We start from the raw sequence: 72089 nt of genomic DNA, 5'->3' as shown, positions 1-72089 counted from the left end.
TCCAGGCTCCCACCCCTTCCGGTTGATTTTTCGCAGCCACAGCTGACGCGTTTTCTGTTCTTTGGGCAGTCGAAACAATCGGTAGCCATCGCGGCTATTGTTGGTGCAGTTTTCCGCGCAGCAACCACCCATGCTTCTTTTCCAGCGTGGCGCTGTGTTTACAAACAAACATGGCGTCGTCTCCTCTCCTTCCTCAACCCGGTTGCTATGCGCGTCGTTAAGCAGTACGTCACCAAGACTGAGAGTGACGTCACACATATTTGCGGTCTGCGCATGGTGCTAGGCTTCCCATTGAAATGCATTATTGGCCAAACTCTAGTTGTATAGAAGGCTCTGACCCAGCGTTCAGCGCGCTGAAGTGCCTGCTCACCACCGACGGCGTCTGTGGTACGGCTTTGTCGTATGCTTTAGCGAAAGTTATTTAGGGCCTGTTTTTGTGCACCCTCACCTCCTCTGCACGGTGTCTTGGCACGGCTTTATAAACGTGTTTCACAGCACCTCCAGGGTAACCCGCACCTGACGAAATTAAGGGGTCGTACGGCTTACATTACTTAAGGGTTGGTGTGAAGTTTAATAAAACAAAATGTAGAAAACTCGTACAGACATCTACTCACTAGAGAAACGCTACCTTTTGCGCACTGCTGGAAACGATTGGGAGTCCGTTTTCAAAATTGGTGATTACCTCTTCAGTTATGTTTTAAGAGGTATTGACACAGGCGAAAGTAGCAAGTGGTTTTGGTAAATAGCGATTATAAAGGTCCCTCAGCTTTCCCACAACTCTTAAACTTACTAAAATAACCAGTTTAAATTGGTATAAATGTGAATCACTAAGCTCGAATGCCGAATTATTTCCGTGCTTGTGTCGCATGGTGGTATAGCCCTAAGCTAGCACATAAGAATGGCTAGGTTCCGGTGTCTCACCCATCGAAACACGCTCGTGTCCGTTTTCTTTCTCCCGACTCACGGCCGGGATCCAGCAGCTGCGTCCGCCGCTCTTGCCCTCAAGTGGCCGACCCTTCTGCGGCGTTAGGGACGCCACCCCCGTGAGTTACAAGTAACGGCTGGCGGAATATCGGGTATCAGTCTTTGTAGATCCACGTGCATGAATTGAAGTAACGTCACATGGCCAATTGCCGTGGGTGTCGTTTAAGCTTTGCTTTCGAACCACCTTCACAGCGTGTATTGCAGCCAATTTGTTTTCCTTCGCGTCTCAACCCCAAGTCAAGAGCATGGCACCAGTGTCAGTTCCGTTGACCTTGTTGTCGCAGGACATCTTTGCATAACCATCTGGTGCATCGTTCTACGCGACAAACAAGGGCGAGAGTGATAAGGGTCCACTACTCATTACTTTCATAATTTTGTAAGACTAATTGGTACCATTTTTAGGCCAACCGCCTCAGTTTTGTATTTAGTTCCAACCGCATACTTGCAGGTGTTCGGACGACTCGCTTGCAAGAATACGTGGTCTCAGAGAAATAAATGGCTCAAGTATTCGATTATCCATCGTCTCGTGTTACACCAATCAAGCTTTTTGTATGCCCCCCACACACAATCTCTGAACACATTTGGCGAGATGATGCCTAACGGGTCGAGAATTGTCTGCTTCGCTTGTGAAGGAGAATCTTGCCAGTACATTGTTTGGGTAGGTCGCATAGGAATCTTACGTAGGGCGCTATGCGTTGGTCTTTCAACGCTGCCAGCAATGCTGCGGTGCTCACTGATTTAAATGCTTTTTCCGTGGACTATAAATGCAATGTGAAATGGTGGATTATATTCTGCGTTGTTCGCGGTTACTTGATTGACCACGTGGTTGTGATTTATTGTTGTGTATGCTTACCAAACCCAACCCAATGTTCCGGGTATAGGGAAAGCTAGGCTGTTACTTTGTGGTCTGAAGGTGTGGTGCACTGCATTAGCCTTCACTTTAGTGAAGAATAATGTGAAGACTAAGACATTAGTGAAGACATTAGTCTCCACAATCTTCCTTACTTTTTTTTTTATTCTTCACAAGTTCTCGGTTACAGAGGTGATTACTGTACCTATTTCTGTTTTGCTTGATGTGACTGTGAGGAACTAAACACACAAAATAAGACAAACGGCAATTAAGCAAGCCGACGTGAATACACCCAATTAGGCGGCAGTTTAGTGGGAATTTTCTTAGTACACTATGTTTTTTTTATCAGTCTCACATTTCTGGCCTAAAAGATCTCAAGCAACGCGACATTTTATTGAGAGCACAGGTATATGGTACACGTAGAAATAATTTCTCGCTGCGGGAATTGCACTCCATAAAAGTGCCGTATTCTTGTGCTAAAATCCTCACGTAATTAAACATCAACTATTTTTGGTTTACAATTTCGTTTTAGAAATGTGTTTTCAAAAACTAAAATATTCTGCAATGCTCTTTGGTATTATATGGTATACAGCTTAGATATCTTTGTTCAAATCTCGTACAAGACTGCATAAAATACACGTAGCAGCTCGGAGGCACATAGAGAAATTAAAACATGCCCATTTTATTGCGACTTAAATCGTACTTCATATCAAACCACCAAGACAACAGGAAACCATGCACAACTTCTGCACTTTTTTTTGAAACGTTTTATGAAGAAAACGTAATTGTAATCTGAAGACTCTCTTGTTTACATGGTGGTTATCCATTTTCCCCGCTGAAAACTGTTCATGGTGTAACATATTTTTCCACTAAAATAAAAAAAATAACTCTTTTATATTGCCAAGGTGACTTGAACGGCTTTTTAATAGCTGTGTTTTCCACATCAGCATAGCAACATTTACACTTGCACTATTTTCTTAATAAGGTAAATTTTTAAGAATATTGACGCACCTAAATCGTGTAGATAAACAAATAATACCAATGATTGCCATACACAGGAAATGAAAAAATTGTATTGAAATACAAACAGTGGTCAGAGGGTCATCTCTGTTACACAATCGCGCACCTCTGCATCCAGTTGATCAGGCATCCCACATGACCAGTTTATCAGCATCCGGGGTTCTGCGGGTGAAAGATGGTTGGTATGATTTCTCAATGCTTAGTAAAACGTGAAAAGATTGAATTACGTTGTCGTGTTTCAGCAATAAAAGATGGGCTGTTGCGGCGTGGACGTTACCGGGCAGGCAGAAGTTGGAAAGGTTGAATTAAGAAATGTTCCAGTGTACGGTTCAGTTATAAAAATCATGTGTAGTCTTACCATTTTTCAAAGTTAGTGATGATTACGGTGTTGTTTAATGGCGCAGCGGGTACTATGCCAAAGAGCGCCAAGAGGAGTGCTGATGTTTTATTTACAGGTGCTCTTTTAAAAATTCGTGTATAGGGCCACTGGTTAGTGATGAAAACTAGATATAAAACAGTTCCGGAAGCACGAGTACGTGAAGCCTACAAAAGCAAGGTGCCTCGGGGAGATAGTTTTGCCGAGGCAAAAAAGGTGAGGCCCCTGAGCATCACATTAGAAGCATGCATCGCTGCCATCCTCATTGATGGCAGGCTGCGGTTACACACAAAATGAGATTTCCTTTCAAAACTCGCCATCAGCAACGTAAGCTAACCCAACGTAAGCTAACAATTGCTTCATCTTATAGAAAGTCTGGTAGGGGTTCTGGGGTCTGTTTTGTGTATAAATCTGCGACGTATCTGCGTCTTTCTGGTTCCGGTTCTCTACATTCAATAACACATGCTGTACAGAAAGTTTCTCCTTGCACATAGCACAATTTGGACTTAATCTACCAATTAAAAGATGTCCGTGTGTGCCATTTGTGTGACCAATTCTTAGTCCGCAAAATACGACCTCAACGGATCTCTGTAGCTTTCAAAGAGTATGTCTGCCTATTGTTTATTTGACTGAATGGATTTTGTTTTCTGTTTGCTTATCCTAATGATTCTGCCAGGTTTTACGGAGTTTTCCTTTGATGAGTGGTTTGAGGTCCAATTACTGTACAGATGTAATGTCAACATCTACCCGAAGAACTTGAGCAGGTGCTTTCCTGTCGGCAAGCTCAATTTCAGGTATTCCGCAATGCCCAGGTACCCAGTAGATTGTGATTTCCAGGCCCATAGCGTAGGCAGACATGATAATGTTTAAAAGCAAGCTAAGCCCTGCATTTTTGTCAGGCTTTGAAGAATGCAGGGCTGTCACTACACTCAAGGAATCTGTATATATGACTGAGCGGTGTATTTGGTGTTGTATTATGTGCTCTACAGCCATTAAATGCCATGGGCATCACCTGTGAATGAGCTGCTGTTACGATTGAGTTTCTAAGAGGAAAAGGACTAAGGTCGCCATTAGCACAAGAAACAGCAGAGTTGATTGTAGATGCGGCTGTGTAAAAATTTGTACATTGGTATTTGTGTTCAAGGCTTAAAAAGTGCTGGTGTATTAGGGCACAAGGAGCTTTATTCTTGTCTACATTAGCAAATGAATTTTCACATGCAACCGGCAACCGTTTCCATGGTGCTAGGACGTCAGTGAGGCGGTTTTGTAAGTTTGTTGTCAAACTTGGTACAAGTGACTGAGTGGTAGAGTGCTTGTAGTGGAAGCGAATGTTACAGCGGTTGTAGCGAAAGAATCCTGACGGCACAAACCTATTCCATCAGTATATATCAGCTCTAGCCGTGGCAGACGTGGAAGTTCAAATTTCCTAAGAAGTAATCCAAAATATGTCTGTTGCGGAAGCTCCGGAGGAAGGCGTGCTCAGATGTCCGTCTGGCGAAAGGATGCCTCTCATGAAGTAAAATATCTTGAAGATTGGTGAGCGTTGCGGTCCGCTAGGTAACACCGGCACGCAAGGAAGGAGTCGTGGTTTTTCCTCTCGCCGTTTTGAACTTAGGTAAAATTGCCGAGATGACCATGGTCCTCGTGTTGTTTGTGACGTGAAGTAGGATATATAACTGCAAGGAACAATATTTATGTATCTGGGGTGGGTCTGCCAGGCTGGGGTAATGTAAATTAGGTTGAGAACCCGAGCCGAATGACCTTAGGTAAACTCGGGCTGCAGGCACGACAGAATTTTGGTAACTACGATAGAGGCACCTGCCATAGCTGAACGGTTTATTGTATCTACTATGGCAGGGCTTGCGCAAATCAGCGCGCAGAAATTTGTTCATGCAGTGGGTATTAAGGGCAGAGGATAGAGTCTTTTTGCAGAATGGCCTTAACTCTGCCCAGGAAGTGTTCTGTGCACACCAAATTGTGATAGCGTTTCGACGGAAGTTGCTGAAAGAGCGTGCCACTTTCATTCGGCCCACCGATGAGCTTTTCGCCCTTCCAGCGTTTGGGGTATCCAGTTTTGGGCGTGAATTGGAGTAAAATTGGTTAAATTAGGCGGCAAATATATTGCTCACACTGACTTCCTCGGTGAGAGAGAGAGAGAACTTTATAAGGAATAGATGGGTTAAAGGAAATGGGGTGGCCACCAGGCTGGTGATGACTCAAGCAGCGCGTTCAACCAAGAGCTATTGGGTGGCCCCGTCGGAGCTGCCCAGAGCCTCCTGCAGCGGCTTGGGGTGAAGAGGTCTTGAGAGCATTTCCACATGCAATGAGTGAGCGGCGCATACGGACCACACAGGAGACATCCAGGAGACAGGAATCCAGTCGGGTGATTGTGATAGAGAAGAGATCTCTTTGGGAAGGCTCCCGTTTGAAGGAGTCTCCATGTTCGTACTTTATGTTGTGGAAGAGATGCATGGGCTGGTGGGTAGAGACGACGGCAGAGACGGTAGTGCTCTGTGAGATCGTTAAAAGTTGTCAGCTTGTCCCTTGTGGACCTGGCACCATTGTGGGGAAAGGGGTTGATTCCTGCCCGGTGTGTAAGCTCTTGGTCCACCGTGTTTGCCCCCTCGTTCCCCTCTAGCCCTGCACGAGCAGGGGTACGGAAGAGCTCCACAGAGACAGTGGTTGGATTTTGCTGGAGAATTCGGAGCGCATCCGATGAGATATTCCCGCGTGCAAATTTTTGAATGGGCAGTTTTGGATCTGAGAATATGATTCTAGATTGAGACCTACAAGTAAGAGCCAGAGCGATTGGCGTCTCTTCCGCCTTAGTTTGGGGTCAGTACGGATGGAAATGGCATTACCTGGGGTGGAGTGCTGGTGGTGGATAACTGCCAACGTACAAGCATTTTGATGCCTGTATTCTGCGGCATCTGCGTAGACAATATCGGGTCGGATGTGTAGCTGCCAGGCGAGGGCTCGAGCCCTTTAGGGTTGACATGGGGCGTTTTAACCACATGCTTATGCTTGGGAAGAGTCTGAACGATAAGATGCTGTTGACTATTTGTCGGGATGGAACATGCCTCCTGCACCAAGTCTGAGACAGGGATATTCTACGCTTTAAGTATTTCTCGACATGGTGGTGAGTGTTCTAGGCGTTCCCGCTGTGAGGAGAGGTGCACCTCGATGAGCTTCTCAGCAGCATTGTAGACCCCGAGAATATTATGCCGTGCAGTGGAAGCATGCTGAGGTAGTTGCAGAGCTGCCCTATATGCTTTACAAATGAGGCAGTTGATTTTAGTGAGGTTCGTTTTGCTTGCGCGAACATAGGGAAAGGTATAAAGGAGTCTACCAATGAAAAATTCCTGTACGAGGTGGAGTCTGTCTTTCTCGGCCAGACCTCGGTGTCGACACCCTTCTGATGAGTGCTATTAATCTGTTCACTTGAAAACCTAATTGCCTTATGAGTTCCGAGTTGGTTCAATTTTCTTAAACAGTGAGGACTAACCCCTTGAGTTTTGTGACCTGAGGAAGGGGGTGACCCTGTACCAGAACGTCAAACTTAGAGGTTTCAGAGACTGTCCATTTGGGAGGGAGAATGAGAAGCTCTAATTTTGTGGGTGAGCACATAAGACCTGCCGTATAGCGTGATTTGTGACCATGTCTGGCCGGCCTGAAGGGCGACCCAGAACGTAATGTCGTCAGCATACAAACTAAAACGGAGATTTGGGATTTGTTTTAATTTTTGTGCTATTGGAAGGAGAGACAGAGTGATGAGGAGGAGTGAAATCACGGCTCCTTGAGGAGCCGCTCTGCTTGTGAAAATAAATGGCCCATCCTCATTGTGACCAATCAATATTTTAGCGGTACGCGCCGTCAAGAATGCTTTGACATAGTTATACGTTCTGTGTCCCGGGTAATGGACGCCAGGCCAGTAAGGATAGCAACATGTGTCGCTATTTAGAAGGCCTTCTTTAGGTGTAAGGCCAGCAGTGGTGTGGTGTCTACCTTGCTAGTCGGCTGGAGGTCCTCAATCGATAACTTCAGCAAGATATTTTTAGTAGACAGTTTTGGGGGAACCCTACCATTTCACACGGCAGCGCATTGGTTTTGTTTATTTGTTGAGTAACGCGAGCTAATATGATATGCTAGAGCACTTTACCAACACAGGATGTTAATGATATTGGCATAAGGTTTTCTCAGGCGATGGGCTTGCCTGGCTTTGGGATAAAAGAGATTTTTGCTGACTTCCATTCCTTAGGTAGTTCGCCCTTACGCAAATAGTAATTGTAGTAAGCTGTTAGGTCTGCGATAGATGAATCATCCAGATTGCGGAGTGTCTTGTTAGTTATGGAATCCGGGAACGGCGCTGAACCAGGACTGACGTTTAGGAGAGCATTCCTAACTTCTGTCTAGGAGATGTCTTCATAGAGACATGTGTTTTCTGGGCCATGGTAGCATGGGAGAGTTGTTAGTTTGCCCTCCGGTATATAAACTTTACGAAGCTAATTCTTGAGATTTGTCCCGGAGCCGGGAGGTTTGTGAATGAGATTCTAGATGTGATGAAATTCGTCAGTCTTGTTTTCTAGGGAATTAGGAAGGTTTCGAAAAAAACCAATGTATACTTCATACTGAGTTCTCCTTTTAGTTTACAACAGATATCGTGCCATTGCTATTGAGCTAGTTGTTTTATCTATTGCTGTATTGTTATTTCAAAATCCGCAATGTTTCGGCGAAGGATTCTCTTGTGTTTGTTTTGCCTCCACCGCTTTTTTATGCTGCGGTAGGTTTGCCAGAGGTGTTGGACTGGTGAATAAACCCGTAAGAATGATATGTCTGGCTCTAAACTGTTGCAGGCTGCACGGGTGTCTTTGATTATCGTTTGAGTCCTAGCCTCTATGTTTACCGTTGTCGACACGTCATCGTAAGCTTGCTGCGTTTTAATTTTGCAGAATTTATTCCAGTCTGTATTTTATATGTGTTTGGGTGATGTTACGTGTTGTTGCGCGGTAGTAATCTCTGTCTGAATTGTGAAGTGATCACTGCCTGACGTGTGCTCTGTGCATACCAGTGTGCTTGTGTGATCCCGGCTGTAAGTGTGAGATCTGGTGTAGTGTTACGCTGAACACTAGTGCCTATTCTAGTGGCCCTCTATTGGTTGGATTCAGTTGTGAGATGGTTCTTCTGAATCTGTTCCCACAGCAGTCTGCCCTTTTTTGTAGTATACGAGTATCGCCGGGCCGTATGTTGGGCATAAATTCACCTACTACAAATAAATAATTACTTTTTGCTTTCCTTTTAACTGCTGCAAAACGAGAACCGAATCTAAGATGATGAGCTCGCAGGCTGCTGTAGATATTCAGGATGAAATAACTTGGGTGTGTTTTGTGTTGGGGAAATATCTTAACCAGATTGTGTGGGATTTCAAGTTTATTGAACTGGATAAGGTCTGCCGTAAGATTCCGTTGCCCAAGCATGCCTGTTGGGGATGATTTAAAAACCTGAAGGCCTAAATCATCGGGCAATTTAACTTCTGTTCCCGCTTCTTGTAATATGATTATGTCTGGAGCTCTCGTTTGTGATTGAATATATAGCATTAGGGCATCTCGCTCGCGCTTGTACCCCTGCAGTTCCACTGTCACACGTAGCGTGTTATGGGCTTTGGTTTGGTCCATGCGTTGAATCAAACATGGGTTGTGGTATTGCTTGTGGAGCTACCGAGATGCCCGAGGCTGTCGCCAGCTCCGCGATAGTTTTGTGCAGTTCAGCTCGTACCGACTCTATCGTGGCCTGCATGGTAGCCTGGTTCGTCAGAACTGTCTGTTGAAAGTTAATGTATTCAGCCTTTAGCTTGGCTACAGCGCATGAGTTACAATGAGATACAGCGCAATAGGGCAGCGCATGAATTTTCAGGGTAACAGCGTACGGAAATTTCGCCGATTGTTCAGAATACATGCACAGGAGTCCCCTGAATGAAGTCTGAAATGGTGTTGATTATGGTCTGGGGTTCTTCCAGTCTGTGATATGCCGAAATTAGGTGCAGGTTTCTTAGAAGCACAGGGTAGCGGTCTTGTGCTGATGTACGTGAAAATGATGTTAGGGTCTGTTGAATTCAGTTTTGCGGGTGGCAAGTAGAGTCGTTGCGCATTTTTAGTTGTGGTATTTAGATACAATGCATTGTGTAGGTCCGCTAATAAAGTAATAAGAAGTGGTATGCAAAGCAAGCGATAATAAAAAAGGCGAGATGACTCACCCTTTAGATGTCCTTTTTTCCTGTGCAGAGAAGTGCGTCACTGATTTTTCCGTCCATAAAACAAGGTCATTATGTCGGGTAAAAATGGGCTTACGGTGTCGTGAACCAAAATGCAGCTATTGGTATCATCAAGGACACGTAAGGTGGGCTTATGAGAAACTTTGACAGTGTTTCTGGAAGTCTAATAAACACAGAGCTGGGGTTGGTTTTAGAAGGGACAGTTTTTTTATTGAAACGACATGTGGTTGTAACGTCAGCTTCGTCGACATCAAGAAAGAGGCTGTCGATAAATTGTGCACAACTGGAGGGCTTTATGGATCTCGTGTCTGATAAACGAAACATTAATTCCCCGCGCTAGTAATTGTTTTGCTGCAAATATCTTCGAATAGGACAGACTTTCGCTGCCGATCTCCCGGGAATTCCTTTCCTCCCTCGCCCTGCAACATCTCAAGTTTTTCCCATCCTTTGTAGGTCTTCCCATGAATAAAGCAATGGATATTTCCAAATGTACCATTGGCTGATCCTACACCTGCTGTGCTGGCGCGCACATTTCTCACTACAATTTCTTACTGTTGTTGTGTGGCGCTCTAGGGCCGAACAGGAATATTTGGAACGAGCACTTTTGCATTTTGTGCTAAAATTTTCATTTTTAAAGCTTCATGCTTTAGTCTTTAAATGGCTGGTCAAACAAAATTTCTGGAGTACCTTGTACGCCGTAAATGCCACCTACCCGGCCCAGTTTGCTCACCCAAATAAACGTTAAAGCAGGGACTAAAGATAAGACAAAGCAGTTGGCTGTATTTAATGTGGACGACGTTACACTTTCTCTCCTAGTCACACTTTCACGACATTTTCACGATGTAATCAAATGAGTAAATAAGTCAAAGCCACTCTTTAAAGAGATATATAGTAAAACGTGTAGCTTTTTTCTTTGCAACTTGAGGGAATGTTTAAAATCTGAACTGCGTCTGTGGTCTCAGAATCGCGCAATTGGAGAGGCGCCACCTTCATACTGCCAGAGACCCAGGTTATATAAAGACACCTAGAAGCATGTTTTCATTTAGGCGTTTCGCTTTTTGTCATCATTATATTCTTCATGTGCCCGTCGTGAAATTCATCGGGTAAATTGCCTTTCCAGCTGCGCCTTATTTTGACCCGATGTACGGTGCAAATAGAGCCAGAAAGCATAGCCATAATTTTTTTCATGCAGCTAAGCACCCATACATTGAGCTACCACGTGAAACGTGTTAGCTAACAACGGCGTGCATGGGTTAGGAAATTCGTGAGAAGGAGCATAACACGGCCATTGCAAACAGCCGCTGAAGGGTAACTAAATAAGTGGTCCGCGCGTCATACTAAAAGATAGGCTGACCACTACAGCTTAACAGCTTGCCCATTTGTACCTAGTACATGGGGGAACCTTTTCTCCTTCGAGCGGCAAAAATCGCCTCCTTTTTAATGAAAATGCAACCCTATAAGTTTGATAATAAAGTCTTGCGTCTGTCAGGTTCAAGGTATCATTTGTAAAAGGCTCTTGACTCTCCATTCTTTTTATTCTTGTTCTCTATATATACGCCTTGTTTAAACAGTTGCTCAACTCCTCGGGCCGCCACTGTTAAGGGCATAGCGAGAGACTTAGCTACCGAACAAACCGTTGGTCCGGTCACTACCGTTTGTATTTAGGTGGCCAAAGAAACAGTTTCGCATTTGAAAACTCTGATGTTCTTTAAATGTACCTTGCCTTATTAACTGTCACAACTTCAAACACCCGTCCTCGTATTTTTAGAAAAGACATTTTTGCTCCTATTCTGAACAGTACCCCAAACAAGTGCTTGCACTCTTGTGACAATATCCTGTGAAGCGTTTAATTTAAGTGCCTCTACAGCTTTCATTTTTAATTAAACACTCCGTGCAGCAGAGAATTTTTCAAATCACTTTGATCCGTTTTTACGTCGGTGCAAAAATCAAGGCTTTCTCACCAAGTTTACAGCTGAACGAATGTTTGCGGTCTTCCCTAAATATAGACGAAAGTAAATGACCTTGATGAATTAGGTTAGCGTCAACTTCTGAACTGCGGTCTGTTTTCACCGTTTTGGTGTTTGCGGCATGATACTATTTCTTAACCCTGTCCTCGTTTATTGCTAAGGCTTAAACACATACTTCATTTCCTATTTGTCTCACAATGTACCTAATTATACCAAAATACTTTGGAGAAAACATTTCCCATTGTTGTCGTCAAAGTCGTTTATTTTAGCAACATCAAAATGACCTGACATTAAAAAAAGTCGCTTTTTATTTATACATAATTTTTATTGTAAATGAGCCAAAAACTGCAGTTACGCCTGAAAGATGAAGATAAGATTCGTATGAAAAAAGCACGGGCACTCCATATACAATGCGAAATTTTAAGTCTTTTTCGACTATTACACTTCAACTTCAAAACCTATAACCCTACTAGTCCAGCCTTCTACCTAAGCCAAATGTGAAATTTAGTGTTTTGTCACAGTATTTAACCGCTCGCTTATGATGGTTGATGTTTTTACCACGTGGTGAACTGGACATTAGGGACCTATTTCACGGGAAGCTTCGTTATCTACCTCAAAAGCTTTTTGAAGACCTATGTGGAGGTTCACAAAGTAGAAACACTGAATCAGGTGGATCCTCAGCTGACTATTCAACCAGGCCAAGGAATTGCGCTGGTGATTCGCGGGAGTGCTGAAGCCGACGAAGTGATCAAGACCTATATAACAGTTGATAAAAGAAATACTAAAAGAGATATAAAGACACAGAAAAAAACCAAACTGCCACTATCATTGTAAATTGATTTAATCCAAGCCTTCTCAATTTTGCGTAACAATTGTACCCGTTTTACTTCCGCGGCCCAAATGAAACCGCTGAAAACGCATATTTCTACTCGATGCTTGGTTTTGGGCTACTAACAAATAAATGTATTTTTTTTTTAAACCTAGAAGAGATGACGAACACTGCTGCAGCTATTATACCACCTTGTTTACTTTTCATTACTATTTGTTAAAACAATTTTGTTAAGTACAGACTGTGAGCAAAATCTTTTTACCATGTTAGTTTTATGCAGACGGTTATTGAAATGGATCGTAGAAAACCGGCAGTGTCAGAGTCGGTTTATGTATGCGAAGTGTGCTGAGTAATAATAAACATCGCACAAGCTGCGGTTTCCTGTGGGACCTCTACAAATATAGACCTGCACCAAGATTTTGGTACGACATTGAAAGCTTTTAGCAACTAAAACATTGTTCAGGAAAAAAAACGTGTCCTGAAAAACACACAACATTACTTGAAAGATACAGCCCATTGTGAGCACGTATCTTTTAAAACACCCGGTCTTATTTGTCCAATTGATATCGAAGGCACACAAGAAACAGCCGCATGATTTTTACTAGAATCGGCATCTCTGGGTTTGCACGAAAGAAAAGGAATTGTAAGAAGCACACGGCGAGAAGGGGGCAACAAGTGATTGTAAACTCTTGCGCAGGACACACAAACTACTGCTTGCTGTTCAGTTTTTCATCACTAAATAGCAGACAGCAACGTGTGTTACATACCTTCCGCCTTGAAATTTAGTCCAAGTAGCTGTGTCAACACAACCAGAGCAGCTACGAAAAGAAATTTTGCTCAAACCACAATACACTATTCAGGATCTTCGCCCAAAATGCTTTGCGAAAGGAAACCCAATCTTGAATTTCAACGCACAGCCTTTCCACTCTACCTTAGGGCTGTCACAAGTGCACAGCAGAGCTTCGCCATAATGGGCTCTGGCGCTATTATCCGCTCACTGCTACTGCCCATCATGCGTTTCGGTTCGCTCTCCCACTCTTCTCTGGATGAAATACATGGAGGCTTGTCTAATGCAATTCAAATTTTCCGCCGTAGCAGTGCCCGCGCGCCCCCTGCTTGGAACAGCGCTAGCCGGATTTCTGTTCTTTATGTACTCGCTTTCATCGCGCGCGCGCCGGCGGCTTACTGCGCATTTTGGAACGCGTTGTTTTTGGAGGCCACTTTGCTCGCCTACCATCGCAAAATACAACCCAACGTGCCTTCATAACTAAACGGGCACGGGGCTGTCATCAGCTGTCATCTGACACCGGACAACATGGGTCCAGCGGAGACATGACACGCAGAAAATAAACCGAGAACAACATGCGGTTTTACTTACCGAGGGTGCAGGGAACACGACGGTAGAAAGGAGGAGTGGAAATGCTTCCGTGCATTGTGGTGGCAAATGTTCACGTATGAGAACGCCGAGTGGACGCGCTTTATACTTGCGTTGCGCCGTGCCTACCATGACCGATGTCCTCAAAACCAATGTCAGTACCCCACACAGAACTGACACACCTGAGGACTGATCCACAAATAAATAACTGTAGCGGAATGCCGAGAGCTGAAGTCGCAGCTCTCAGTTCGAGAAGGAACGTGTAAACACCGGACTTCTTCGTTTGTGTTGTTTTTCATGAAGCCGGCTTCGCCTTTTCGATTCCATATATTTTGTGTGCGACGTTTCTATTTACGCAAAATGCTATCCTTGTCAAGATTCGTTGCTTGGCTGGCGTACACTCTTAGTCAATTTCTGGTAATCCGACGCGCTTGCAGGCGGGCTGCTGCGTCAACTTAGAGCCGCTTATAAAGCGGTGGTTCAGGCGGCCTCAAACGCAGGCGGCCCGTCAGACACGCTGCCCACCGAACACGTGGCCCGGCGTTTAAGCGGCCCTCTTGAGGGCCACCAAACAAGAGGGCCACCTAAACCCCAGGCCATGTGTTCGGCGGGCCGCTGGCCGTAATGTTTCTACGCGAACAGTTAGGCTAATCTATTCCCGCATACGAAGCAGCCCCCAAACCATACGGCTCCTCAGACAAGCGACCTTGTTGCTTTTCACCAAAAAAAAAAAAAAAACAAAACACCACACGGCCCGAATTGATTTTATCGGTATTTTTCGCTCGTATTGCCAAGCCAAGGGGGGGGGGGCGCTGAGAGCACGCCATCGTATTGGACGTGCAGCTCACCAGCTCCGACAATTTTCGTTCGGAGCCCCAGACTACTTCTTCTAACGTCCTAACAATTCTCTCCACCATCACCATAAGGTGATCCGGTTCATCTGGATACCACATTTCTGCAGGTGGGCACCTCCAACATTTTTTACGGGTGATGTACGTCTCGAGCATGCCGGAGGCGTCTCTAGGCCTAACGTCCATGGCGCCTCCCGGTAGAAAGGATGGCCGGCCCAGCACCGAAGCCGCAACCGTGGCTGACACCCAAACTGGATATGATCCTCACAGCATGGTTTGGACCTCCATCCCGACTTCGGACAGCCCACCGGAGTTGCCTCAATCCTTCAAGAACACCGCGGTTATTGCCGTGGTCGCTCGTCGAGAGCAGGCGAGCAACGCACTTAGGGTGGCCTCCACCGACGCTGCGTCCCTGACTACGGCTGCCTACCCGGACGCTGGCGCCTGCTTGTCAACAATTTCGCCGCCTGCGACGCACTCTGTGGGCCCGCAGCGGGGGAACAAGAGGTTTTTGTGGCATCCTCAACCTCTGCCGAAGCCAAAAGCAACGGACTTTGTCGTTGTGCTCAAACTCTCGACTCAGCTGTCCCTCGCCGACGCTTGCCCCGAGAACTGGGCCGGTCGTGCGCTCATCGCCCACCTCGGAGCGACCGCGACACGGCTAGTCAATGTTGTGATAGTGCGGAAACAAAATCTCATCTTAGTTTACATCTCGCACCCGCACATAGCGGACAGACTTATCGTTGAATGTGCAGTTCTCTCACCCGCCGGTCCGGTGCCCCTGTTCGGGTACTTGCGCGCGGACACTCAAGACTCCAGTTATGGAGTGGTGACGGTGCGCAGCTCCGACACCGAAGCCGCACTTCGTGAGAGCCTTTACTGGCCTGTAGACGAGATTCTACACGTCCGGCGACTACGCACCTCTAATAAGGTGCACATCACCTTTTCCGGCAAGATGAAGCCTAGGTACGTCTCCTACGACGCCCTGCTGGTCCCGGTACAGCTGTACAAAAAACTGTGCCAGCCTGCGGTCGGTGTGGCTCTGTTGGGCATCGACCCGACGCCTGTCCAGGCCCCAACCTTACCTTTGCGGCATGTGCGGAAAGGCGGTGCCGCTCAGGGATGGCGCCCGTGCCCCACATGAGTGTACGCGCAGGTGTGCTTTGTGTGCTGGTTCCCACGTCACCGGGGACCGGCGCTGTAAGGAATGCTACAGGGCGCCGCCACCCAAGACGTCCACTCCTCCATCGGAAGGTCAAGCCGGCCGCAAGAAGTGAAAGCGTCGACGCCCACGGAAGCCGCGAAAGTCTGGCTCTCAGGAATCTCCGCAGGTGGCTCAGCCTCCAGCCACCAACCCTGACCCGCCCCCGCGCCCTGGAGCGATGGCTATCGGGCATTCCCGGCGAGGCCCAACTCCTGATGGACCTACGGCCAAGAAGCCTAACACAGGGCAGGCTCCTCCCGCCTCATCCAAACCGAACCAGCCATCACCCGAGCTCAAACCCGCTGCCCAGGGGGATTCATCGTGGTACGACCGCGTTCGGAAAGGATCCCAGGTGAGCGGCTCGGGCGGGGCAGCCTTTTCGCCCACGCCCTACGTGATCTCCCAAACCAAACCGCCAACCCCTTCCACTCCCACACGGAAACAAATTGAATTCCGCAGGTTACAGGCCCAAGTTGCCTCATTAACGCAGACGGCGCAGGCGCTTGCGAACCGCTCGCCCTCACCTAACTCGACACCCCTCGCGCAGGCGCCGGAAGCGTGGGGTAGTTTCCCCTCCGAACAGAGGGAAACCGCTGCGAACCTCGGCCCGCTTGAGGAGCGCCTAAGCAACCTAGAGGCCCAGATGGCATCCATAGGGACCATGATCGAGAATCGATTGGCTGCCGCACTCCAAACCGCTTTTGTCCGCATCCCGGGCAAGATAGCCGCCCAGATGTCCCAAATCACTGTTAGCACCCGCCGTCCTACGCTTAAGCGAGGATCTCGTTCTCAAGTATCCCGGCCCCTTTCCAAGGTGACCGAGGTAGACGAGCAGTCTAACAGTTCGACTGCGACCTCCGAAGTGAGCACCGGATAAAGCAGCGGAGCCTTTATGCAGCTCTTTGCTCTCCTGGAGGCCCCCCACACGTTTAGTTCTAACGATGGCGGGCAATGGCCCCATATCGCGCCACGACCGTGCAAATTAGGCCATTTTTACAATCCTATAGTGGAACTGCCGCGAATTTGAGGCACGCAATACGCGGGCTGCTCTCCGGCGCCACTTAAAAATCTATCCGCAGTTGCCCGCGGTAGTGGCCCTTCAGAAGACGGGCGAGCACGTAGCTCTCATAAATTGTACCTTGTACCAAAGGGATGCACAAACCGCACTCAGCTTACATCATAATTACACCGCCAAACTGGCAGGTCTCGACTGCGATCCGCTTTATTCGTAAGTATGGTGACTCTCCTCTAGCTTAGGAAGTAAGATCTGTCCTTACACATCCTCAACATCTGCAGTTCTCCCAAACTGCCTAACGTAACTTTCGGTGATGTCTTTACCAAAGCCCTTACGGTGGCAGGCAGGGAGCCGCTTGTCACCGTAGGGAACTTTAATGCCCCCAGTTCTCAGTGGGGTTACCGTAAGAAGGAACGGCATGGTAGAAAGTTGGTGGAACCTACTTCCACCTTGGGCCTCACTATCCAAAGGGACCCCGAACACCCAACCCGCATTGGCAACCCTGTAACTCGGGGCACATGTCCTGAACTCACACTTACCAAGCACAACAGGCATGCAGAATAGCTCAACACCGAAGAAACCCTCGGCAGCGACCACTGCATTCTTCTTACTACAATTCGGATGCATCGCCTTACCCGTCCCCATCAACAAGTGGAACTTCCGGACTGGGACAAGTTTCGTTCGGAGTACACGACTTCAGCCCACATAGCTCAGCAAGGCTATGCCACTTAGGCTCAACACCTTGTGACGTCGCTTCGCCAAACTGATCAAAGTGTTCAGCTCTCAGAGGCCACGCCGGCGGTGGATAAACATCTCCTGCATATATTGGAGGCTCGGCGTAGCCTAGTCGGCCACTGGCGCCGACAGAAGCATAACCGTAAGCACAAACTCCGCATAGCAGCCCTCACTCAGGAAGCGGCCGAGTACTCGGCCCAGCTCGCTGACTCCAGTTGTGTAGAACGCTGCATCAATGCTGCCAAGCATATGTCCAACCGCAGCGCGTGGCGGTTCTTCAGGGACCTCATCGACCCTAGCCAACCGCGCACAGAAACGCAAAAACACCTTCAACGCGCCCTCCACGCTTACGCCGGTAACGCGGAATAATTGGCACAGGCTCTTAGGGATAAATATATTTGTGGCCCGCAGGACACCAACGAACCGGCGTTCTCATATGCAGGCTCGGAGAACGCAGACTTGGATCGTTGCTTTCAACTCCACGATCTGAAGGCGGCCCTGTCAAAAATGAAGGGAGGAACGGCGCCGGGTCGGGATCAAGTGACAGTTAAGCTGCTAGCCAACCTCCCAGACCGAGCATACCTTCACCTCCCCGACTACTTCAATCAAACTTGGGAGGGGAGCCAACCGCTAACAATTGATTGGAAAACGGCTTTGGTAACTTTTATTCCCAAACCGGGCAAGTCTATCAACATCGAAAATCTACGACCCATTTCGTTAACCTCGTGTGTGGGGAAGATTATGAAATTTGGATAGGCTCTCCGATTACCTCGAGGTCCAGCACACTTTTGCCGACACTATCCACAGCTTTTGTCCACATTGCTCTGCTCAGGACATTCTCCTACATTTCCTTCGTGACTTCATTGAGCCGATCGAGCATCCAAGTAATAAAAAGGTGGTCCTCGCCTTAGATCTTAAGGGGGCTTTTTATAACGTTACCCACAAGATCATTCTTACCCATCTTTCCCAAACGAACTGTGGGTATAATGCTTTCAAGTACATCCGTCAGTTTCTGACTGAACGACAGTCGTACTTCCGCATTCAAGGCAAGGAGCATGGCCCATATCTTCTGGGTACTCGAGGAACACCAAAGGGAGCGGTCTTCTCTGCTCTTTTGTTCAATATCGCCGTGGCTCATCTCCCCCCCACTGCTGAAGTATATCCCCGGTGTACGCACGCTCTGTACGCCGACGATATCACGCTGTGGGCAACCCAGGGTTCCCTTGGCAGAATTGAGGCCAGCCTGCAGGATGCAGCAACAGTCGTAGATGAATACGCCCGCCGCTGCGGCCTCGAATGTTCCCCTGCAAAATCGGACTACGTGCATCTTCGCTCCAAACCAAAAGACATGACTGAATTCGCACTTTCCTTGAGCACCGGGCCAACCCCGGAACGCGAAGAAATTGGCGTCTTGGGGCTCTTCATACACAAGAGCAGGAAAGTCGACACAGCCCTGCGCAAGGTACGTATGGACGAGGATCACGTGGGCAGCATGGTCCGTGGGGTCTCAAACAAGCGGGGGTGTCTCAGAAGCCGCGATGCTTTGCGCCTCGCCAACGCTTTCGTGAACAGTCGGACGCTCTATTCGACACCATACCTAGGTTTGCGCAAATGTGATGTGCACACGCTCGAAGGCATTCTCCGCAAGATATACAAGCGCGCCTTCGACCTGCCGACCTCGGTATCTAACCAGCGTCTAGCAGATTTCGGCATGAACAACACCTACGAAAAACTCAAAGAGGCCCATCTCCATAACCAGTACCTTCGGCTTACCAAGTCACACGCTGGGAGATGCCTCTTACAACGCCTCCACATCTTCTACACATATCAGGCAGAAGAGCGAACCACAATCCCAGAGGACGGGCGTGGTGAGTTTGATATCCAGCCTCTACCCCAAAACATGGCTAGGGGGAGTCACGAAGGCAGGTGAACTGCGCGGGTTACAGCCTTGCAAGTGCGCTATCGGTCCCGGCCTGGAGTATTCTACACGGACGCGTCTGGCCCTCACAAAGGGGGGTGGTACACGGCAGCCGTAATCCATTAAAGCGGGCCTGTTCAAGGGCTGACTTTTCGAGCACCGGACATTCCTCATGCGGAGGAAGTCGCCATAGCACTCGCCACAGCGGACCCCGCATCTCGGATCATTATTACCGATTCCCGGAGTGCGTGCCAAAATCTTACCAAAGTCGCATCACCATTCGCGCTGCTCGAATCCTGAAGGGCTCTTATTATACGGCTCACCCAAATACATGTTCCGTCATCTCGACTCCAGCTCACGCTGGACTACGTGGTAACGACGCTGCCGATGCCTCAGCCCGCGCGCTTGATTCCCGGGACCCTCTTCGCCCCCCTCTCTTGACGATCAAGAACCTAACCCAGTAAGCTCATTTCGTGACATCACAGCGATGTACAAATCGAACAGACTCCGATTTCCGCCTCCGGCCCCGGGCTTGACTAAGGCTGACGAGCGTTGGATCTTACGGCTATACACAAACACGGTATTTTGCCCGGCGATACTTAGGCACTTCAATCCGGCCTTCTCCGGCTACTGCCCACACTGTCATCATCCGTTTGCGGATACTTTCCACATGGTGTGGGCATGCCCATCCAACCCGGCCGTCCCCCCAATCACGTCGCCTTACCCCCCTACCCGTGAGAGCTGTGAGGCTGCCCTGCTCGGCTGCTTGACTTTGGAGGGCCTAAGAGCCCTTGGGAACAGGGCGCGCGCCACCGGGGAAGCCACAGGGGTCCAGGACTAGGGACTCCTCCTAGAGTTTGTACAGGGTCGGCCCTTAAGGCCGCCCCTATCTCTCACTTGTACATAGTCTTAATAAATGGTTTTCATCACCACCACGAGGCCAACGCCAGCACCCCCTGACGAATAGTCCAACACATGTTATATCATACAAGACATACAAAGCACACATAAGCTCATACACGCAACCCTACGGAGAATCTAATCTGGGTTTCCTACAAGACATCAAGAGGCAGATATCATAACCACTGCGCCACGACCCACGAGCTGCTGTGGAGTGCAAACATGGGCTTTTAAGTATATGCATGCTGTTGCGCGTCAAGAAGCAGTCTTAAATAACACATTCGTCAGCAAGTGGCTTTCTTTAGACCGACGTTTTGGAATCGGTCTCCCAAAGAAGCATATTACTACGGTTTGCAGAAATGTAGGTACTTTGGTAGGAGCGGAAACCTTTTGTCATGCTGTGTGCCCGTTCCAACAGTATGATGCGCCGTATGGGGATTTCTTCGCACACCGAATTGATTAACATTCTTCTGTCTTGTTACCAAAAGTATTCTTGGGCATTGGTGGAAAGTGCCCCCTATGACAATTCTTGCAAGTAACTAATATAACTAATACGTAAGGCGTAATGTCGTACTGAAAATAAGAGATGTCTCGTCACGAGTGACAAGTATACCAAGCATGAAATGGTGAACTGATTTTTTTCTGGTCGTCGTAGCTCTTATGATGGTGCGGTTACACGCCTTGACCTTTGTTTTTTAATAGGGGGTGGTAGTATCTTACGCATCTGGTAATGTACTGAACAAATAGTAAATCACTCACTTTACATAACATTGTGTCGCGATATCTGCAGAATTGCTGCGTTGACGCCCAGCCGTCGGACGGCCCCGAGCCGTCGGAAAGCCCCCTAAATACTGCGTGGTTTTATGAATCGCGAGCACAAAAACAATATCTTAGCATTTTCTCGCGCAGACCGGATAAGCCCTCGGCCGTGTAACTTGTAACACCCTGCAATGCAGGTTTCGCGGAAGTTCCACCTTTGATCGTTATAATAATGTAAATGAAGATCACTGGTCAAATGAACGTTTGGGAAACTAAAATTTCGAAAAATATAAAAAAATGACAGAAAACGGCGAACAGTAAAACGCTCTGCATTTCCACAATATTGCAGATATATCGGAAATTTTACTTGTAATCGTTATCATAGCGTAGATGGAGATATTTGGTAGAACAGTTTTTTTAAAAAAAGAACAATAATTATATAAAAAGTACGGAAAATGCTGAGCCTAGCAATGCCCTTCATGTACAAAAAATGCAGATTTGGCGCAAGTAGCACCAGTGATTGTTATAATAGGGTAAATAAAGATAATTGGACCGACAAGAGTTAGAAAAACAGAGAAAATTGGCTGTAAAGGACTCACACTCAAGCGAAGCAGCATAAAAATGCTGCGCATTAGTGCACAATTCTCTGAAGTTATGCAATTTTTTTTAAGTGGCCTCGTTTCATTCGCGCTTCGGTTATTAACGAGGTATATTACTGTACACGGAAGCGCAGGGTGCTCAGCATTTCACAACATTTTCAAGGCAGTTCACCAAACCATAGCACTTGGGCATATACGCACACTTGTGCAGCATAAATATAGACCATATAAAGCAATGGCACAAATAAATTGGTTGCAATGGATGCAATTGGACTAACACGATTGTAATTTGTGCTCTTGTGGAACATCTTCATGACCTCAGTTTTTATGCAATGTGGTTTTACCTTTACAATCTCAGTGTTTTGCCACCTGATTTATCATGCGTTTTGCAGATACCACGAAATAAAAAAATTCCCCCGATATTCATAATGCCATTTTGAAAGCAAAGCTGTAAAGCAAGCATCCCTATACATAAAACCTATCCGCCTCTTGAAGTGACAGCCTACTCATACAAGCTTGGGACACGAACCGCAACCTGAATTGGGTGTATAAATGTTAAGTATTTGGTCATTCTCGAACTCATGAGTATGCACAAGTGTGAAATAAAAATTACATAAATAACACCCTGTTGAGAAACGATGATTTCTTTTTATTTGATATCCAAAATACAAATGTGAACACAAAAGACTTTTACAGAAATAACAAATACAAATATTACAGATTGCTATTATAGAACACACAAACAAAAATCTTTTTTTTGTCGAAGAGCCCATAAGACCGTTGAAAATAAAATTGTTTGCATTGATGGAATTTTCAGCAGCTTGCTGCTAACAAAACAGGGAGAAAACTCGTCTTTTTGGCAGGCTACTGACTGTAACCCGCCGCGGAGGCTCAGTGGCTAAGGCGTTGTGCAGCTGAGCACGAGGTCGCGGGTTCGATTCCCGGCCGCTGAGGCCGCTTTTCTGATGCAGGCGAAAAGCAAAAACGCCCGTGTGTACGCGATTTCGGCGCACGTTAAAGATCCCCAGGTGGTCAAAATTAATCCGGAGCCCTCCACTACGGCGCGCCTCATCGCCTGCGTTGCGTCAGGGCGTTAAAACCTACAATCAATCAATCAAGCTACTGACTGTATAACGCCCAACGTTTGGCTTAAAACGGACAGGCATCTCATGGCCTTAATGTAATATATTACCAAACAAAGAAAAACTACATTTTCCGGCCTTCAATTATGGTCTAGGTACAACACATCCGATGATGTAGGTGGCCTTTCTAGAATCGCCCCAAGCAGTCTTTGGCCGGGGAGCTGCGGCATCTGGAATTTCGTCACGCTGGAATGGAAACAGCGTTGTAAACATTTCAAAATTATTGAGTTATGGGTAGCAAGCTGTTGTGTTGGCACTGCGTGAAGAAAAGCAACGGCACGTGAAAAAGTGAGCAGGTACAAAATGGTGGTTGTGAGGAGGCGCTGCTTACCGGACAGGAGTCGGCATGTAAAAGCGAAGACGACGAGGTGTGGGCGGAGGCGAGGAAGGGCGCGGTAGAGAAAGAGGAGAAAGAAGCCGGGCGATCATGGCACGAGAGCGGAAAGAACGAGGTTCGAGGAGCGACCTGCCGGACGAGAACGTTCGGGGAACCTCCGTTGCGAGCCGCATCTTCCCCGCGGACATCAAGGCAGCTCAGCCGAGACTGGCCACGGAGCACCCGGGCTGAAGCGCTCACAGTCGCAGCACCGGCATTGACAAGGGCACCGCGGCAGCGCCCCGAGCCTAGCGCACGGGACCCGACTTTGCGGCGGACAGCGCCAACGTCAAGGGGACAGCGTCTGCAGACATCACACCAGTCAAGTGTACCGCCACAGCTCCTTGCCACCAAGTACTGCCAGCCGTGAGCGGGAACTTTTTTTTTTTGGCGTCCTGTCGTCCTGTCGCGTCCTGTCGCGGACGTCCTGTCCGCGTCCTGTCGCGGACGCCATTTTTGTGATGCGGGTTGTTGTGTGGATGAGGAGGTAAAGTTTCACTGGCGAAGAAAAAGCGAGGCACGTGACGTCAGACAAGGACAGACTCTATTCACGGGACAGAATTAGAAAAATACACAAATTACAAAACTACACAAATTAACTAGGAGCTAATCTAATCCAAGGAATATATGTCCGCCAAGACAATGTTCTTAACTAAAAAAAAGTTCCCGCTCACGGCTGGCAGTACTTGGTGGCAAGGAGCTGTGGCGGTACACTTGACTGGGGTGATGTCTGCAGGCGCTGTCCCCATGACGTTGGCGCTGTCTGCCGCAAAGTCGGGTCCCGTGCGCTAGGCTCGGGGCGCTGCCGCGGTGCCCTTGTCAATGCCGGTGCTGCGACTGTGAGCGCTTCGGCCCGGGTGCTCCGTGGCCAGTCTCGGCTGAGCTGCCTCGATGTCCGCGGGGAAGATGCGGCTCGCAACGGAGGTTCCCCGAACGTTCTCGTCCGGCAAGTCGCTCCTCGAACCTCGTTCTTTCCGCTCTCGTGCCACGATCGCCCGGCTTCTTTCTCCTCTTTCTCTACCGCGCCCTTCCTCGCCTCCGCCCACACCTCGTCGTCTTCGCTTTTACATGCCGACTGCTGTCCGGTAAGCAGCGCCTCCTCACAGTGGTGTTATTTATCGGCGGTATAAGAGTATAGCCCTAAAGGGAGGAGCTGAAGGATCACCAACGCGTTAGCAGATACGTGAAAATATCATAAATCAGGCAGGTGCATACCTGCTGTTTAGGCGATTATTTCTTTCTTACAGCTTGTAGATTCAAACGCTCTCCAAAAGGACGTTTTCTTCATATACATAGGAAGCCCGAGCACATTTCAGTGTAAAGGCTTGCGAGAAAACCTTGCCATAATTTGTTTGATGCCGAAACGTCAATTGGGCGTCGTAAAGGAACTGTTCTCTGTTACATGCGGAAAGTATTCTGCCCTAGTTTTTTTTATGAAACAATTTCGACCAATATTATGGCGCAAAAAGTTTTATTAAAGACCGAACCAAATTGCTAGCAATATCTTTCGATAAAGCATCGGAAAACGGCGCGCACCGAGCAAAAGCCAGCGCATCTGAACGAAATTAGAAGCCACCGCTTGGAGCGACCTGACGCCGGCGCCGCTCCGCGTTTGCGCTACCAGTGCGATCATGTTTCGGCAAACCGCAAGTTGACACTCCAGACAGACGACAGCCGTGGCGAATACAAGAAGATGGGGGCTGGTCTTACTAATGAATATTGCTCATGTGGACCTTTCACAACTTAAACGCACCATAATAATGTTTACAAATCGCCACAGAATCACTACTCAACGTGCCAAAAAAGTCACTAGCCGAAATGACGCCGCGAAAACCTAGTTACAAAAAACATAAACTTATTTTTGCTACGCCTACCGAAAATGACAAGCAGTGGCCATGGAATATTAAAAAATACAAAATTTAAACTGGGTTTTTTGTGCCTTGATCTGGACAATAAAACGCGCGTAAAAATGCAATGTCTTTATGTCACCAGGGTACTCATTACAGCAACGAAAGTACCTCACATGTGCAAGCATTTTCATATTTAGATGCAGAGCATCTTATAGCGGTGGCCTGTCCCGCGTCGGCGTCGGTGTCGTCGGTGTCCGCACTCACACTGCGCGTGCGCAACTCTCCTCCTTCCCTCTCTCCTACAGCTGCGCGTTACTCTCCCCGCTCTCTCTCTCTCTACCAACTGTGTGCGCTTCGCGTGCGTTCGCTTCTACTCACAACGCGCATGCGCGGCGTTTGCGCATCTCTCCTCCTCTAGTCTCCTCTCCGTCAAGTGTGAATATAAGCAGAGGTAGCGCGTTGCGCGCGTCAGTGCAGCGCTTGCTTCGGTTGACGTCACTTGACTTCGCTTGACTCCGTTGACTTCAGATGCAGTGTGGTGGAAGCAACACCCCCGTCTGCGAGTGGACTGACGAAACCTCATACTAGCATCAGCACAAACGCACACAGCAACGTTACTTCCAATCATGACAAAGCTGCGAAGCGAAGGGCACGCGACGCTGAGCGTGAACGTTTGAAGCGAGCGGCAGACCGTGAACTACGACAACGAGAAACCGCTTCAAAATGACAACGTCCAGCAGCAGAACCTCTACTTCGAGCACGTGAAGCCGTGTTGGTTCGTGAACGTCGAGCGGCGCATGCTGAACTACGACAATGTGAAGCAGCGGAACCTGAACTACGACAACGAGAAGCTGCTTCGAAACGACAACGTCGAGCAGCAGTAGCTGAGCGAGCAGCTACTCGCTCCGCATCATCCCATGGTTTCCCTCGGGGAGATGGTGTAATTTTATTGCCGCGATCCCGAAATAGCCGCCGCACCCATGGGAATCCGAACCGTCACTATAAAGCACAACAAATTTACCGTACGACACGGGGTATCGGAGAACGGTTTTGGCATGGGCTTCTTACGACGACGCCGAAGGCATAATTTCGTGGCCCTTACTAGTTGTCTGCAAACACTAATTCTTACAGTCAGTGCCCCCACCCCTCGAAAAAAAGAAATCCAGAGACTTACCTATCCTTTCGTGCTCAACCGGGCTATGCCCGCAATACACATACCAGCCGGCTTGACACGGCGCCGCTGCTTGGCTTGCGTTCCTGGTGGCCCTAATAAAACCATCGAATTCGCAGCAGTATCCACTGTTACACCGACATCGAAGCATACATTTGATGTAGGCGGAAGCGAACGTGGTTAAAAAACTGTTTAACGCTCGGAACTAAGTATGCACTACACAGAGCAAAGTCAAAGTGCGGGACCCCAACTTGCTCCGCGCTGAAATTCCTAACACGTGCGCGATAGAGAAAAATCACCGGACCACAACTCGCCGCGCGCGAACATTTTCCACTCCTACTGCGCATGTGCGCGCAGAATGTTTTTGAATGTATGTCGGCTTTCGCCGCGTCGTCAGCCACCACAAAGGAAGCTGGCGTGCCATTGTGTGAGGAGGAATACGCGCATGCGCCGCAAGCCACACATATCGCTCGGAGCTTCACTGCTCCCCCTTTTTTATTTATTCCTTGCGTCAGGCTGCCTGCTAGTTTATAGCCGTGACATGGGCAGTTGGCGCAGCTTATAAGCTTGCTGAAACCATCTGCTGTTTTGTCACGGAAAAGAAGTCTGTCAGGGCCTTTTATATCACGGTACTCAGACTGCCCGCAGCATATTATTAGGAAGCCATGCGGGACGCGACTAAGAGGGTACTGCTGAGCGAAAATGTAGCATGTATAGTTGCTATTTGCTTATTTCTGTCGCCATTATAACCATGTAAATCTTCACTGCGGGTTGTCCCCGCACGTGTTCCCGATGAATTTGTGTTATTTGTGTGGCTCTGTTGCTTATCTATCTACATGAGAAATTTTCTGGAGCTCAAGAATTCGTCCACTGATTAACCCGGCGAAGCTCCAGCACAGTGCGTTATTGAGAGTCACCCGGGAGAATGGCACGGTATCGTTCTGCCCAAGCCAGGAGTCAAGCGTCTGCAGAGAACTTCTATAAGGGAGCATCCCTCCGGACAACGGTTAAAGACCGTTATTAACTGGCGGTGAGAGCTACCAGGGGCGGCGCTGCTAAGCGCGCATCCGTGTCGTCGGCTCAGGGATTCTCGCGTTTGTCGTCTGCTTCGGCCGGATTCGCTCTCTCTGTAGTTTCTTTGCTATCGGTTGCCGTCTGATGCTTTCCGCACTTGACTGAGGGGTTGCGTAACTTTTTATCATAATATTAGACTTAAAATCGTATACACAAGCTCAAAAAATTAGTTAACGTATAGCTTTGGAACCGCTACGAAAGAAACATTGCCGGCTTCGCCCCATTGCTCGCGAAGATAGTCGTGTGAGGAAGCTAGTCGTCAGCTTCTGTATTAAGCAGCCTTTCGAACAAACGGAACACAGCTGCTAGTAACCGATTGCAGTGACAATACAAGACCAAAGCGAATTCCAGGACTTCGGAACTGTCGGCTTTGGCCGAATGCATTACACTTCTCGGTAATCATTTGTAAGGTTAACAGCTTTTGCAACCTTGCCGAACACTCGAAAGTATTGTATCACATCACTTTCCGTTTACATGCATGGAAGAACGCCAACATGAACTATGGGCGCCAAAACCTGTGTGTTGAGTTCCGAATAACTCAATGTGTATATAGAGCGGGCTGGTTTTATACCAGGATTCTATCCAGTAAGAAGGTTTATTGAGCAAAATTAGTCCCCTCTACGATAAAAATACACTACCGCTATGTTTGTTCAGACCTGGGGGGATAGTTAGGTACATTTCCCACAGCCATATCTTCCCAATATTGAGATATGCCTTAGAGAAAAATTGCTCTCAAGAGGAGAAGGAGAACCTGGAGGAGAAAACTTTCAAAGTAAATTCGAGCGGATTAGTGGGCCGGGTCCTTAGTCCAGGATACCAAAGCAAGAATATTTTTTTTCAATTCATAGAACGCCATTCAGTGTAGGCTAGGATTTCTTCTTTACGCCCGGAAGGTTTGGAAAAAATAAAGCGCCGCTTGGAAATATTCATTGCTTTCAATTCTCGTATTATAGGCACGACATAGCACTTATACTGTAAGTGCAAGTGCTTACTCTAAGCGCCGAGCTTCCTTCGTTGTTTTCCCTCCATTAATTTGCCATCACGACATTGTCTTCGCCTTGTCACCTCACCCCTTCATCATCAGCACATCATCGCTTGGACGCGCAACGCTTCATTATCATCATCGTGGTTCGAAGTCCTTTCTCAGGTTCGGGCTGCTGCTTGCCGAATCAAGGGCCTTCTCGCCTTCAACAAAGCCTTCTCGCCGGAGCCTCTCAAGTGTTGGATGTGCAGCTCCACTCTGCGATGTCGTGTAGAACGTTTTCTTTGGAGTTCCGGTCGGGTCGGCAAATATTTCGGTCGGATTTGGACATGCAGGCGGAGAAGATCAAGCGCACTGCTGGCAGTAGGCATGGCGGTCAACCCACGCCAAACAGAACGATCGGCAGCAGACCGCGTGACCCAACGGACTTCACTGAACTCCGCTGCGATGACGTGGAGTACTGCTTGGACAAATGTCTTAGCGCAAGTTATTAACTCTCAGCACCGAGCTTCTTTCGTCGCTTTCCCTCCATTTATTTGCCGTCAGGACATTATCTTCGTCCGCTAACCTCGCCAGTTCATCTTCAGGACATGATCGATTGGACGCGCAACGCTTGATTATCATCATCGTGGTTAAAAGTTCCTTCTTGTGTTCAGGCTGCTGCTTGCCGAATAAAAGGCCTTCTCGCCTTCACAAAGCCTTCTCGCCAGAGCCTCTCAGTACTATTTATTGCGTTAGTTGGCACGTTTGTGAAGCCTTCAACACCGTAATCATGTTACAATTGCTCAAGGTCTGAGTCAATTGTTTATGATAACGACGGTTACGATAGAAATTCGGGGCAAAAAAGCTGCCTTCTAGTACTCTGCACAACGTTGTCTGGGGCACGATCCTGGTTGCGTTGCACAAACCTTCTGATTGTATTTGTATATGAATAAAACACGCCCGCGGCGGATCTGCATCTTCTTGCGCACAGCCATACCGAAAGGTAATTTTTGAAGAAGAAAATTTATGCCATACAGCCTAAAGAAAATATCCACACGATCCTTTGTGAGCCTCCCAAACAGCCCCAAAGCAAATAATAAGACGTTTGTTACAGTACAGAAAAATAACGCGTTAAAAGCATTTAAAAATATCTAGGCTCTGTAAGCTCTGAAGCTTGAGAATAGGCTAGAGAGGACGAGTTACACATGGTATTCTGACCGATCCTTTGATTAAAGTTGTTCTTTGTCTGCTCGTGTGTTGCAAAGTTGTGGGGGATACAGCTGAAAATAGTTCCGATGGGTCAGAAGCTAGAATAAATAACTGAACTACCATAAATACACTTTTAATTTCAATAATTTATCAAAGCGGTCTTTTTCTAGCCAGGGCACTGCTGCCCCTCATAAGCTGAGTGTAGCAGACCACAGCGGCGCCAGTCCCTAAGCCGACGTCAGAGCCAAGGGGTGTCCCTCAAACACCTTATCGCCAACAGGGACCTCGAACCCCCGCCCGTCATGCTGTTACAATTCAGAGCGCGCTAACGTGTTCGTGCGTGCGCCAAGCTTCTTTTAGGGCAAGCTTCGTTTAATGCATTCGGACCTATAAGTAAGGCATCGTTTATGAGGGCAATAGCTAAGGGGATACAAACCAAACAAATACCAGAAGATTGTCTGGAACACAGAATGAATTTAAAATATAAAGCCAGGGGCCACAAAGCCAGTATTGGTTCATACAGACACTCACAGTAACGTCAGTGGTGTATAAATTCGTAATGCAGGCGACAAAATCAGAAACTGAAACATAGATGGAAGAAAATAAAATCCTTCGGAAAATGTAGAATAAATTAGGACAAGACCGGCGATTCGATGATATTTTTGTTCGTGATAACCCAGTGCATTGAAATTGAAAAACCGGATCGTACACCATTATTATTACGTATTGAACATCAAAGGGGCATATGACAACGTAAATAGAAAACTCCTGTAGACAATACTGAAATTCTAGATATTATACGACGACTTACTACATCTCCGTATAGCAATTTATAATGGCAATAGTGCGCACTTCATGTGGGAAATGCAGAAACACGCATAGCAGGTCAACACTCATCGGGGACTGAAAGTGGGATGTTTTTTTTAGCCTAATCCTGTCAATGCAGTTCATAACAGGGTTAAAAAACAAAGTATTGTTGGTGACAGCTTGTCATTGCATCCGCTTTTCAAGATCAAAGGGTTTTTGTGTTCATCCGCAACCAATGGTGTCTCGCCGTTTTTGTGACGCCGGCGACGTACGTTTGAAAGAACTACTTCCAAAATGACCACGCTCGCTTGCGACCGCTGCTGTGCCGTCTAGTGACAACGAGGTTGCGGAAAACCAAAATTTCTGTATGTGATTTGTGTTACGAATGCGCTGTAGTGCATCAATAAACCGCTTATCGTCCTCTGTCGCCTGTGTGTCTTGGCCCATCGTGGTTTGTACGTACGTGAGGAAATCGTGGTGGCTGTTTTTACCCGGAACGTCGTCAGGGAACTCGATCTGAGAACGGCGAAGCGTCGAAGTTCCATCTGCTGCTGGTGTGATTATGGAAATTGTATCGGTGTAACGCAACCTGTGTGAAGAAATATCAAGATTGTCTTTAGTCTACGGCAGTAGCGGTGAGAAGTTGCAAGCGTTTTTGTTTGTTGCTGTGAGTGTAGGCTGCGCCCGATGTTGAGCACAGGCCTACGTGGTGTCCGTCTGTACCGACACGTATTGTCCAAACGTGTGTGGCGTGTTTTTTGACCGGATACGGCCGCTCGTAGTATTACACGTTATTAAGACGATTGCCAAATCTTACAATGTAAGGTATCTTGCCTTAAGGATTCGCGCATTGCTTTATCTTGCCGGTGTACGAACCAAGCAGTGGTGTGGCGTTTCTTTTCCGTGGCGTAAACAGGTATCAAGAATTATTGCAGAGACTCGCGAAGAAATAATCGTTCGTGCACAATTATTAGAGACTGCGTAGCGTTAAGAAAATCAGTATGAACCTGCATTCCTGCGAGAGACGGGTGCGTAGGGCGTTCTGTTTATGCCAATGGGCACATTATCGCACATGCGAAAGTGTGAACGAGTGCCAGTATTGTTGAGGTAATCAAAGGTTGTGGCGTTTCGTTTTTTGACTATCGTTGATTGGTCTTAAGCTTCAGTAGCATTTTTAAAACGTATAAGAGGGGTAAACAAAATTTGAAATTGTAAGATTGCAGGGTTTTGAACCACGCCTTTGAATAAAGCCGGAAGTGTGTGGCCGCACGACATGACCACGTATTTTTTATACATTGCCAAAAATACACAAACGCACCGCTTTTGTTACGCCTGCTAAGCTTATGGTGCGTATGTTCTTACGCTGAACAAATCGGCATCAGAGAAACTGACTATGCGTGGACTGAGGCGGCGTATTTTGTGTGCAGTGTGTAATTTCTCGGAAGTATCGTTAACTGTTGAAGTTGTTTTGGAATAGCTGAATGTGTTTCCTAGGAAAGAACCAACAGTTTATCTTCCCTTTATTTTATGCAAGGCTGTGTGATGGGCTTCATGAGATATAAAAATTTGTCGATTGCAGCTGTGTTTCATAGTGATGGTTGTAGTATGACTGAATTCTGGTGGTTGTGCAGTTTAAGTTTCAACAAAGGGGTTACATAGTGTATTTGCAGACATTCAGATTTCCAGTGTCTCTGTCATGATAGACTGTTGTTATTATACAGAGTGGAGGACATGTTTGAGAGTCTTCCCATAGAGCATACTTTATTTTAGATTGAACACCGCTTCCCACTTTTAGATGTTTTTATGTTCCATCAACGGTGACAAGAGTTGGAGAGCCTTCAAACAGTGACTGAAGGTGGTTCAGGTTGAAGAGCTGCAGTAATAATTGCTAACACTTGTGTATGAGGTAGAAAGGGGTATATCACCCCTTCACATTCCTATGTTCATTCTTTTAAAGCATGCACTGTTGCTTCTGGTTATACATCTGCAAGAATAAATAAAGACAGCGGTGCGGCATAAAAAATGGGTTAACTTCAGGCCTCCAGACTTTCATGTCGCTGCTCTTTGAGCACACAGTTGCTTCTGGCTGTTTCAGACGCAGTAAAAATTGGAAAATCTTGCTCAGCAGGTAGCAATGGTTTTACGTCACTTCTTCAAGATAATATGTAACTCCTTTGCAAAGTGTAACTTCTGCTTCTGAGTTGAAAACTATGGTAAGAATTTAAAACTCTAATAAAATACGTTGGAATGTGTTTATGCCAAGCCTTCAAGCTGTGATGTCACTGATTTTTGTGTACACATTGTAGCTTCTAGCTATAAAGTTATGGTGATAGTTGAAGACACCTAAATAGTACGTTAAAATAAATTCATGCTAAATTTTCAGGCTATGAAGTCGCTGCTTCGCTGAGGCACACATTGTAGTTTCTGTTCATAAAGTTGTGGTGAGAGTTAAAGATGCTTATGTAGTACGTAAGAATGAATTCTTGCCGCACCTTCACGCTGTGAAGTCACTGCGTCTTACGTATACACTGTTTCTTTTGGCTTTAAAGCTGCATTACGCATTGAAAACACTGGTGCATCTAATCAAAATGGGTTCGTCAGGCTTTCGGGGTGCCTATTTGCTGCTGCTGGCTGGAAAGTGTGGTGAGAATAAAAATGCTTATGCAGCAGCCCAAAACACCTTGACAAGAGGCAGAAAGAATTAAATATTTTTTGTACATGTTCCAGTTCGGTGCTCCGATTGGTTGCAGAAGTGGACAAAATAGAAATGTTGCATGGAGATGTCGGCACATTTTGAAATACTCACTTATATCTCATGTTCATGCTGATATTATTGGGCATGTTGAGTGTAGTTGTTTAAATAGGTGCAGTAAGAAATGAATACACTTATATAGCCGTTCGTTTAAGTTTCGTATGGGGCAGTCAGTGTTCAACGTCACTGTTTGGTTTACATGGGGGAAGATTATTGGCTTCGGGAAGATTATCAGAAATGAAAATGCTTCCAGAAAAGCTTGACATGGCTGCAAAATAATTAAATCTATGAACCGAATATTTTCTTTATGTATGCTTTTTCAAAAGCCTCATCAGGAATAAAAATATCTTCACGGTAGGCTGCTGCATCAGTGTAAAGCCAATGAAAGATTATTGAAGCATAACTTGGAAAGCATAGCTTCGAAAGGATGCATTTGTAGCTCACTATAATTTTTTGAAGGAAACCTCGGAACAGTAATTTTTTATACGGCTGCTAGTATTTAAGGGTGTTTTTTATCAATTTTTACCGCCAGTCAGGGTTCTCTGCTTGATCATTCCACTGTAAACTGCCGAGTTGTGATTACACACTAAAGAAACGGCGGCAACTGTTTCATTACATCGCCGGGAAACACCTCGGAAATCGTCGCCTTGATTGAAAGCATGACACGGTATATTGCTAATCTAACCATCAGACCTAGAGCATCTTGCAACTCACGTGTCCCGTGAAGTATAAATGATTAAACTTGTAACGTTTCACAACACGCAGTTCTCTGCTCGCGCCATACGGTGTCGTCACCTAGTATAAGTGGAATAAAATAACGCTTGTTTCTTCACATGTACAGCTGATTTTGCAATGCAGGACACCTTATGCGGCATTGGAACCTCCAGCGTGGCGTGCGACGCCGCTATAGGTGTTTCCACGGCGTCACTACGTTCGAAACGGTCGCATAGAACAATACGTGGTCCTTTGATATCGCGGCCGATTTCTGAAAGACACCGAAGAATGTTCGCCGCTGGTTTCCTTTTCCCCCGGGGCTAACATGGTCCGTGCACTGCATCCAGCCACTGCTGTGACAAACGCCCCTTTCTTCCACCCTGCGTTTACGACGCTGGATTTTACGGTGATGACGGCTGTGGAAGATATTGCACCGACTGCATTTCTCGACAATAAGTGCAGACGAAAAGTGAAGAAATGATCGCATTGCGAGGTGACCAACGAAATATAACGACGACCAATTATGTTGATTCTTTTTCTTTTGGCAAACGACGGCTAAGCGACGTGCAGCTGTCGAAATTCGAACTATTCAGACCCCAATATTGTGTGCGCGTTGTGTATATGTTTATTTCTGTTGTCTAAATGTAAAGCAATCACCGATAGCCTTCATTGAAGCATAAAATACTCCGGGAATAGTTTCTATTAAGAATACCCTTTGTTTCAGTCAGTATTTTCCTTTCTCCTGAGCCAGTTTTTAATGAGGACGACTTTTTCTTTTTCCTGTGAAAATCATTCATTCTTTGGTAGAAAACATGTACAAACGACTTTATAATCAGAAGGTTATACTGTCAGACGCTCGTATTAGTAATCATGGGTATAAACAGCTGCAATATAATGAACTATTGTTTCTAACCACTGTGAGTCAGGCAGCAGCCACCCAACGCTTGTGGGTGGAGCTCCTGCTGCACTCTTACCCTGTGATCAACTATAGAACAATGTTAAGTAGGGTTTAACGTAACGCATATGTTGCAAGGCGAAGTGGTACAAGCGCGTATTCCGGGAAAGTTATGCGCACACGACATTGTTTGTTAGGGTGATAACCAAATCGATTTGCAAAGGGCTCCAAAATAGCGGTAGGAAGCCAACGACCTCCGGTTAAGTTTCAGCGAAGAAAAATCGGGAATAGTTGTTTTGAATGACACTACCACTGATGCAGTGTCAGTCAAGCATGACGAATTACCCAGGGTCAAGGAATATAATTATTTGGGAGTGTGGATAAACGAATGGGATGACTACTTAACCACACACGAGGCCAACCTAACGGTGAGGGAAAGCGAAACGCAGCTATAATGAAGCGCAGAGCACTGCGGGGCATAACCAATATGAAGTAGTAAGAGAAACGTGAAAAAAGAAACTAATGGTTAAGGGTCTCACAAACGCGAATGCTGTAGTCTGCTAATCTCAGACGTTCTATCAGGCTGTGAAGTAAACCAGACAAAGATATGCCGTTTGGTCTTACGCGAACATAGAAAAACAACTAACGAAGCAGTGCAGCGAGATGTAGGATGGGCGTCGTTCGAAGTTCCAGAAGCGCAGACTAAAATTCTGGTGCGCGGACATTTGGGTGCGGAAATTTTTCGGCGACAGATTTATCGGGTGCTTGCGCTTTGGAACAGCCGTTATATTTTTTTCCGCATGGAGTTGGGTATGGACAGCAATCGAGCGCAGTCATTGCATTTTTATTGATTTTTGCCAGTTATTTTTATAACTTGATCATTTCTATATTTTTGTTTGATACCTCATTGAGGGTACACCTGATATTGAACCTACTTAATATGTTCTTCCGCTCACGCGTTTTAAATTCACTACAAGATTTTAATTCATATTCGTTTTCTTGCGGCATGCAAGTCAGGTAAGACAATTAGCCGCCGTTTACGATGGTATGATTCGTAATTCTTCATTCAGTTTTCTATAATTAAAAGGCGCACTCTCACTATACAAAGAAAGCAGCTTTACATGCATTCCGTTGCACCCTACAACGCAGAAAATCTTATGAGGAGTTTTATGTAGGTTGTGCTGTAAAACTAAAATGATTTTGCAAACACTGTTGTGGCCATGTCATGGAGGAAGAACGGGCCTCTTTGAAAATGGCTGCCGCTTCTTTTTATCCTAAATACTGATAAAGCGCGTGCTGCTTGTGCGTACAAAGCAATGATTTGGCCTCATCTAAAACGTTGTCCTCTGTTCACATACACAGCAATAGACGATGAACTAATGTTACCACCACTCGGTCTATAGTGATTGCGAGGTCACTGCTTGCGAATTTTGGTGCAACTGTCCCTGCATCGCAAAGTGCTTCATGTGTGAATTGTTTTGTTTTTCAAGACAAGCATATCAGAAATGAACGCGTTGAACGCATCGATGCCTTGAAAGCGTACATTTGTGAATATAAGTGCAGTGTTGTTTGTAAATAGACGTTCAATAAACTATGCAGCTCTTGGACGCACGTTAAGTACAGATTTGGTTCCCAACTTTTTGTGTGTACATATAAGTGGATCTCGTCCAAAGCAAACGTGACCGCTATCATCATTGCTTAACACATGTTCATAATATTCGAAATCAGTAATTGAAATTTTAAGTGTCGTGGCTATTCATTCCGAAATATGTAAAATTTTGCTTGCATGTGGCCACCGAATTACGTTGAAGAACACAATGAATTCGGGGTACATTGACTTCAAGTTTTGTATTTGTTGCGACTGAAATTCAAACCGTAATTGCTTAACGCGCGTGTCTAAAACAGATTGCTGCATCCTTGAGGCATCGCTCAGGGTAACACTCCTTAAACGTGTAATCCTAAAAATAGGATGTGTCCTTCCAGCCAACAGCCAATAATTCAAAGGGTAAATAACAGGAAAGCCATTCGTGACGGGTATGACGCTCTAATGAACTGCATTGACCATGCAGATTATACGTTATAACGCGTTGAGTAGGTTTTAAAGCGAACTGAACGTTATCGAAGCGCCAGAAATTTTCCACTGGCAGCAGCGAATATTGCCCGTGTGTGGAGCGCGTCATGCGGCACATATTAAACAAGTCGCAAAGCTGCAATCCTAGGTAAAATAAATGCATTAACAGGTTCTACGAGTCGTTTTGCATCCATTACATCAGGTATGCTTTTTTTTTTTTTATACAAAGCGCGAAAGCTGACGAAACGCCATTTCGAGGAGCGCTGCAGCATACACGCCTTTCGTTTCAACCATCGGCTCCGCACGCCGCGGTGCGGCGCAAAATGGCAAGACGGCCTGTTCGGAATTACGCTCTCTCCGGGCGATTGGGACGGCCGGAGCAAAGGCGCGCCGCCGGAAGCCGATCGCGGAGGCCGTCGGTAGGACGCTTGGTTCAGGCACTCATCCGCTACGTGGCGCGAGACGGTGGACATCTCGCCCTACGTCACTGCTCGCGAGTCACGAACGCTCCACCCACTTCCAAGACGTGTGTCTGTCAGCTTGCCTGTTGAGCTTTAAGAGCCATTTCGCTCACATCTTAGCCGCGATGAGGCGATAGTCTGGGGCACACTGGGGATCTCATTCAACCTGTAGCTCGCTTCATCCTTGCTGCTTTTTTTTCAAATATAACTGACGGAGGAGGAATTGAGATAGTGTGAAAACACAATATTTGTCGGGTAGACAAACCGCCAACAGAAAAACGATATTTTCGGATGGTGCAGCCAAAATTTTACTGATATTTTTCTGTCTTGAGGATTTAGGAAGAAAAAAATACGTACACCTTTAATGTTCAGACACTCACTTCTACCATTATTTCCAAAATATTATGTGCTTGTACATTTCAGAAGATTAGAGAAAACAAAAGGATAAACAGTTGAGGGTTTCGCCCCGCTGCCCGGGCGCTTTCACAGTACAGTTCTCAATTTTAAAAGTGTGTAACGATGCGGAGGGAGAACAGCGGGGACAAAACAAGACCTAACCGGGGACGGGGCAGTGGGGGGATACCCCACTCAGAAAATTCCGGGGCCCGTGATGCAAGTAGATAAGCGCGCAAAGCAGGCCTCAGCCCGCGGCCACACAAGTGATTTTGCTCTTTGGCAAAGGCGGTTTTATCAGCGACAGGCAAAGACAGACAGGCATGTAAAAAACTAGAAGGCGTAGGAGCGCCACCCGGGAAAGCTAAACAAACCGTCAACTATTTTGCATAGTTTCCGAGAAGTAGCGCTGGCCGCCGGACATAAAACATAGAGTATTTTACAGAAGTCTACAGAGTATTTTACAGACAGAAATCTGGCGCTAGCGTCTATGCGGCTCTCATCAAGGTCGTCTGTGGCGCCATGGACCGCCATTCTACATCGCGCTCGCTTTAGTTTCATTATTGGCTTGGATTGAAACGTTTTAGTGACCCCAAATTTAAACAAAGTGCCACAAGAACGCGAAGAAGGGTGTTCATTTATTTATTTGGAAAATAAAAACAGACTGTTTTAAAGCTAAGGAAAAAAGAAGTATATCGTATTTTTGCCGGAACGGTTGTGCCTGCTTTTCCGCAGGCCACGTTTTTAGTTATGAGCAATGTTAATATTTGGAGGGTGTCTCACTAGAGACTGTGATTTTATAATTTTACCATTATTTCAACTAATACGTTGTTTGAAGAGTTTCGAAAATTTTCGGAACCGGTGCACCGGCCGTCAGCTACTTTAACAAGAAAAAAAAACTTGGCGTTAAACAGTCGTGGACTATGACAAGATAGGATGCATACAAGCGCCCGTATCTGCCGTATCTTGTCTTCGTCGAAGTACGTTTTGTTTCATCTTTTCGTCGGCTACAAATTTCGCGGCGGCATATTACCCGCTCAGTCATACGTCCTCCGACTGCGGCATGAGCAACGTCAGGTGCGATCACGCATTGCCTGCTGCTTCACTGAAAACGGCTACGAAAGAAACGGAAAGATTTCGGCTTCCTTGTAGCTCGTAAACGTTTTAAGGCATAGTGAAGAAAGCAAATTCCAAAAACCACTTTAGAATCCCATTGTCACGCGAAGCCCAAGACAAAAATGGGGGTCTTCCCATGAACCCCCTTGACGACATGGCTTACGAGGAGCAGTTTCCTCTCTAGTATACTTACTACGAAACTGTATGACATGAAAGCATACAGGAAGGCCACGGAGAGGGAAAGTGTAGGAGAGAGCAGAAGGAGAGTGACTGGTTAGCCATTTTTCGCTCATGATTTAGGCAGTGAATATACAGGTGGCGTTGGCCGATGCGCAGCTACGGGCATGTAAAATAACACAGTCACAGTATTCTAGGCTTCCGTGACAGTCCAAAATATTTATAGACAGAGCTGCCTTACGCTCCTGATCGGCTTTCCGGACCGAGAAAAAGACAGCTCCTGAATATCAAAGATGCACCGGCTTTGCTGCTATTTCTACAGAAAAGCCATATATTTTATTACTCATTCTGGTACAGGGCAGGAACTGGTGTACACAGGGAAATACCGTTTCGAAGTACAATATTTCTTGTACTCTTGCTGGCAACGCATACTTGGCTCCTGAGGCCGCAGATGAGCGACTACTCGCATTTCGCATGCGGGATCTTTGGCGTGGACGTAGTCTGCAGCGGAAAAAAAAGTATGGGCAAAGCTCTCACGAAGTCAAAATATGGTTTGACAATGCTATAATGCTTAACAAATAGTGGCGACAATGTTCTCAGTTCTGCTGGACGACTCGCGTCTTTACCTGAGTGTTGCTTTCAAAATATCATAAATATAGACGGTAACATAAAACACATTGGCGTAAAACAGGCTATATTATATTATAAATATTGACGTACATAACAGCGGCGGGTTTAACAAAATTTTATCTCTCCACACTATGACGTAAAAGTTCCAGACCGAGGAGTGAAAATCAAGGTTGTAATAGAACGTGCTTATGGCGTTTCAGTTGAATTCCTACTGAAATATAAAAAGGATTAGGAGCCCCTTAGGAAACAGCGTACAATAGAGGCAAAAATGAAGGCCGAAGGACAAAAAAAAGCGAATAAAAAAAACGTTGGATGCACTAAGTTAGAAATAGAACAAACTTTTCTCATACGTAGTCAATGTAATGGTTTTTCTACACGTGGCGACAAACTTTATACAACCTTCTTCCTGTCAGGAGCTGTATTATCAGCAGACTGTGTGTCTAACCCGATTTTCGCCAATTTAGCAGTAGGGCACCAATTTTACTGTAGACCTTCAGCCCAAGTATTCTGAATACCTGTTGGTGATAAATACGATAACGTTACAAAAATATTTGAATTGAAACCTTTAGGGTCTATATTTGTACAGTAATCCACAAGATCTGGGAATACAAAATGTGTTTATATATTGTAGCAGAGACAAACATATGAACTCCTGGCCAAGCCAATTTATTTTTGAGGAGCTATAGCAAATGTCAGCCTAATTTTCTCGAGAGCCATTATAAACCAAAATTCTATATTGACTTTATAGAAGCAATTATTATAAGGTTGAAACATACGCACTATCGGTTCTATGCGTAAAAAATAACTATAAAATTTTAAACTGGCCCCAATTGGAAAAATCTTTTTTTGCAGATGCACTTTGTATTGTGTGCTTATGTAACCTCGGTATAAAAATACCATTATACTTAACTTTCTGCTATAAAAATGCAAATATAAAAAAATGGCTCTATCCCACTTCAGTTCAGTGACAGGTATTTTTAAAAGAAGTAGAAACCCTGAGAGCCCTGTTTTGATTTCGGGTGTAACAAGAAAATATTGGGGTAATGCAAAGCCTTGAACCTAAAAGCTAGCATAAAAGCTTCGTCCTGCCGGTGGTGTGAAAAGCCGCTAGGGGAAGATCATACCTTTCCTCAAAAACTATGAAAGAAAGGCTGTGTTGTCAAAATATTTTCAAATGTCAGGTTTTTGCGTTATCATCAATGTCAGTCTAAAATATTGCAGAGCAAGTTAGGGAGTGTGAATACATTGGTGTGATATAAGGGTAAATTACATCTTTGCTGCAGCCCTGATCCGTGCCAGGTTTGTAGCCAACGTATCCGTGGCCAAATTTCGCAACCAAAAAAGATTTACAACGGCTGCCCCGGTACGGCAACGTAATGAAAAAAGCCTGAACTCGAAGGTTCCTCGTTTGCCCGTACAAATACGCTTCGTTGAGTGGAAATCGCGAGGTAACAACAGCACAAAAAAATGCAGAAATTCAGAGAATTAGCTTCTAAGGAGGAGCAATAATACTGATTGGCGGGTGTGTGAGTTCTTACAGACAAATATGGCTAAGACTGGCACTGACGATTAGAATATTTTATTGACTTTAGGTTTTCTCGTGTTTCTTTTTGCCAGTTATTTTAATATGTACCACTATACAAATAAGAGAATTTTACATCTCTAATTACAAATATTTTCCGAAACAGAAAGGGGTTCTGCAGGGATGGCCATTTGCACTATTTTATACCTAATTCCACCTATTTTTCTGGACTTTATAATATTCTTCGGTTTGGGGGGAAATATGCGATGATTTTTTTTTCAGATGACTTAGTTGAAAGTTTCTTATTCTTAATCTTTTTCATCATTTTGTTTGACAAATTTACTATATTTACGTTCTTATAACAGCCACAGGTTCCCATTTATTCAAAAAAGGACCGTCGTTTTGAAACGATGGAGTACGGCCGTGAAAAAACATGCGGTCTTGGGCGGACCCGTCGCATTGAGGTGTTCTGCAGCGGCGAAAGTTGCCCAGAGAAGCAGTGTAGCAAGGGCTCAAAGCGATGTCGAAAACGACGAGGGGCAATGCCAATCGTTATATTTATATTTAGTTTTAAAACCTAATTTACATATATTGGCCTGAGTTTATTATTTACCGGTGATGTCTATTTTCCCAACCTAACTGGCGACAGTCGAGATTCATAGGTAGGTATGGAATCGGTAAATAAATATATACGTGTAAACGATGAAATTCCAAAAAAGCAAGTTCCACAATTTGTCGAGTCAAGCTTTGTTTCTCACAACTTGGAGGGAATAGATGTTCAACAGAGATATCCCTACATTGAAAGGGTGGACCGAAAGCGACTGTGTGTAAATTATAGAGGACGTCGCCCTGCTTTGCGCTGGAATAGGCTGTTGTTGATCCTGATGAAATTATGTTTCCAGTCGCCTTATAATTAGCAAAAGTAGGTAATGGCGGAGGGGCATGTAAAGTTTGAGCCATGCCATTTTGGCAAGCTGAGCAATTGGAGACGCTCCGTACTTAGTACTATCTTAGCTAAAATTTACCTTGCGTAGTAATACAATCCAAGTAGCAGCTATTTTAAACACTTGTGTTTTATTGCTACGATAAAAAAACTGACCATGGGACCACACTACTCCAAGGAGAAGCTAATACTGTAATGTTCGAGCTTTGAAGATGAACTAATTATTCATGTAAAAAAAATAAAGTGCTGCGTTTTATTGGTATTGACAACGTTTGTAATTTTGTTATTTCGGGGGATGGTGGATGGTTGATTACTAGAGTTACAAACCATTCGCAACATATTTAGGATTGCGGAACGCCGTTTTGTATTGGCGTAAATATTGCATTGTACTTGAGCCACCAACATCTTTGCTAAAAAAACACATTTGTATTGTTTCTACGCCCACGTCTATAGAGCCGCGGCCAATACAAACTCATAACCTCAGTTTGTGCATTGGATGCCACAAGAAACGAAGCAAACTACGAGGAAAGTGAACTGGTCAAAGCTGAAAGGTAGAATTACCACAATAAGGCGCGATAGCTGGCTTGACACGGTAGTTTCTTGGAAACTCTGCCTAGAACAGGGTGCGTGTTCGAGAAGGTATGGTTTTGTTGTGCTGATATTTAAAATATATTAGAGAAATAGCATAGGGCAAATATATGTTCATCAATTTTGGACTGTACTGCTAAATAGGATAGAGAACTGTGCGCTGTTTTAAACTGAGTTTATGTTTTATTACCGTAAAGTAAAAAGTTTTCAGTGCTGCGTGCCAATTATATCAGATGCGTCACAATAGCTCCTCCCTTTCAACCCTGAAGGTGCGACTGATTTTGGGATACTCCTTAATTGCCCAACCAAAACAGCAAAAATCGCTTTTGCATCTGCTGTTGTCCTGTTCATTGGGAATTTCTCACTTAGTCACAATGTTTATTTACGGTATGAATTATGGTCTGTATCGATATGGGGAAGGCTTGCCTCTTGAAGAACAACACGCGCTGTTTTAAACTGAGTTTACGTTTTATTAATTAACGTAAAGTAAAAAGTTTTCAGTGCTGCGTGCAAATTATATCAGATGCGTCACAATAGCTCCTCCCTTTCAACCCTGAAGGTGAGACTGATTTTTTGATATTCCTTAATTGCCCAACCAAAACAGCAAAAATCGCTTTTGCATCTGCTGTTGTCCTCTTCATTGGGAAGTTCTCACTTAGTCACAATGTTTACTTACGGTGTGAATTATGGTCTGTATCGATATGGGCAATGCTTGCCTCTTGAAGAACAACACGCGCTGTTTTAAACTGAGTTTACGTTTTATTAACGTAAAGTAAAAAGTTTTCAGTGCTGCGTGCCAATTATATCAGATGCGTCACAATAGCTCCTCCCTTTCAACCCTAAAGGTGAGACTGATTTTTGGATATTCCTTAATTGCCCAACCAATACAGCAAAAATCGCTTTTGCATCTGCTGTTGTCGTCTTCATTGGGAAGTTCTCACTTAGTCACAATGTTTACTTACGGTATGAAATATGGTCTGTATCGATATGGGCAATGCTTGCCTCTTGAAGAAAAACACCGCATTTTAAATCGCGATCCATGTAGAGCAACACCTCGGTATGAAGATTGTAATCTGGAAGACAATACATTTGTTTTGTAGTATTTGGAACAACGTTCGTAGAGAAAGTAGTTCAGCAAGCGGCCTAATTCTGCATACTCATAGAGCATCAATGGTGTAAATAAGGCTTCCCGTTTACGAAGTATAATTCTGCTAAAATAAGGAGCATGTTCTCGGGAGTTTTTCTACGACGTTTTTGTGTTTTCTGGGAGTTTAGTTATTGTAAACGTCCAATTCACCAAAGTACCAATTTTATTCCGTTCAATTGCGAATACCCAAAAGTGCAGGTTAAAATATGACTGAACACAAGCCTCTCATAACTCTCAGAGCAAATGTTTGTCTCAAAAATGTGGACGGCAGGCGGAAATATACGTTCGCATGCACGAATACTTGAAAAAAAATGTACGTTTTTTCTGTTACAATCTTGACGTTTACTGCAATACACGCTATTGTACTTTATAATATATTTGTCACTGACGGAAGTTCGGTGCATCTAATTTATGATTCTCGACCTAGCAAATGTCCTGTGAACGTTCACAAATCGGTAGCGCGAAAAGCTTTAACGCTCAGCGAGAGAGCACTAGCCACACTTTGGCGTGAACTCTCCAAAACGGGAGGAGTTCAACAATGCTACTTGTTTGATAGTTCCTAAAGTTTGCAAAATTTGTATTAGGTAACTTATATCCGTATAGATAACCCTTATCTAGACAAGTGTACTTTACTTGAAAGAGGACAAAAAAGCCTGATTGCGGGAGCGGAGCCCATTCGTAGCTATCGGTGAAAAGTGCGAACCGTGAGTGCGGCGAATGACTTATCGAATGGACTGAAATTTAATCTTACAATATTATCTTTTTTGTAGGTAATTCTCTCTCAAATCAGTGTTTATAGATGAATCAAAATTGTCCTAACTTTTATGGGCGAATGTTTTTTGGTCTTTTTCTGATTAATCGGAAAACTTGGATCCCTAGGTATGAACTGTTCACCAGCTGTTCTCCAGCAAGAAACTTGCGTGAGCATAATTCCAACGACGTGAATTCTGGCATATTGCTAACGCGCGGCAGGGCACAACACATGAATCATGAGAATTGCGAAAAATTTATTTACAAAATATACATATTGTCCATGGCTGAACCCACGCTGGCCACACCCGGGACACTTTTTGGCCGGAGAGTAGATTCAGACCTACCGCTACGCTGCACTTTCCTGTTCGTCCTCTTGTGAGATATGCACTCTTCGGAAGACAAAATAGGGGCCGATGTAGCAACAATGTGACGAGTTGGTTGAGGTTGGCAGTGTGCTGAGTATACACAGCTTCGTCCATGCCGTCCCGAACAACAATGATGGGATTGGTGAAGACTGGTCCCTGAACATCGACGTTCGCAAGACCATCACCAACCGATGAGAGTTCTAGAAAGCGCACGGGAAAGGGAATGGGGACTTTGCATGGTGGGGAGGTTTCAACTCGTAACAGCTTATCACGTATCAATCTTTGTTTGTCGCCTGTTTACGCACTGTAGCCACGAGGGGGAGGAAATCTAAGTAGTGGTCGTGGCGGGACTGGAGATGACCGACACGGCTATCGTACCATCGGTGATTTTGCCATTGCTAAGGCGGTGCCATGCGAGGGACAAGATTGAGGGGCCAAGTAAACCAAATAACCAATAACAGACAATAACAGTTGTCTGCACACATTCATACACCAGAAAAAAAAATAGCCTAAATTTAAGAAAGCGTCCAAATAACAATACGCGCTCGAAACGATGCCGCATAAATGATAACGATTTTCAACATACAGTTGAATGCAGCGTGCTGACAAACCGACAAATTGCATTATCAAGCTAGAGGCCGAAAAAGCCACTAAAAGTGCTGACAGCACCAGATTCTCCCACTGGGTATTGGGGAATTGGGTTAAATTATTTTCCATGCGATAGAGTTTGTGCGAATCCTCATCAGTAGTTCCGATGTTATAACGTGAAAATATACAACGTCATACCACTGAGGTCACACATTTTAATTTAGAAATAAGTACGTAAAAGTCTCGCACCCCTAATTGAAACACTAAAAGATGACGTAATCTTATCAATTCAATGACCCTTCCAAACCCCGCTTTTTCAGTGTGCTGAAAAGGGGATACAAAATGGTGGTTTTAAGATTTTCAAATGTACTAGCGGGAGCATTCAGCAGTCTTTACTAAGGCAAATAAGAAAAAATACCATAAGCGGCTTAATATTCAGCAAGTTATTAAAAGGCGCTTCAGTTTGTCTGGTGTGACGTGACCCACGAATGGTGCACCCGATAAGGAATACAACATTTTCAAGGCCTCAGTAATGTTGCCCTTTATATTTGCGTAGAATTCTGAACAATTTCTGGTGGTGCGCTCTGTGGTGGTCATTTATGTGCATACTTACATCAACCTTAGTTACAGGGCCTGCAGCCAGTGGCCTCTGTTTGGCTGATGCGTGACTTAGTAAGAAAGGCGCCCGGATTCCTATGCCATCGCCAGACAGCCTTGGTGTACGGCAACTATATATGTGTACGCGCTCAGTTTAAATAAAACTTTTGTTATGTTTTCTATTAACGGCTGATATTCTTGAACCGGAGGCAGAGTGGGTTAGAATTATGTATTTTTCAGCTTAGAGTTCAGTGCTTTAGTCATAAGGACTTTATTGGGTACATTTGGTGGACTCGCATAACAGCGTAGTCAATTACTTGTTCCGATATTATACCAGTTACTTCGAACTGTTTTGAATTTATTTAAAATTTGCACAAGCCAAATAAAGCCTAACTATTTATTTCTCTCTTTTTTCTATCTTCCTAATGTACCCAAGAGCACAACCTAAATAAACAGCTACATTTCCTTACCAATAGAGTTCTTGTTGTCGGCCGGGCTCCCGTGACGCTTTCGGACTTCAGTGTGTATGTTACCAATATTATTCTCGGCAGCTTGAAGGCGACATAAAATATTTTGTCCTTCTCAAGCTGGACCTTTATAGCAGCAATCACGCTAAAAAAGTGCCCCACTGTGGAATGCAAGAGTCGCACTCCCAAAGTATGGAAATCCTTTTCAGTTCAAAATTTCTTTATCACAGTCGCACTCCTAGGAACTGTAAATACATCATAAGTGTCGCCCAGATATTTTTTTCAGTCGATAAGCGGTTTGCAGCTAACAACAAAGAAGCGGGATCCATCGCCGTCCACCACGGTCGTTTTTGTAGCGAGGACGAAAAACGAGAACGTCCATGTACCAATTAGTGAACTTTGTTAAAAAATTCTTAAGTGATTGAAATTGCTCTGCCTCCCTGCAGCATAAGGTGCGCCTCAAAGAAGACCAGTAGCATGGAGGCACAAATTGCAGGAATGCTTTAAAATTGGGTTCCAACGAAAAAAGTACTACAAAAAAACACGTGTTGTGGTTTTAAAACACTGCGCACAAACTTGCAACATGGAACAATTACAACAACAAAACTTCTGTTGTGTACATACACAAAATCTACATTCCCCGACCTTTCAGAACCACAGGTTATGATACAAAGAAAGCGAAAGCCATGGGTCTTGTTATAAGTGTAGGTTTTTCTAGACCGTAAAAGGAGGAGTCAAGCTTTTGTTCTTTACAGATAAATAAATATTAGATATTAGAGAAAACATATTTTGGGTGTGGTGCAGAGTCATTCCTCTATCAAGAAAGGTATCAATGTCGCAGGAAGTTGGCATTTTGTGTTAGAAACAGAACTAAAGCAGACAACACGTGCATCACGTAAATGAGCTAACCATTCTTTGGCGCTCTTTGCCCTCAGTCGGCCTTGCGCCATAAATATTTAAACATCATCATCATCATCATCTACTTCACACAAGACGACGCAAACTCGTCCCGCAACTATACAGACTATGCTTCCAGCTACACCCAGCGTTTTTCCTGTCAGGCGATCCCATGTTTTCTATCAAGTGCGTTTTTAAATATTTAAAAGTGTAAATTTTAGACCTAATTTCAAGGAAAATTGGGTCTCATTTTATCCGTCTCATTCGCCTAGCACTCGCCATTAGTGCTTCTTCAGCAGTAGTAGGCACTGATTTGTTTTTCAAGATGTGCTTTTACTCACTGCCCATCATGCTATTCTACTACTGCTGCTCGTTACTGCTACTACCGAACCAAAGAGCGTCTGCAGAAAAAAGTTCCACCGAGCTCCGCTCATACAAAAATCGTTTCCGGTTTTACTGACATACTCTAACGTAAGAATCGGGAAAGTAGGGGCAAGAACGATGTCCGCGGGGTTAGGCAAAACAATGATATATTTATTGCGACAGACATTTCCATAATAGGTAACCTAAAGCGTATTCTTGTGATCAGTTTAGTAATGTCCTTACTGTGCGTAACTAAACCTCATGTTCGAAAAAAATTTCACGTCACCCTCCAGAAAGGGATACGTAATAAATTATTCTACTTGACCAGGTATACAAATTCACCGGTAGCATTTACGTGGCTACTGTATGAGGTTTACTTGTGCTGGTATTGAACGCTGGTATTTAAATGCTCCAGTACCGGAGGCTAACTGCAGCGTTTGCGATAGCATAATGGGCGATTTGATAGCGAATTTATATTTGAACACAAAATGAAAGAGTAGAAAATATACCCGGTCATCATATCTCTTGGCGGTGATCTTTTGTTGTCCCTTCGACCACCTCTTTTCCTAATGCCTCGCCCACTTACGTTATCTTTGCTACAGAATTTCTGCACTAACTCGTTTAGAGCAGGGTTTTATATTGTTCTTTCTATTTCGATGTTACTGTATTTTGATATACTGCACATTCCTAACCCTTTAGCGACAATCTAACACATTGAAGCAATTCGCAAACCGGTTCAAGCTTCCGAACAGGTTTAAAAACCGGTTCCACGCGCCGTTTAGCCAAAATGAAACGTAACCGAAATGAAATGAATTCACCGGAACTGTAACCTAAGCAAAGTTGTTTTAACATAAATTTGTTTTCTAGAAATGCTGCAGCATGCATTCTTCTTGTCCTTATATAGATAAAGAGTGGACAGTAGTATGCGGCCGGTTAGACATTTTGAAGACGAGCAATTGCTGAAGGACAGATTTTTTTTCCCTCCTCTTTGTAGTTCTGTCTTTTATTTCTTTATTTCAAGTCTTTTGGAACGATACACTTTGACCGTAATTTTTGCCGTTACACCGTGTTTGCTCCACCTTGCGGTCTTGAATCATCATCTTGCCGTGCAAAAACACATGCAAGAGGGTTAGGCAATTCTTGCATTTGGACGTGTGCGCAAAAAAATCTCAACAGCGAAGCATTCGTTCTAGCGCTGCAACGTGCACAAATACTACAGCGTAGCTTATAAAGTTTTTGCTGTAGTGACCAGAGTTTGAACGCCAAGCAATGAAGAATGTTTTTCTTTTTGCTAATGCTGTACAGTGGGCGCAATTTTGTATATAGCAAAAATACAACAATGACTGCGACAGTTTTAAGGAGAATCGGACACTTGACGCTTTCGCTCTAAAAGGCTATGACAATATAGCTACTGCAACAAGAACAGTTTTTGACGCCATTGAACGATAGAAACAATGCATTCAATGTAGCTCGGACGATAACAAACATCTACGCAGGTAACCTTGAATCACGTTTTTACCGTTAAAAGTGTAACTTAAGGAAAGGTATTGTTTATTATCTAAATAACTGGGTAAAGTGCTTTGAAACAGCATTTTGTCAACGAGACTGGATTTTAAGTATTTATACTAACTACGCATTGTTTAGAAAATCGAAAGTTTGGTCAGTTTCTGGCTGTTATTATTGAAAAATGACCTCAAATTTTCAACAGTTTTTTTAATTTTTAAATCACTTTCTTAATCGGCAAATATTTCTGTCAATACACAAAATATTGTGTATCTTATATATTGCGAGTACGATGGTTGTTCTTGGTATCCTTTTATATCCAAGGTGTAGAAATCAATGTTTCGATGACCCATAGTGTTTAGTTTTATTTTATAACAAAAAGTGTTGAAAGTTGATGGATAAAAATATATGGAGTGCGTAACAAAATAAACTCGAAATAACAAACAGAAACAGATTACGTTGACACGAATACTTACTTTTGGCTATAGTCCAATTGTGTTCTTCAACAGTAATAACCTCTGAAGAACAGAAAATTTGAGATTTGTTTAAAATTTCTGGAGAAACAAAAAAACATTCTTTAGCACTTTCTTGGCTTGGAGCTGCTGCCTTGAATGTCAAAACGCACGAATACTGAAAAAAAAGAAGTGTATAGTTTCCTAATGAAGGTTGGTTTTTATTTTTCTATTTATTGTATGACATATGTTGGCTTTGAGCAATTTAAGGGCAGTTAAGCAAGCGATGTGCTTCTCAGTACGACCAACATCCCTCTTGGTTGATAAAATGAGTAATGTTTAAAAACGGCAATTTTTAATACAGAACGCACTTCTCTAATAGATACTTGTACAAAGCCTGTATTTAAAATCCCTGCGCCTTTTTTGGAATCTACTAGGGCTATCAAACTCCGTTGTACAGTTGCAAGAGTTTTTGAGGTCTCATCTCGTAATCTGTGCTGAAGTGTGGGAAAAATTGGCTTTGGTGTATCGTCCAAAACTGTGCTTGTGTTAATATAGTTCAAATTTTATTACCGCCAATTAGGCGGGCTCTTGTCTTTCTTTATATGTTTGCAGCATGGCGCAGGTTTCCTCCTGGACAAATATTTGGCATTGCCAGCAGGCTGTTATCTAAAAATGGCCTCGCTGTGCACTCTCTATCCTATACCATTATTGTGTAGTCATTGACAGCCGCTCTTCCAAGAGAGACTGCACAAGAAATCGCAAAGTTCTGCATAAGCTAAATTGTGCTGCGACATGGAGCACCTGAAGTCCTAATCACAGACAGCGGAACGGCCTTTGCTGTGGATCTCATGCAAGGAATTGTCGCGACCGGCGCAGTGACAACCAGCCACGACAGCGTTTGGGCTCGAACTGATTTTTATTCCTCCAGCACGAGCGCACGTGAGCGTGCGCCTCGTGGTTCCGCCTTCGTCGTCGTCATCGCCTCGGCGCGGTGGACACGCGCCGCTACAGGGCTCCCCCCGTAGAGCCGGAGGCCGTTGTTGAAGACCACGTGACAGTTTTCGACGGTTGATGGTGCAAAGTTCTGGGCATGGTTGTAGAGACGGGGAAGGTCTGATTGGGTCGAAGAGAGGAGAGGTATGCAGGCTTTACGCGGTCAGCGGCGACGACGTCTTGGCGGCCGTTGATGTCGAGGGTGAAAGTCTTGGGGTGCCGCTCGATGACGCTGTATGGGCCATCGAAAGCGGGAGTGAGGGGTCGACGGGCAGCGTCGTGGCGCACGAACACGTGAGTGCAGGAAGAAAGGTCCTGGCTCACGAAGACGGAGTGGTCACTGCGTTGTCGAGGAAGGACAGGCCGGATTTGCTCGAAAAGGCGCCGAAGGTCAGCCACGTAACCGGCGCGGTCCGAAGGACCATCGGCAGGCGGAGTGGTGAGAAGGTCGCCCGGGAGACGAAGAGGGCAGTCATACACAAGCTCGGCAGATGTGCAATGCAGGTCTGCCTTAAAAGCCGAGCGTAGTCCGAGCAAGACGAGGGGAAGGTGGTCGGCCCAGTGTTCCCTTGGCTCGTAGGTGGTGAGAGCTGCCTTGAGTTGGCGGTGTAAACGCTCCACCATCCCGTTGGCAGACGGATGGTAGGAGGTGGTGTGTATGTGGCGTACTCCCAAGATGGCAGCGAGAGCGTTGAACAGGGCTGATTGGAATTGACGCCCGCGATCAGTGGTGACAACAGCGGGGCAGCCGAAACGGGACACCCAACCACCAACAAATGCTTTGGCGACTGTTTCCGCCGTAATATCAGGTATCGGGATTGCCTCTGGCCAGCGCGTGAAGCGGTCGACACACGTCAACAAGTAGGTGGCGCATGGCGACGGTGGTAGGGGGCCGACCAGGTCAATGTGCACGTGCGCGAAACGGCTTTACGGTGGATGGAATGGCGAGGCAGGAGTGACCGTGTGCCTGGTTACTTTGACACGTTGGCACTGGAGGCAGGTGCGTGCCCACCGGCGGACATCTGCATTCATGGAGGGCCAGAACCATCGAGCTGTGACGAGGTGTTTAGTTGCTCGGATGCCGGGGTGACTCTTGCCGTGCAGGGTGTCAAAAACGGCTCGACGAAACGCCGGTGGAACATAAGGTCGGGAGACGCCGGCTGAAGTCTCACATGTGATTGTGCCTTCGGTAAACGGCACCGGCACATCCGTGAAAGTCAGCGTGGAGGTGTCAGAGCGGCGTTGCTGGAGCTCAGGGTCTTGTCGCTGTGCAGAAGCAAGCTCTTCCATGGAACTTGGTTGGGGTGTAGACGAAAGTGCTTCGACGCGAGACAGCGCGTCAGCAGCAGTGTTGATCGGGCCGCTGACATGGCGGAGATCGACAGTAAACTCCGAGACAAAGGAGAGGTGACGGATCTCACGCGACGAGTACGAGCTGTGGTTGCGCTGGAAAGCGAACGTCAGGGGCTTGTGATCCGTAAGGACGTAGAAGTCCCTGCCTTCCAGGAAATGCCGGAAATGTTTGATGGCAAGGTAGACAGCCAGTAGCTCGCGCCCGAAGGTGCTGTACCTCGTCTCGGCAGGTTTCAGCCTCTGGGAGTAGAAACCAAGTGGCTGCCAACCGGAGACGAACTGCTCAACCACAGCACCGACAGCCACGCTGGAGGCGTCGGTTATAAGACGAAGTTGAGCATCAGGAACGGGGTGTATAAGCATGGCAGCGTCGGAGAGGGCCTTCTTCGCAGTAGAAAAGGCGGACGCTGCTTGCTCGCTCCACTCGAAGTGTTCTGCAGGGCCTGTCTTTTTGGCCAGCAGATCAGTGAGGGGCTGAACTAGTTCGGCACAGTTGGGAATGAACCGCCGATAGAAGTTCAGTAGGCCCAAGAACTCTCTAAGCTTCTTAATTGAGGTGGGCTGTGGAAAGTCCTGGATGGCCTTCACCTTGGTGTCGAGAGGTCTGATGCCCTGTGGAGTGGCCAAGTGGCCCAGGAACTCGATGGTCTGCACGCCGAAGACAGACTTTTTGGGGTTGATGACGAAGCCATATTCGTCAAGCCGAGTGAAAAGGGCTCGCAAGTGCACTTCGTGCTCGGATGGTGATGAGCTTGCGATCAAGAGGTCGTCGAGGTAGGCAAAAACAAAGTCTAAACCGCGGGTAACCTCGTCGATGGCACGTTGAAAGGTCTGGGCGGCGTTACGCAGGCCGAAGGGCATGCGGGCATATTCGAAGAGACCAAATGGTGTAATTATGGCAGTCTTCGGTATGTCTGCTGGCTCCACAGGTATCTGGTGATAAGCTTTGACCAAGTCCACCTTGCAGAATATCGTGCAGCCTGCCAGATTCGCGGTGAAGTCCTGCAAATGAGGGTGCGGGTACCGGTCCGGCACGGTGATCGCATTGAGGGCAGGGTAGTCACCGCATGGCCTCCAGTCACCGGGGTCCTTTTTGGGTACCATATGCAGGGCTGACGCGTAGTTGCTCGAGGATGGACGGACAATTCCCAGTTCCAGCATGTGCTCGAACTCTCGACGAGCAATGGCATAACGCGATCCGGCGAGACGACGCGCTCGAGCGAAGACAGGGGGTCCCTTCGTGACGATGTGGTGGGTGATGGTGTGCTTCACCGGGGACTCTCACGTGTGGGGTCTTGTGATCGCGGGAAAATCTGCAAGTATCTTCTCGTACACGGAAGATGGCACAAAGGCTCGAAGTCCGGTCGCCGTGGTAGAGGAGAGAATGCCATGTACTGAAAGGCTCGTCGTCATGTCCACGAGGCGTCGAGAGTGCACGTCCATGGCCAGGTTGTAGAAAGCCAGGAAATCAGCACCGAGAATGCGCTGCTTGATGTCAGCAATTGTGAAAAGCCACCGGAAGGTGCGACGTAGGCCAAAATTGACTGTGAGCGACCGCTGGCCGTAGGTGTTGATCGGCGAGTTGTTGACGGCAATTAACGGGGAGGTCATTTCTCGGCGTCGTCGGTCTAGCGAAGAGGCCAGTATGACGCTGACCTCTGCTCCCGTATCGACCAAGAAGCGGTGGCCGGCAACCTTGTCGGTGACGTAGAAGAGGCGGCTGACTGCATGACCGGGTTCACTTGCCGCCGCCAGTGTCCGGTCTCCTAGTTTCCCGTCCATGAGCAAGGCTGGCTGCACTTGCGGGCGGCAGTGCCGAAGGTACGATGATACCAACAGACGCCCGAAGGGCCAGGCTCACCGCGTGTTGCGGAGGAGCCATGTTGAGAACGGGACGGGGATGGGGAGTACCGTCGGTCGCGGGATGCACGTCGGCGTCGGTGCAAGAGGGGTGCGAGGGATGACAGCTGATGGCTGAGTTCATCAATGCGGCTCTCAAGTCGACCACACCTGGAGTCGTCCCTTGAGGTGGAGGGCGTATCGACGACTGCGGCGATGCTTGGGGTCCGGGAATAGTCCGCGATGCGGTCAGCCAGTTCCGCGAGTTGGTCGAGTGGCATGTCAGCGGCTGCCGCAAGTACCAATACCTTGTTCTGGGGGAGGCGTTGAAGGAAGAGCTCCCGAAGAAGTGGATTGTTGAGGTCCTGGCCATGATCGCCCAATAGCTGCCGCATGCCATGTAGCAACTGCGAGGGTCGCCTGTCACCGAGCTCCTCGGTGCTCAGAAGCTGCTGCAGCCTGCTGCGCTCCGACTCCGACTTGCGTTGGATGATCGCTGCCTTTAGGTGGTCGTACGGCGCTTCAGGATGTGGGGCGTCGAGGATGTCGGCTAGCTCGTCCGCGATGCTCCCTGGCAAGGAGGTCACGACGCTGTTATATTTCGTCTCCTGGCTGGTGATGCGATGCAGACGGAAGCGCGCTTCGACTTGCGTGAACCATGTCCGCGGGTTCCGAGTCCAAAACGGGGGTAGAGTAGGGCTGTGCACAGCCGCGGTTGTAGCGTGAGCAGGCGGAGCTGCTTCGTGGGCGGGCGTAGCTGCGCCGGGTTGTAGTTGGCCCGCAGAATCCGGCGAAGCCGAAGGGTCCGACATGGCGCGGTCAGAAGAGGCGATTTCGGTTCACGTCACCAATTCATGTCGCGACCGGCGCAGTGACAACCAGCCACGACAGCGTTTGGGCTCGAACTGATTTTTATTCCTCCAGCACGAGCGCACGTGAGCGTGCGCCTCGTGGTTCCGCCTTCGTCGTCGTCGTCGCCTCGGCGCGGTGGACACGCGCCGCTACAGAATCTTACGCTACAGCTACACAGATCCCCCAAGAACGACGGCGTACCACCCCCCAACAAATGTTATAACGGAACGTATAAACAAGACGATTGCGGATATGCTGTCCATGTACGTCAACGTTGAATAGAAAACCTGGAAGGAAGTGTTCACGTAAGTCACGTTTGCGTTAACATGGCTATCCAAGAAAATACGCACATGACACCGTTCTAGCTTTTCTGCGGAAAAAGCCAACATCGACGCTTGGCGCCATGGTTCCGCACGTTGAGGACGGCAACCTCAACGCCGACATCCACGTTTACCTTGAGCGTGCGGAGGAGGCCCGCCAGCTCGATCGATTTTGTATAAGGAACCACCAAGGCGTAGATGCCGGCCGCGACAATCTGCCACTCCGAGACGCCGAGTAGCACCCAGGGGATCGTGTGTGGGTTTGGACTCCCATCTGATGACGCGGACTCCATGAGATGCCTCTGCGATGGTATTTCGGACCCTAACTGATTCTATGACGTGTTGGCAAACTACCCTACGAGGTGATCCCTGACGGTGATTCCGCAACATACCGACGACGCACGTGGCCCGAAGTTGTACACGTGGTTCGCCTGCAACCCTACCACGCAAGATGAGAAACACTTGTGTTGTTTGTTCGAACTGCCCTTTACTTTAGCATTGGGTAGATTCACTTTTCTAGGGGGCAATGCCACAAACCATGCATTGGGTTGGTTTTGTGTATTTTTCCACCGCACGGATATGCCGGTTTGTGTTATCTGTGTGCCCAGGGGAAGCGCGTGTTCTAATCTTTACTAGTATGTCTCACGTTTTATGTCTTTCTTTTTTGATAAGGAGAGTGTTTCCAACTAACGCCAACTGCCTAGAATAATCTTCTTTGATTAAATGTGTTCTGGAAGTAAATCGATGGTTCGAGGAACACTCGCGCCGAAAGATAAAAGCATGCAGAGTAGACGCCGCACTATCCAAATCGCCGACGCTCACCTGCAGAGGTAACTTTGTTGACTGCTGCTTCACCTTGTTGTGTATTCTTTGCGTTCTTAGGGAAGCACAAGTTCACACCAATAAACTTGTTTTTCTTGAAGAGAACAGCATCGTCTCTGGTTTCCCGGCCCTATTTAACCGGTTATATGTGTTACTCTCTCACAAAGGCTGAAAAACACTTCCACTTTTCCGGTGATTTCTCTGTTGATTGAAAAACGCACCCCGTGTTTTCTGTTTTCTTGGGGTCCACTGTAGCGCAGAATATGCCCATTGTTGAGCTCCATCAAGCCTTCTCCTGACCTTTTACCTTCGCTTAACATTACAATATCCCACCTTATGTCCGAGAGCTTTTCTAGAAGTGCAGTTATGTCCCCCCGCTAGACAGAGTGTGTTAGTTGAACGTTGGCAGGGTCTAATTCCAATAGTGGCCTCTCCGGTTTCAGAGACTCTTAACACCTTCTGCTGTATTGCTTGGTCACCGCCGCCGTGTACCGCTGCGGTACAAAGTCTTGGGATTGAGACCCCAATCGTGAGTTCGTTGGTCATGGTAGGTGGCGGCTATGGACCACACTATGCTGCCAGGATACTTCTTGGCTGTGGGAGTGCTGTTTGTGTCCCACAAAGCCTTTCTATCATTTGTGAACCTTTCTAGTGTAGCCTCTTAAGTATCCGAGATGATTGTTACCTCCGGAGCAAAGAGTACTCCATTCCGGCATGGGTACGCCACAGAGCAAGACGAAAAAGAGAAAGGGACAAAAGCTTCCTATGGATGACGTTGCCACGCACGCCTACAGTGATATTGAGCCTGCATTGTTTGATGTGGTTTTACAGGTGCGGCTCGGTCGAAACCCTAGCACTAATTCAGGCATTACGGAACCAGGGGGTAGATGAGCAATATATAAGACTACTAGAGGATATCTACAATGGGTCCACAGCTACCATCATCCTCCATAAGGAGAGCAGTAAAATACCTATACAGAAGGGTGTCAGACAAGGAGACACAATCTCTCTAATGTTATTCACAGAATGCTTACATGAAGTATTCAGAACGTTGGATTGGGAACAGGTGGGAGTAAGAGTTAATGGAGAATACCTGAGTAACCTCAGATTTACTGATGACATTGCCTTGCTCGGGGGACGAATTGCAAAGCATGCTTTCCGCACTGGACGAACGGAGTAGAAAGGTGGGCCTGAAAATAATATACTGAAAACTAAAGTAATGATCAATAACTTCGGCACAGCACAGCGGTTTGAGATAGGTGGCGAGGCTGTGGAAGTAGTAAGCAAATATATCCAATTAGTCGAAGTTGTGACCCCAGATCCCAGCCATGAGGCCGAGATAATTAGGAGGATCAGAATGGGGTGGGGTGCATATGGCAGGCATTCTCAGATAATGAATAGCAGCCTACGATTGTCGCTGAAGAAGAAAGTGTATGACCGCTGCATCTTACCGGTACTCTCCCACGGGACAGAAACTTCAAAGGTCACTTAGAGGGTTCAACTTAAATTGAGAACGACTGAGCGGGCAATGGAGCGCAAACTGATAGATGTACCATTAAGGGACAAGAAGAGAGCGGAGTGGGTCAGGGAACAAAAACGTGTTAAGGACGTATTAGTAGAGATTAAGAAGAAAAAACGGACGTGGGCAGGGCATGTAATGTGAAGGCAAGATAACAGCTGGTCATTAAGGATAATAGAATGGATCCCTAGAGAAGGCAAGCGTTGCAGGGGGCAGCAAAAGTTAGATGGGCAGATGAGATTAAGAAGCTTGCGGGGATAAATTGGTCACAGTTGGCACATGACATAGGTAATTGAAGGTAATTGAAGAATAATGGGATAGGCCTTTGCCCTGCAGTGGGCGTAGATAGGCTGATGATGATGATGATTATGCTGATGACAACAACACTCCCCCTCTGAGATACACTATTCACCGGGGCCGCCCTGTTCAGCCCATGGTACCCCGATCTACACCTAAATCTCCGTAATAGCGCACCTGTTGCCACAGCAGGTGCAGGAAGCGAGGGTGCCATGTCTCTGACAATGCTGAATTAGCGGAACGCCAATCCGGTCTCAGCACATAATGTCTCCCCTTACAGCACGAATCGGCTAAGGACCGCGAGTCGCGTTTCTCCACGATTTCCACACCCCTCCCCCTTAAAGACTGAACTCCTCCTGAATTTGAGTGACACAATATTACACAACACTCCCCATAATGCCTCAAGTCACACAACAGGGTCTCACATGGCATTCCTATTCCAGTTCACAGCAAGGTTCGTCACATGCTGCCGCCGTCGCAATGCTAGTGTCACAAACACGCAAACACATTGTACTGGTGCCGAGTCTCTCAGGGTTGGGTGGCACAGAAGGCTGGCAGGAGGGGGGGGAAGAATGCAGACGAAGCCAACGAACACCAGGGTAGCGCCATGATTCGACCCGGTCGTACAGCTCAGCGTGGCCATCAGGAATGAACGTGCACACTTCGGCTACCCGAAGGCTCGCACCGCTTGCGTATGCACCAGATGCAGCGCCCTCCAGTGTTCCATGGCCTCTTTGACCGTAAACCATTCCGGTTGGTTGGATGCTGGAAAGTCGGTGGGCCAAGGGGTTGGGGGGCGCAGAAGGAGCAGCAACTGGCGGTAGCTCCGCGCGCCTATCCCGGTACCGCTGGTGTTTCAGCATCCATCCTCACTGTTTGTGATGGTGGTGACAGGGGTGGTTTCCCGGTGGTATCCATTTACAGGGGTCTCACCTAATTAGCTGGTGCGAACGATTCCCTAGCTTGAAGTGGGGAGCAGAGGTTCTCCGTAATCTTTTGTCAGTGGCAGAAACTTCATCGAGAATATTTGCAAATCTGGTAACAAATCTGCAAGCCCTAGGGTTCTCCCCCTAGCAAGTTTTTTTGCTCGCAATGTCATGAGTGCAAGAGCTGTGCTCCAGCAGTCGCACCCTCCTGGATGCAGTTAACCAGACTGTTTTGGGGTGTCTGCTTCAAAATACTCATCCGATTCATCTTTACCTGCTCCGTTCGTCAGCAAAGCCACACAGCACCAAGGAGACGGGGCTGCTGTGCCCCACTCGCAGCAATACAAGCCAGCGCCAAATACGATACAACAGATTTGCTTGCGAACTTAATCATCTCGTAGAGTCCGTCTCTTTTAATACCGGGAATTTCTTGCGACAAACGGGCCCCCTGCTGAGCCTCTGGAAGCTTCTCCTGCTTAAAAGCAATCTAGAGCGTTATCTTAACGACATCGAGATGCAGGAACCTAGGAAGCACTCTGAAAACGCTACAATTACTCCCGCTTCCCCGCGACACAAAAATGGACTAACCTCGCTTTTTTTCGGGGTCACATCGGCACACACGCCGCCTCGAACTCGTACGTTCATGCCGCCTCACCAGAGTTACTTTGCTCGTAGAATACAGAGCCTTTATGACTCGGACGTACCACCTGCTAGAGTAGGAGGGTTAACGCATTTGCGGTCACGGCGCTATTGGGCAAAATAAACTGTCTGCCTTCCACAAATAGGCGTGAGGCGTTTCGTCCTGCGAATGGTCTGGAACAAGCGTAGCGGGGGCGTCAGCATCAAGGCATACACCAAGCGAGGGAGGTAGCCTGAACCCCGTCTGCGAATGATGTAGCAGACGCGGTAAAGCTGGAAAAGCTTCCTTCTCAACGTAACTATCTGCGTACACCATCGGCACCAAAGTGTCCGCATTGTTTTGAGGGAGCTCGCAAAGTCGAATTCAACTGAAGACGAGCCGCACATTCGGTGTCATGTGAAACAGTGGGCTTATTGGGGGGGACCTACCCAGTTCTGCGTAAGCCACCACACTAGCTCCGGGCGTGTCAAACAGCCGTACCCCTATATCCACGGCATCCGAGGGCGCTCGCCCATACAAAAACACAGTAGACCATCGTGCTAAAGCACAGCCGTTTATATTGGAACTGCGAAAGCATGCGCGCACAAAGCATGACGGCGCTCACGAATCACGCCATCCGGTTGGGATTGCCAATGGGAGGGACAGACGCATGGGGCGAAACAACAACCCCTACGTCAGAATGGTCCGCTGTAGCCGCCCTGTTCGGTCGTTCTTACCCAGGGCGGCTTTTCCAGACCCACACCTTCGCAAACCCAGCTCAAGGGGCGGAGGTGCCATTCCTCGGGCACTACTGAACTAGACCGCATCAGGATCGCGGTTTTCGGTTCTTCGTGATTTCCAAAGCTCGAAGCCTTGGAGTAGGCTCAAGCCTTTTCGTAGCTTTTTGAGTAGGTGTATTCTGTGCCTTGCTGTGTTCTTTGCTGGCCTAACTTACCCCATTACGTTCATCAACTGCCAGTTACTCATTCGTTTTTGTGAAGCAGGCGGCGGTATCATGTAGTTATTTCCGGAAAAATTTCACCCTGCTAGTTTTAACAGCCTTGGCTCTACAAGTGTCCACAAATTCAAGCAGTGAACGGGAGGCCAGAATGCTGTATTCGGCCTTCTTTCTATACCAACAAGGGTCGAAATGAACCTTACGTCAAGGCTAACGGATCACTGCGGCACCACATACTTAAAGCTGTTTCTTCACGCACCGCGTACATAACGGTGATTTCATGAAGCTACCTGAGAAAATGATTTACATTGTCTTTACTATTTTGGTCGCGTAGAAACAATTAATGAACTGGTTGACGAGCGCAAGCTCAAATTTTTTCTCGCCGAAACAGTAGGGCCGGGTGTGGTTCAATCACAAGCACTCACTCACAAGCCGGGAGTCGTTCTTGTGTCAGTTGCGATAATAAGGGCAAAAAGCAGAGGGAATGGCGAAAATTTCCCTCTAGTTCGAGGCTCCAAAGTAGATTGAGAGAGTTGCTATGCTTGCTGAACACATGTCGCTTACCTTTAAGTGTGGAGAGCCCACCATGCGTAAAGAAACGAAGGTGCGCCAGGGCAATCACGGCGTTCAATGGAAGCATTACAAAGGGTTTGTTAGGACTACACCAACATTCGCGGACAAATTTATGCGCGAGCCGTGAACAATGATGCGTTCACTGCAGCAACGCTTCTCGCAGATCTGCTGCCAAATAAATTTGATTTTTGTACACCACCCTCCTACTTGCACACACCTCACCGACTTGTGCCTAGTGGGGAAAGAATTCCAGCTCCAATTGGGACGTGACCGGGGCCCTCACCCAGCGGTTGCCACTGTTTAAGATGTTCTCCTTGATAAACCTCGTCGATAAGTGGAGCCCCCTAGATTACGCTGAGGCGAGAGTTGTGTACCAACCTATGCCGCATACTACCAACGCCGGCTCCTTTCCAACATTCAGTTACATGACACGCTAGTTTTCTGCGTCATCTTGTCTTTGTTGCGTCTATTTTACTGCCTGCTAACCCACAGCCGCTTCAGAAATTTTTGAACGCTTTCCGTTATGAAGCAACGTGACACGGAAAGGAGTATGATTGGGGCACGTCTGGTAAAAGGCCAATAGGCTGTAACTGCAAACAAATTCGTCATGTACTCCGCCGCTGCCCTAATAGCTGAATAAGACTTTTTATGGTTGCGTAGAATCAGCCATGATCCACCTCAACAAAGAACCAACAAAAAATTCTGAACTATCTCTTCATCAATAACTCCATTTACCTCACCAGATGACACATCAGCCTACATCTTGATTATACCGATGCTATTCTCCAACAGCCGTCCTCTAGTTACTGGTCAGACTAGACCGTGGACCAAAGTACACGCTGAGGAAACCGAATCTAGTGAAATCCGCAGGAGAGCCCGCTTCGTATCGGTTTCAAGCGCTTTTTTCATTCGACGACAATCACCACTGCAAGTGACCTAAATGTCGTATTGCGAAGAAAGAGAAATCATTACCCCGACTTTCCTGCGTACGTCAGCAGCCATCCACAAGACACTCGCTGATTTCTTTGTTATCAAAGGCTTACTTGCGGCACAGCTTTAAAAACTGACAACCACATTGCATGGGTCCCGTATCCGTACATCGAGCGGCCGCCTTGTGGCGCCGATTGATTGTACTCAGTGAGTGCTCAAGTTAACGAATGCTTTGGCTGGCTTTTTTTCGGTAGTACGGTGCCGTGAAGAACTTGACATGCGTGGTCATCACATTTTTACTTCCGGGCATTTTACGGCAAGAGCATCCAACGCATACAAGCACTATACATGTGCAAAGATAAATATTTGCTGCTGCCCAAATCCCGCACGTTTTACCATTAAATTATTACCTGCTGGCATATTTATACTCACGTTTTTGAAGAATATGAGTAAAACCGTTATGTTCTTGTGGTATGGCCGAGCACAACCTTCACCTCCTCCTGACTCGGCAAGACTGTGCCACCCGTGACCTGGCTGAGCTCAGTAAATGGTGAACTAAAAACCTTTTGGTCAGAGCACCAGCATCTACCATGCAATACACGAGTTTTCTACTTGAAGTCGGCGAAAGCGCAAAGCCCCACAGTCCCGCGCAGTTGTTTATATTAAAAATAAAAAAACGCTCTAACGGACGTCAACCCTAAGCTCCCAACACCACAAAAGTAAAATATGGAAGCTTCCTAACATAGTAGGCTCCTCAGAGACTTTTTCACTAAGTCCTCAAAGTGCGGGAGAACAGCCCAGGAAACATCGGATTGGAACGGCCCGAAAAGAGCTACTCGTTCATCGGTGGTCTTACAACGTGTTGGCAAAGAACCGCAATGCTAATTGCAGCCGAGTAAGAGAAATACTCCAAGGCTAAACTACGCAAACACCAAAAAACTTGATGCGTCACATGCGGTCCTCGGGAATGAAAAAGGATGTAATCTTCATTTCTGCGATGATTACAGGAAGCTCAATAAAGTGACAAAACAGAGGTATACTCCGTGCTGCGTGTCACAGACCATCAGGTCAGCGGCACATGATGCGTGCGTACTTCTGCTCGAAACACTCGCGCAACGGATACTTGAGAATTACATGAACGAGCGGGATCGGGATGAAACAGCCCGATGGATTTTATGAACAAGTATAGATCCCATTTATTACGTCCGCTCCATGCCACGTTCAGAGAATGGTGCGGAATATTTTACTCCCTACGACATGAGAGTGATAGCACTGTTTTTCTAGATGTCATTGTATTTTCTGAGAAATTAGAAGTCCGCTTCGGGGGCCTTTGCGAAATTCTAGATGTTATATGATTGGCCCGACACTCCTTAAAACCGAATGAATGTCACTTTGTCTACGAAGAACTGAAATCTTTGAAACACAATGTCAGTGCAGTAGCCATCTCCCTCAAATCCGAAAAGACTGCCACCACAGCTGCTTTTACCGTTTCCTCTGCCAAATGAGCTGTTCGCCGCTTCTTGGTTTCTATCCCAATTAAAGATTTATGTATTAAATGTTTCAACAACAGCGGATCCCTTAATCCGCTTGAGGAGAAAAGACAACCAATATCATTCGAACATTGAAGAGCACGCAGATTTGGAGGGCTTAATAATTAGCTACAGGACACACTCTTATCTAAAATATTTATAAGGACGCCGACACGTATTTTCACGCCGGCGCAAGCAGCTGGGCCAAATGCGTAGCAAGTAATACTGGCCACAGCTGTGTGAGAGAGGTAAACGTCACGCCAGTAGCTGTCGTGACTGCAGGAAACCAAGGTGCCTTCTGCAAATTGAGCCGGACATGTCCAGCCATTATATACTCAGACACGCTCTGTTTAGCATGTGGGCGCACACATTTGATGTTCCTTTCGTCGTTCCTAAAACGAGAGTTGAATCGTTGTTGCTCCGATTACGTTACTTATGTTTTAGCGACGAAGACTCTTTTTCGGGGCACGTACAACAATGTTGCGAAGTTCTTTACGTGTGTAACTAGAACAAAGCGCTCGGCTCCCGTTGATGATGTCTCAACGCTATTTCGAGAGTGCTCCTTTCGCTAAAGTATGTAAAAAAGTATTGCAAAAGTTTATGCCATTAACGTGCCCGTCTGAAATGCCGCATTTTCTTGATGATCCCAAATTAGTTTTTGGATGCTCCCGACCTCACTATTACCTCAATAACTAGCGATCTTTTCTGTATTTGCGAACTTAGTGCATAGTAAATAAATCTAATTTACACAGAATCTTGAAGTAAATGGTCGAGCAGAAAACGCGAATATTATTAAAACAAATTTTCAGTACACACGCAATAGCATAGAAATACAAAGCACGGACAAAGTTGGTTACACAAATGTGAGTTGTGAGCGGTGTACGGATTTGGTTTTTCTTCTTGCTTTGTTCAGGGATGACCGGTAAGCAAGATCTTTAAAGATTGGCTATATTACCTTGGGGTAGGTCATTCACTTTTGTGAGGCAACGTAAAATTATTTCCCAAAAGGAAACTGAAAATCTTGGGTAATATTGAGTCGTTAGGTTAGCAGTATTATTAGATAATCAGGTTCTTGAAAAACGAGCTTACGTACGTTTTTAAGGTTAAAAATTTCGGCGACAGAACCTAAAAGTGTTTATAGTTCTTCTGGAGGGTTCTTTAAAATTTTGGTGGTAATAATATGGGTCTCAGAAAAATGAGAATTACTGAATAAGAAAGGTTTGCCGTATGAAAGCTGAGAATGGTGTTTATTTAGCTCAAAATCGTGCAATATTGTAGAAGTGAATTCGGGATTTCTATGCTATTATTTCACTTTTGTAAGTAGTACACGTTCTAAACCAATTTGAAGTCGTCCTAGAAACAGCTCTTCAGAGGGTTCATTTTTTACTTCCCGCTACTGAGCCTTGAAAGCATAACAGCAGAACTATCAGTATATATTGCACCTTTTAGGGCTTGGCGATTTTTGCAAAATATACCTTGTAATGTAGTTACCACAATTTGAAATGGACGATCGGTTTTATCACCTTTCTTGGATATAAATGTTCCATAAAGCAGTTTGGAGATACTGAAAAACAAATGTACAATGATTGAAACTTTTCAAAATGACCGAAGAAAACACCCAGCTTACTTAATTTCATCTCTGTTGTAGTCTCTGGTGAAGTAAACGTCTTTCAGGGATATGTTGATCACTTTATCTCGCTTGCAATAAATGCATTCATCTGCAAGCGTCGCATTTACGGTCCAAATGTAGTTCAGCGTATGCATAAACTGAAAGAATAGTTTGTATTGCTTCGTATTTTTGGTAGACGGGTGTATAAAGGCATATCAGAAAAAAACATTAATAGCAATGGAGGCTAAAGGCACCGGGAATAGATAACGCTTATTCTGTCAAGCAGAAAACCAGCTAGAAGGCTTGAATCACTTTAAAATTAGACAAAGAACACTATTTGTTTGTTTTGTGTACTTGTAGTCTTTTATTATATGGAGTTCCCTTCTTGACCATACCTGCTACGACTATCACTGGGCCATTGTGAAGACACCTGGCACGTATAAATACAATAATAAAGACAAGATTTTTTTGTTGTAAGTGAATGTCATACCTCAATTGCTTATTCAATATACTGTTGCTTACACAGTGTTAACACTAGAAAAACATTTTGAAGCGTTATTTTTAACCAAGTTTTACACAATATAAAGTTTGTTTGCGTACTTTTCTTTGATAGGCTCTCATAAAATGCCCCCCCCCCCCAAACAAATTGCCATGACTCTAGGTCATCTCAATAACAGATGGCTTTAAATGCAAGTTTCTCTCAAAATCTCAGGAGAAAGGGAATTACCAAAAGTTGTACAAAAGGCATTATAAAAATATTGCATGGTGAAAAAAAACAAAAATAATTTTAACAACACATGTGAAAATTGATAGGCAAGGACAGACTGTCGTATGTTTACTTGCTCTGGACGGATAAGCCCGTTGTGGAGAGGAGGGGCCAGAGGGGGAGGTGAGGTAAGGACAACGATTTGTGCCGAGGCCGTCGTCAACGGTTCTGCAGATAGGTTAGCCGGGATCTTAATGAGGGAGCTTTTATCTTCTTACGCCTCCGTGGTTGTGCTCGTCAAACCTCCTTTTACGTTGTTAAAAAGAAAGATTGCTTACTGGAAGGTGAAACATTGGACGAGGCAGTAGCTTACAGACGTGAAATACGTTTAAATATTGGTCGTGCCGACTATGGATGTGTTGTCAGCAGATGTAAAAGCGGCTGGGACTAGTTTGGCTTTTTCTATGAGGTGAACGTAGACTGAGAGGGCAGCGAGTTCCTCCTGAAGTGATGACGGCGAGTGCGTCGATGTTATCTGGAAATGCCACATCTGTGAATACATGCCGGCGGTAGATATTGCGGTTCATTTTCCTGTAATTTTTTGCAGGTATACAGTAGACGACCGATGTTTCGAACAAGGAGGGAAACGAGAAATATACAGAAATAAAGAGCCGTTAGAAAAATTCGAGAGCCAATAAAACTTAGCCACAAGTGGGCATTGTTTAGCAAAGTGAGAAATATCCAGCAAGTCCGAATTTTCGCACTTCGAAGAATCGGTCAGCTACTGTATTACGGTGGGTGGGATTACGCTAGTGGTCCACGTATCAGAAACGGGGCTATGGTAATATGTTGGAGTATCTAACTGTCTACATGATTCCTTTGTGTTCGGGGGTACGGTGCGGGTATCCTTAGACCTGCGATGTACCCCAACATGTAGCTCTTTCCGAGCAGCGTTGACAGTAGCGGCTACGATGGATGTCAATTATATCTGAAAACATAGGACGATGCAAAGATGTCTTTGTTGCGTTTTTGCAGATAAGAGCGTAATTATTTCTATGTTGCGCATGAGTACAACGTATGGTGCTTGATACAATATTTGGAAGCATATAAAAGTATCACGCAGTTAAAAAAGATGCCGTTGTTCGAGCACCATCACAGTGCCGGAGTGACAAGGCGTATCATTTCAAGGGTTTGCTTGAACTCTCTAAGAATGGGAGTCTTCCGATGAGCGGATGTGTTTGGTTTTCGGAGTTGAAGCCCGTCGAAGGTAGCACTAATTATGTCTTTATTGCGCGAAGGGGTGGGAGACTGTGTTTAGAATGAAGCATATGTGGCATCAACCTTGCGTGGAAGAGGGGTACCAGGTTCGGGGACTAGTTGAGCAGGAGGTTGTTTAAAAAAAAAAAATCGCCGCAGCAGCCACTGTGAAGCCCGCAACAATTCAACGTGCGACAAAGCTTCAATTCACACTCGTGACTTCAACTGAAATCACTAGTGGAAGCTTGCAGGGCTTGCCCTGTGGTTTTTATTTTGTCTGTCCGTCTTTCGCACTGTGATAGAGTATGAACACGTCCAAACTCGCCCAACTTGCAATTGCACTTCACACTCGTGGCTCTAGAAAGAGTGAAACCAGAGATTCTTCAGCTGTGACCTGGGATTCGAGTGCCCACCGTCCGGAACAATGCCGCGTCGGCCCCAGCCGGGCTCGAGCGGCGGACGCCACCCTGTAGCCGCCCGTACGTCGGAAGAAAAAAAAGGAGAGGAACGCGTTTGGAAGGGTCAGACAGCTGAACCTGGCCATCATAATGTGATAGCTCGGGCTACACCACTGCGCGGCACAAGCGCACACACCAAAACAATGTGGAATGTGAGCTTACTGATTCCCTTTTATACAGATTTAAACTAAACAGTTTTTACAGTTGCACAAGTGGGAGGAAGCTGACGAAACCTTTATAATATCCATTTTTATAAGAGCCAGTGTAGTGTTTCAGTTTCGGTTTCGATTCGGTTTATGTTGTCTTTACTTGCCACCAGGTGATCTCTGTATATATATGCATGCCTCTGAATAAAAGTTCAGTTTTTGGTTGGTGATCGTGGACGACAGTGGTCCCTTCGTCGTTCTTCTGCGGCTTTCGCCGCGATATAACAATGGCGGCGAGGATGCGTCTTTTTCGGGGGGCGTAACCACGCCTGCACATTTTCGACGCCATGAGCTGCATCGGGCTTGCTCCGCCGCCCCCGTTCCTGCCTAAACTCGGCCGCCCTCCTATTCCGTGGACGCACTGGCACCACATTTTCGAAAACTACCTACTGGCATCCGGAGCGTCCGAATTTCCGCCCGAACGTCGCAAGGCCCTGCTGTTACACCGCCTCGGCGTTGAGGGTCAACGTGTCTTCTCCAGTCTACCAATTCCAACGGATGCCTCTCAGATCGGTGAGTCAACAGCCGACGACAAACCTACTGAAGCTAGCAAGGCCGCCGCCGTTCAGCCTTCTGTTTACGACGAAGCTGTAGCGACTTTAACGCAACAGTTCACAAGCTCAAACAATGTCGTCGTAGAAAGGCACCGCTTTTGCCGTCGCATTCAGCACCCAGGGGAGTCTGTCCAGGAGTACGTTGCCGCACTACGTGTGCTCACCGCTGCATGTTCTTTTGCTTCCTCTGAAGACTCGCTTCGTGACCAGTTCGTGAAAGGGGTCTCGTCCCAGCACATTCGCGAACGCCTTCTTCTTTAGGGCTCCACCCTCTCGTTCTTCCGAGAAATATAGTTAGTGTCACAAATCGAACAGGCTAGTGAGGACCTTCGAGAAATTGCATCCGGCAACGTGCAGCGTATATCAAGAAGCTCTCGCTCAACGCCGAACGACCGCAGTCGAAATGAACACTGCCCCCGTCCTTCGCGTAGCGACACGCCTGTTCCTGCACCTCGTACCGAAACGCGCCCACATCCCGACATCCACCAACCTGCTTCCTGTATGCGCACACCCACCTCTTCCTCTTACTGCTACTGTTGTGGTTCGCGCCAGCACCATGCCGCGTCATCCCGCTGCCCAGCGAAAGGTTAGCGTTGCTGTAATTGTGGCTCATTGGGCACTTTAGTTCAGTATGCAAAAAGAAGCAACAGGGCGTTCGTGTTCACAAGCTTAGCGACCAGAATTTGCCCGACGAAGCTATGAGCATCCTGTCGGTGACCTCATCCAGCCACGGCAGATTTCACATTGAGGTAACAGTTGGGCATGCGCAGTTAGCATTTCTTATCGGCTCGGGCTCCTCGGTTTCCATTCTGGAGGGTGATCTTTTCGATAGGCATTTTGCCGGGCATGCGCTGCTGCTCACGCCCCGTGTGAAGCTGCTAGATTACTCGAAACAGCCTATCCCCGTGCGAGGATGCTTTTTATCGAAGGTCGCATACAAGGAACGCTAATCGTTCATTATGTTCTACGTTGTTTCGCAAGGCACATCGCTGCTAGGTATTGACGCCATTAAGGCCCTTCACCTCCAGATTGACGGCTCGTCCCTCCGCTGCCTTGAGACTACCGCGTCAACTACCAGTGCTACCAACGTACAAGCCCCAGGCCAGGAAACAGTTTCAACTGCATACCTTCCAGCAAAGTTGTGCAATGAGTTTGCGTGCCTTTTCGACTCCAGCCTCGGCCTAGCCAAGGGTTTTGTGCATCGTGTCAAAGTTCGGTTCTCAGCTCCGTCTACTGTAGGAAAACTTCACCGCCGTCCCCTTTCACTCCGAGCTCCGGTATCGGAAGAACTTCGTCGGCTCGAGCAGTTGGATGTGATCGAGCGCAATAAAGCGTCAGGATGGGTCTCTCAGATTGCTGTTGTTCAAAAGAAGGATGGAGGTAATCGTGTTTGTGTCGACCTACGGGAGCCTAATAAGGCCGTAGTGACGGATAGCTTTCCTCTTCCACACACCGAAGAACTCCTCCACAGTCCAGTTGGGGCCACTCATTTTTCCAAGCTTGACCTCGCATCAGCCTACCACCAGGTTTTGCTCGATCCTGAAAGCCGTGATTTGACCGCATTCATTACTCACGATGGTCTCTTTCGCTTTGAACGCGTGTGCTTCGGGTTGGCGTCCGCCCCCGCTGCATGTCAACAAATGATGTCCAAAATCATTTAAGGATGCTCTGGTGTTCTCTTCTGTATCGATGACATCATTGTGTTTGGGAAAAATAAAAAGGAACACTTGACCAACCTGATCGCTGTACTACGGCGCATTAGAAGCCGGGCTAAAGTTAAACTACAAGTGCGTATTTGGCGTACAAGAATTTTCCTTCTTGGGACACAAGATCACAGCGCAAGGCATTTCTCCACTGCCGGAAAAAAATTCTTCTATTATAAATACTCCTGCGCCAACTGATGCTACTAGTCTCCGTTCTTTTCATGGTCTGGTCGAGTATTAGGCCAACTTTGTTCCCAGTCTTGCTGATGTTGTAGAACCTATGCGAGCTATTCTCTGAACGAACCAACCATTCATTTGGACTGATGCGGTAGATGCCAGTTTTGCCAGAATAAAGTTTCTGCTCTCGTCCAGCCAAGTTCTGCAGATGTTCGATGCGTCCCTTCCAGTCGTAGTGTCCACTGATGCGTCCGACTGCGGACTGGGTGCTGTTCTCCAGGAGGTCGATGGCCACAGGTTGCGAAATGTTTCCTTTGCTTCGCGAACGCTTTCACCTGCGGAGAGGAAATACGGAGTGGGAGAGCGTGAAGCGCTTGCGTGCGTTTGGGCATGCCAGCACTGGCATACGTACTTTTGGCGACGGCATTTCACGTTGCGCACAGACCACCAAGCCTTGGTCTCTCTCCTCTCTTCGCAAGGCACGGGCCACCGCCCCCTTCGCATCGCACGCTGGTCGGAACGGCTGCTTCACTACAACTATACTGTAGAATATCGGAAAGGGTCCGGAAACCAGATGGCGGATGCCCTTTCTCGCCTTCAAGTTCCGTCTCCGCAGGAAGATGCGTCATTCGAAGAGGTTGTGTCCTTTGTTGAATTACCTTACCTCACCAAGGAGCAGTTTCAACGGGTTCTTCGTGAAGACTGCAAGTTAGAGCAAGTCGTGACATATGTCGCGACATCTTGGCCTGCACATCAGTCGCTCTCAAGTGAACTTCAGCCTTTCTTCTTGGTGCGCGGAGAATTGTCGGTCGTTGACAACTTGCCCCTGCGCGGAGAACGAATCGTCGTTTCTTCGTCTCTCACGCCGCAAGTAACCACTGCTGCCCACGAAGCTCACCCGGGTATACTTCGGACAAAAGCTCGACTAAGAGAAAGGTTCTGTTGGCCAGGCATGGATGGACACGTTGAACGTTTCCTCCAGAACTGCAGAATATGTCAGATGGCTGACAAAAGTGCGAAGACTGCTGCTACTCCTTTGCAGCCCTTACCAGAACGCCCATGGGAGAAGCTTGCCGTTGACATCGTCGTCCCTCTGCAGAGAGCACCGCACGACTGTAGATACGCCATTACACTCATCGACTACTTTTGACAACGGCCAGAAGTTCAATTCTGCAGTGAAGTGTCATCCCGCACCGTCATAAACTTTTTGCTTTCGGTGTTCTCCCGTGAGGGTTACCCGGACGTGATAGTATGTGACAATGGGCCCAAGTTCACTGCGGAATTCACAAAGTTTCTCAAATATCGCGCCATCTGTATCGTGCACTCTTCAATTTACTACCCTCAAGCGAACGAACTTGTAGAGCGGATCAACCGTGTCTTCAAAGATTTCGTGCAGGTTGCAATGTTAGAGTAGCGTCCGCTTCGTCAAGCGGTAACAGAATATTTGGCTATATATCGCTGCACGTCACATGCCACTACGGGTGTTGCACCATCCGTTCTCTTACGCGGGTGGCTACCGAGAACACGTCTTGACGTTGTGGGCCACCCATCACCAACCTTCTTCAGAGATCCTGCTTCCGAACTCTGTCGTCTACGCCAACGCGTGAAGAGCAAACAAGGGTACAGCAAAGAGTACACAGACCGTCGCAGGGCCGCGAAGAAGACAACAGTGTCATTTGGTGATTTGGTGCGAATCAAGAAACCCAGAATATTTGCTAAGGGTGACCTCGCGTTAAGCCATCTACAGACGGTTATCCACCAACAAGGCCCATCAACGTTCCGGCTGGACGATGGACAAACTTGGAACGCTTCGAAGTTATCTAAGGTACCTGCACCATCAGCCGCGTTGTATCCGCATCATAACACTGCCTCCGAACCTGCAACCCCGCCTTTGGCGCCTGAGCGACGCGGGGATCGCTCCTCAATAGCGCAATCCGAAGCTTCAACAGCTACGCCCACGCTACAAGCTTCAGCGCCAGCTGCGTCGAAGCACCCAGTACCTCAACGTCGGGTCCAGCCACCGAGGAACAGAAGACCTCCGGATCGATACGGAGACCGTGCGTAGCTGGTGCGTTTGTGTAGACTGGTGCAGTGACACAACTTGAGTGCTACGTGGACTTTGTGGAGACGTTTCAGTGGTTCCGCAAGTGTTTTTTTTTTCCTTAAAACTTTTTTTTCCGGGATATAACAGCCAGCTGATTCATTCGTCTTTTGTAATACATTTAAAACAGCCGAATTCGTATTCAGCC

The sequence above is a fragment of the Haemaphysalis longicornis genome, unplaced genomic scaffold (assembly GCF_048455015.1).
Source record: "Haemaphysalis longicornis isolate Haplotype H1 unplaced genomic scaffold, Haemaphysalis longicornis Haplotype H1 scaffold_6, whole genome shotgun sequence".
Taxonomy (NCBI): Eukaryota; Metazoa; Arthropoda; class Arachnida; order Ixodida; family Ixodidae; genus Haemaphysalis; species Haemaphysalis longicornis.
This window is presented reverse-complemented; position numbering follows the sequence as displayed.